We start from the raw sequence: 72,089 nt of genomic DNA on the forward strand, positions 1-72,089 counted from the left end.
ACACATCGTTAATGGATATGTGTTGGAGCATCACCCCGCCGACATGGAGGCAGACCTGTGGCAGTTTCTTACAAAGCAGGAACTCAAAAGTGATATTCTATTTCCTTACCATTTTGGGTGAGTGTTTCTGTCTTGAGCACATTCTCTTTTGTTTACTCCATGCATGGTATGTGGCCGGCTAATCGATGAGTTATGCATGACGTACTGTGCATGTATCGTGTCCGCAGGTTCCACTGGATTCTGCTAGTAATTAAAGTTGACACCTCAGAATGTCTCGTCCATGACTCTCTGAATATGGATCCAAAGCTTTGGGGCGGCATGAGAAGAATGTTGCAGAAGTAATTATTTTCATTCATTTGCGCTCTATATCGATCGGCCTATTTCGTTCATTTCCTAATATCAAGTAACTAATAACTCTCTTGTTCATTTAATTTTCTTTGCCTCGTAGGGTTTGGAGACGGTTCGTAGATAGAAAGGTCGGTGAATTCAAAAAAGAGCTAGAATTCAAAAGGTCAAAGGCTAAGAATGGTAGGGATATTCAGCCAGCGGGGACCAATCTATGTGGATACTATGTCTGTGAGATGATCCGGAGATACACCTCTGAGCGGCGGGTTCCGAGTGATACCAATGCTCAGAGGAATAACCTCCGGATGATGCTTAGTCCAGAAGCTCGCTTCCGACCACTTCAAGAGGAACTAGCTGGATGGTTTAGGAGGGAAGTCCTCCATCCTAAAGGAGAACACCATTACGAGGACGTAGAACTTTATATGCATTAAATTATGTATGGAAACTTGTTCAAAATTGTATATGGTCATCCGATGATATTGAATATATATTGTATATTCCTCTTGAATTCTTTTTGGTTCTAATTTCAAATTGTACATTCATATGCATGTATGTAGTACCGTAGAATATGTGAAACTCCTTCAAAATTAAAATAAAGCACAAAAGAAATAAAACAATACAAATTAAACAGAAAACAGGTTTAGGGGGGGCTAAAACCCTAAACCTGCGGCGTCCTTTAGTCGCGGTTGGCCAGAAGAACCGCGACTAAAGGTCCTCCGCCCCGACGGCCGCCTGGCGCCCACGTGGACGGGCCTTTAGTCGCGGTTCTTAAGCAACCGCGACTAAAGAGGGGGGGCCTTTAGTCGCGCCTATTTGGTCGCGGTTGCGCAACCGCGACTAATGGCAATTGCGAACCGCGACCAAAGGCCCTTTTCCCACCAGTGTGGATACAAGGCACCAGACACGGGATCCTGAATCGGGCACAACGTGAATGGGGTCACACCAGTGCCGCCATCCCCCGAGCCCCTCCGGCGCTGCTCCACCAACCGTGACTCTAGTGATGGTTGGTAGTAGTACCCGTCGGTGATTCCTCATTTGCTTTTGCGAACGCGCTGCATGCGCACGTCAAAAAGCTGCGGTTGCTATGTTTTTCTAATCATCTAGTGCTTGCTCACTACTTTTACTGCTGCTGGCTTTTGCGACTTGCGAGGAAGCAGGCACGCTTGCTAGTACCAAGTGGATTGTGCTCGATATATCAGATCCAATAATGAGGGTCCATATTAGCCCCATAGAATGTGCGTGCCGTGCCACCCGTTCCTAAATATTTGTTTTTCTAGAGATTTTCAACAAGTGACTATACAAGCAAAATGAGTGAATCTATAATTTAAAATATGTCTACATACATACGTATATTGTCATATTGTCGTTCATTTCAAATGTCTAGAAAGACAAATACTACTATTTAGGAACGGAGGGAGTACAATAATCCCCGTCGTGCTATAAAAGCAGCAATGCAGCTAGCATTGCTTTGCTACACCGAGTTCATTTCTTACTCCTAGCTGCTTCGTTCTTTCTACTCCTCAACACCTCACCAAACTGCTGTCTGTGAGAGGATCATATCGAACCGGTCGGAGATAATTAATGGCAGGGACGGTGCTCAGCATGGCGAGGTCCATGATGGTGGGCGCCATTAGCAAGGCTGCCTCCGCCGCCGCCGACGAGATGAGCCTCCTCATGGGCGTGCGCAAGGATATCTGGTATGTGTCCATGCACTTCTTTTTTCAGGTCGTGTACGTAATTCCCACAGCCTCTTATTTCCCTTTTATTCTTCTCTTAGTCCATCTTGTTGAAGGAACACCAGCTTGTTGCATATATTAATGCTTGAAAAATAAAATAAAATAAATTTATACTCAACTCTTACATATAGATTGACACATTAAAACCAAGCATTCATATAAATTTCTGTATGTGGCCGCGGAATAGCACAAAGCGTGTTATAACTTGAAGTTTCTTTTTGGGACTTCGTTTGGTAGGTTCATCAAAGATGAGCTGGAGACGATGCAGGCTTTCCTGGAGGCTGCTGAAGCAATGAAGGAGAAAGACATTCTACTCAAGGTGTGGGCCAAGCAAGTAAGGGACTTGTCCTACAATATTGAAGATTGCCTTGGTGAATTCATGGTGCATGTGGCAAGTCAAAGCAAGTTGCGGAAGATGATGAAGCTCAAAGACCGCCATCGAATCGCCATACAGATCCGTGATCTCAAATCAAGAGTTGAGGAAGTGAGCACCAAGAACACACGCTACAACCTGATTGAGAAGAACCAAGTCACTAGTACCGTTGATGAGAGGTATTCTTGCATGGAAGATATTCGCAATCAATCAGGTAGCAACATTGATGAAACTGAACTTGTGGGGTTTTCCAAGCCCAAACAAGAGTTGATAAATCTTATAGATGTTCATGCCAAAACTGGCCCCGCTCAGGTAGTATGTGTGGTCGGCATGGGTGGCTTGGGTAAGACTACTCTTACAAGGAAGGTTTATGAAAGCATTGAAAACTTTTCATGTTGTGCTTGGATCACTGTCTCGCAGTCATTTGCCAGGATGGAGCTTCTGAAAGTTATGATCAAAGAACTTTTTGGTGATGAAGCATTGAAGAGGCAACTTGAAGGGAAGGTAGTGCGAGCAGATGATCTGGCTGGCTACCTTAGGAAAAAGCTACATGACAAAAGGTACTTTGTTGTTCTTGATGATGTATGGAACATTGATGATTGGAAGTGGATCAGTAGTTCTGTTTTTCCTAGCAATAACAACAAAGGTAGCCGGATAATGGTGACAACACGAGATGTTGGCTTAGCTGAGGAGTGTGGTTTGGAATCTTCTAGATCTCTTATCTACCACCATGCACCCCTAGAAACAAAAGATGCCATAAACTTGCTACTAAGGAAGGCTAGGAAATGTAAGGAAGACATGACAAATGATGTGAACATGAGAGAAATAGTTATGAAGATAGTCAGAAAGTCTGGACGGTTGCCCCTAGCTATACTCACACTAGGAGGCTTGCTTGCCACCAAAGTGGTAACTGAGTGCCCAAGTATTTATAACCAGATCCCCTTAGAACTAGAGAGCAACCGAAGCCTTGAAGCAATGAGGAGGATGGTTACCCTGAGTTACAACCACTTGCCCTCTCATCTTAAGTCATGTTTTTTGTATCTAAGCATATTTCCTGAGGATTTTGAAATTAAAAGGAGGCGTCTGGTTGAAAGATGGATAGCAGAGGGCTTTGTTATAGCCATGCATGGGGTTAGTGTTATAGATGTTGGGAATAGTTACTTTGATTGCCTGATAAATCGAAGCATGATCCAGTCATCAAGTGTGAACACAGAGGGAACTGTGAAGAGTTGTCGAGTCCATGATATCGTTCGTGATGTCATGATCTCAATTTCTAGAGATGAAAGATTTGCATGCTCGACATGGGATAATGTGAGTGCAATAACAGGGGATAACTTCCGTCATGTAGCATATCATGGTGGTGAGCAACCAAATAAAAGCATGGATCGGGGGCATGTCCGGTCATTAACAATTTTTGGTGAGAGATACATGAAGCCGGCTCATTCGCTTTTTTTGCCCGACTTCAAGATGATTAGAACTTTGGACCTACATGATGCCCATTTTGAACTCACACAAACAGAATCCAATGCTTTAGGGTTGTTACATCATTTGAAATATGTCAATATCATTGGCCATCCCGGTGAAGGTTTATATGTTCATAAGCTCCCAAGATCCATATGTAAACTACAGGGCTTGCAAACTTTGGACATTCAGAACAGTTATATCACATCACTACCAACTGGGATCACAAAACTACAATGCCTTCGTAGCCTCCGATTTAGGAAAAGAAATATGCGTCATATTTTATGCCTACATTACCCTAAGATCTGCTTCATGTCCGCATTTTGTATGCCTTTTGTGTTCAGTCCTTTAGTTAGTCATGTCGATCGTATGGAATTTATGATGGATTTCCACATGGTCTGGACTGGCAGTTTGTCCAACTCCAATGGTGTGAGGGTGCCCAGAGGGATCAATAACTTGAAGGAGTTAGAGATACTAGAGTATGTTGACATTCAGCGAACTAGTAGAAAAGCAGTTAAAGAGCTTGGGGAGCTAATAAAGCTAAGAAAGCTGAGTGTCATATTAGGGGCAAGCAAGCAAAAGAGCAAGATACTTTGTGCATCTATTGAGAAGCTCACTTCCCTCCGCTCTCTTTATGTGAAATGCTATTGGACAATTGGTCTCAAGTGGTTGCATTCTATTTCCTCCGTCCCCCCTCTCTTGAGGTCGTTGTCTCTGTTTGGTGTTCTTGGGGAGATGCCTGGCTGGTTTGGGGATCTGGTGCATCTGGTGAAGCTTTTACTATGGTCAAGCTATCTAGCAGAAGGAGGTAAAAGTATGGAAATACTGGGCGCACTGCCGAAGCTCATGTTCCTTTATCTTGGTTATGGCTCTTATGCAGCAGAAAAACTAGTGTTCAAAGCAGAAACATTCTTAAACCTCAGGAAACTGGAAGTTTATTGTGAGAATCAACCGAGAGAGTTGATATTTGAGGTGGGCACCTCGCCCCAGTTGGAAAAGATAGAAATCATACAGGGCAGGTTGGAATCAGGGGTTACTGGTATCAAACACCTTCCAAGGCTCAAGGAGATTTTTATTAGTGACGCTGCTCAAGTTGCGAGGCTTAGTGTTCTAGAAGGTGAAGTCAACGCACACCCCAACCGTCCTGTGCTGCGACTTTCCTTGGAACGACGCCACCATGACCTGGATCAGCACATCGTCGAAGGATCCGGTGTACAAGTGGAAGCAACGGTGGAGTCATCCGTTGCGGCGGGAGAGGGCTCACAATTGGCGGCCGTGCTGGCGGAGAGCGACAGGTCAGCAATACTTACTAGCTACCAGTACCTGCTGAGATGTATGTTGCACATGTTTTGATTCACTAATCTCTCTCTGTCTCGTCCCTTACAGCGAAGATGACCTGCGCTGATAATCTCAGCTTCATTCCCTTCTCTGCTCAAATCAGCGGCGTACTGCTGGCATCGGACTGGAGTCTCTCGCTCAGGTCACCGCCTTGTAACACCTTGCTTTCATGTAAGTACCTGTAGATCGAATCTCTCTCTCTCCCTGTTTCTACCCCTGCTGATTTATCGATCTTTTTGTGCACATCAACTGTTCGTCTCAATGTCTGCAAAGGGTTATGTTTGTGCTACTGCCTTAAATTTGACTTGCTTAGTGCTTACCTACTGCTGTCTGAAGATATCAGCTCAATGTTGAGCCACATTCCTATTTACCTGCTTGACATGTACAGAGTGTATTATAGTATCAAGTTTCCAAGGCTGCAGCCTTCAAGTGGTCGTGTTGTTTTTTGTCCATAGTCTTCTGCTTCGATTCTCCTTTCAGATTTTATTTGCTCTGATATTGTACAAAACAAAAGAAATCACACTTTTCTTTAGACTCGATATGCACTATAATTTGTTACTTGCCGTCACCAAACAGAAGTCCTAGTTTCTTTTTCATGTTAGTTTGGTCTCTTAGACTTTCACCGTTACCAGTTGGGCTGCACTTGTTTCTTTTAAATAATTTGATTTGAAGCATCCTTGTTGCCACAATTTACAGGAAGTTAAAATTTGGCAAACCTGGAACAAGCTGGAGCATGGCATGATCAAACACATGATGCAATTGATGCGACTTATGGCGGCATATTACCTGATTTTCTGCTGAAGGCTGTATAATAGCAAGGAGCCAACTGGACGAAGGCAACAACAATGGAAGTACTTGAGTTGGGCACCGGCCAACGTTCAGACAGGTCAGTTGTTCAGACAGTATGCAGCTACCAGCTGAGATGTATGTATGCTATACTATGCACATGTTTTGATTTATCTTTTTTTTGTCTTACAGCAAAGATCGTCTACAATGATAATTTCGTCTCCGTTTCGTTCGCTTCTCCACTCAGATCGGCTGCACATATGTTCAACATTTCTTATCCTGCTGCCACCCTACTTCGCTTCTTCAACTCGATTGCCACTGCCTTCTGAAACCATGCAATTTTTGTCTGTAAGAGCTCATGTTTGCTGCTTCGTGCTGCTGCCTTTGGATTTTAACTGGTTCCATGTTGTGTCACATACCTGATTACCTGCTTAACATGAAAAGAGTATCTTATAGTATTAAATTATCATGGCTGCAGTCTGCACGTGACTTGTCTTTTTATCCATGGTCTTCTGCTTAGATTTTCCTTTCAGCTTTTATTTTCTCTCATATTGTACAAAAGAAGAAAAAACACTCGTTTTTAAAACATAAACCTGAATTCGTTCACAGTCCACATATGGGTAGTTCTTTTTGTTACCAGTTTGATCTCTTAGAGTTTCACCTTTACCAATTGAGCTCCTCTTGTTTTTTTACAATTTTATGAAGCACCACTGGTTGCGACACTTCACAGGAAGTTAGAATTTGACAAACCCGGGACAAGCACATTACCTGATTTTGTGCTGAAGGTTAATAGCAAGGAGCCAACTGGAGGAAGGCAAAATCCATGATGCAATTAACGCGGCTGATTTAAGGTGGGCCCAGGTTAAGCCCATATTCCTTCTCTATCTCAGTGTATATGCTCGGGAGGAATTAGTGCTTACGATGTGGTAGCATTTCCAAATGTTAGGACTCGTCATATTCAGCAGGACCTGGAGCAACTCTGGCAGATGAGAATTGGGCGGGGTGCATGACTCTGCAGCTGAAGTAAACAAAACATTCCAGACATCCAGTGCTTGAAAAGGACACTGAATGTTCTGAAGTGTGGACTGTGATCACATCGATAAGTGGTCAGTTCAACTACAACTCATTTTTGTTGTTGTTGTCATGTTAGATTTTCATTCCTAGCACCGTTTTCAGCTTGCGAACATGCATCTGCTGAAGAGATGTACTAAGTAATGCTCTTTTTTTTACCTCAGCTGGCGAGAAGACGTGGAAAATGCATTCAGCCCTACAAGTTCTCTCCTGGCTGCTGGCCTCTGATATGGTGCAAGGTGAAGCTGAGAGCGATCTCAACATTTCTCCGATGCGAATGGAAGAGGAATGCATTGATCTTAGGGCTTCGGTGTAATGGAAGGGTGTAGCAAGCTGCCCTGCTACTCAGAAGGAGTTTACAAGTTGCAACTGTTGGCCTAGATGAGAAAACGATTCTTGAGGAACACCATGTAATGGAATGGCCGATCAATAGGACGAGAACACCTGCAATTTTGAATACAGAGTTACTTTGTTTTCTAGTACTCTGTTTTTTCAAAGATGTTTAGCTCCTCTCTGTTTGTTGCTGCCACTATGCTTGTGCTTGTTCCTAATCAAAGAATAAGTATTGCATATGTTGTTATCCAATTTCCGCAAATTTAAGAACCTGTTCGAATTCTCTCAACTCTGGAACCGCAGTGAACGCTCCGACTCCACGGAGTCAGCAGTGTGGAGCAGAGCAGTCCCGTAATACGAAATCGACCTGATTTTGAATGCAGAATTACTCTGTTTCTAATACAGAATTCTCTCAAAATCTTGCTGCCACTACGTATGTGCTTGTTTGTAAATGAAGAATGATGATTGCATCTGCTGTCATCCATTTTCCGCAAAATTTGAGTTGGTGAAACAATGCGCCTGCCATATATGCCATTAAAGTTGCGATTCTCATCGGTTTCGCTTTGCCAATTACAGTTTGTCAGGAAAAGGCCACGCGGCCGCATACGAAACCCATAGGTTTATTTTGGAGCAGTATTTTCCATCTGTAATTTGTGACCATGTTTTCCCATTTTAACTGCAGATAGTTCCACGAACCTGCAGGCTAAATTGAGCAATCAGCAGACTGACTAAGACAAAGACTAGGAGACTGACCGTCGCTTGCCTCACCAACCTCATCACGGGCTTTGCTACATCCATGTAAATATTCTAGCTAAACCTACGTAAGAGTTGGCTTGTCAATAATTGATTGGAAGAAAGAATTGACTGGCCCCACCCACCTGAAAATCAGGGCGCGCTTGACTTGGTCCGTTGGATGCTACGCCGAGTGCAGCAGCCGCGCCGCCATGGATGGGCTTCCATGGGCCATTTTATGTTCTAGAATTTTTTTATTCATTGCCTTTTTAACAAATTTTGTTTATTCTATATAATATTTGCACTGCTATAAATTCAAAAACATCTAAATTCTCTTTCTGCATGGAAGATGTTTGAGTGCATGATGTCCGTGCCAATTTTGAGCGCACTCGGACCTTTGAGTAGCTCTCAGAAAAAAAAATTGGTGCCTATGAAAAAGTTTACTACTTTTATGCACTGTTCGGACCTATTTTTCTTAGAGCTACTAAGATGTCCGAACGCGCAAAAATTGGCGTCGACCTCACACACCAGAACATCTTTCATGCAAAAGAAATTAAGATTTTTTTGAATTTTTCTAGTATTTTTTTATTTTAGTGTTCACCGAAATTAGATCGGTTCGAGTGCAGAAATGGATATTCTTGTTTCCCATGCCCTCCATGTTACCACGAATGCAAACTACAAACGTTCCCCGACTAGCATGGAACAAGACTCGAGCTTCTTCGTAGGACATGGCATGCTATTTTTTGTAGTTAATTTGCCAAACAAGCCGAAGCTCTGCCATTCATTGTAAAAGGGAGAAGTTTTACAACCTAACAAGGATCAAAAGTGGAAAAGTCTTTCCAGAAGAAAGATAGCACTATGCTACTCTCCTGCAAGAATCAGGGGAGCCACCTCAGTTGCAATCTTGAAGGCCGATGCGATGGGGCTGGAGGCAGTATCTTGGAGATATCTAAGAATTTCACTCCTTCCCACAAATGCAGATGGGGGCATGGCTCTGGTATTTTGCATAAGATCCAAATGCACCATCTCCCACAAGAATTGATATTCAGTATTGACTGTACATGACAAGGTTAGATGGAGACAATGGAGCAGAGCACACATGTGTTCCGATACCTCTCTAGAGAAAGGGAAATAAAGGTTTGGTATGACGTAGAATCCAAGATTTGGTCATAAAATTAATTAATGGATAGCTAATATGCTCAACAACATTTCTCGCTCTAAGCATGAGCTAGACATATAAAACGCAGAGTCGCTACTTCTTGTAGCCTCTACCTATGTTGTAAGAATAGTACTAGCAGCCAACAAACATAAACAGAGTCATGGCGCTAGAGAGGGGACGTAGCAGTGACAATTGTGATGGGTTGGATCAGTCTAATTTGTTGAGAAATATGGATGGGAGGCATTCGGAAACACATCTTCTCAAAAAATCATATACCCACTCCATCCAGCTTAATTGATTGTAGCAATTTAATTTGCTGCATGCATACTCTTAGCTATAATAGCTAGCATGCCTAGTCCGGCGTACTGACCAGATCGATTTTACTGGCTGCATGCACCCAGCTGCAATTAACGCGGCAAACTGGAGCAGAATCGAGGCGAAATACTTTCGATGTAATAGCTGCTGCCATGTAAATTCAAACGGTTTAACATGGCTCATGGGCCCTTTAATCCCGGATGGAGCAAGTAGGATGTAGAGAGAGGTTTATGCAAAGTATTTCTGAGGAGGCCATGTAGCGGTAACACTAAGGTAATAGCAGAAGACATGCATATTCTGGTACAAATCAGGGAAAATCTACTGCAAGGTGGCTAAATTAAAAAAGAAAGAAGAGAATTACCACTTCATAAAAAATGGCTCAATATTTTCCTCTCCAATTGAAAGTGCAATAATAGTTGATGGCTAAATTTTAACTCATGTTCATAAAAACACTTTGAATTGTAAGCCATTGATACGTCTCAAAGGTAACTATATTTTTTTTTGTCATGTTCATGCCGTATTTGCTGCATTTATAAACACTTCTATGCAACATTTTTCACTTTTTTTGACCAACATATTATTGCCAGAGCGTCAAATGTTGTTTTTTTGCTTTACAGAAAAATGTATTTTACAAAGAGATAAAAATCATAAAACATCCTGACTGAGATTTTCATAATAAGAAGAACACTATGGAGCCAAGAACCTGCAAAGACGCTAATGCCCCGTGCCTGGGTCTGGGGAATGCTACTAGGGCGTGTGGGGCCTACTGGTACCCTTCGAGCGCATCTTTGGCCCTCCGTCTATATACCCCCCAAAACATCAAATCTATTGTTAAAGAATTTTTAGGCCGCTACCTCGACTAGAACGAGGCAATCCAATCTATAATCCTTTTTTTGATACTCCTGGATGAGGCAGAGCTTGTGGGCTTTGCTAAGGCTAAAAAAGAGTTGATTGAGATGGTGGATGCCAACTCCAGAGATGGTCTTTGCAAGGTGATATGTGTCGTTGGCATGGGCGGTTTAGGCAAGACTACTCTTGCAAGGAAGGCTTATGAAAGTAAGGAAGACATTGCGAATAAATTTCCTTGTTGTGCTTGGGTCACCGTCTCACAGTCCTTTTCCAAGATAGAGATGCTAAAGGACATGATTAGGCAACTTTTGGGTACCGACTGGCTGAGGAAATGCTTGAAAGATCTTGAAGGGAAGGTAGTGGAAGTACAAGACCTCTCCAAGTATCTCACAAAGGAGTTAGCAAATAAGAGGTATTTCGTTGTTCTTGATGACTTGTGGACCATAGATTCGTGCAAGTGGATCAAAGATATTGCTTTTCCTAGTAGAAACAACGAAGGCAGCCGAATAATAGTAACAACACGAGATGCTGGCTTGGCTGAGCAATGCACTTCTGAATCGCTTATCTACCACCTTAAGCACTTGCAAGCAGAGGATGCCACAAATTTGCTACTAAGAAAGAGTAGGAAAACACATGAAGACATGAAAAATGATAAGGAAATGATGACCATGCTCAAGAGAATAGTAAAGAAGTGTGGGGGTCTACCGTTGGCTGTACTCACTGTAGGAGGCATCACTGGTAGAAAAAGAGGCTTCCGTCCAGCCCCATTAGTCGCGAAACTGTAGGAACCGCGACTAATGAAGTCTTTAGTCGCGGTTCGGCAGACGAACCGCGACCAAAGGCTTGGGCCAGGACGCTCGGTGGCCAGCTGGTGCACGTGAGGGGCTTTAGCCGCGGTTGGCCAGGCCAACCGCGACTAAAGGTGCCCAAAGGCCTTTAGTCGCGGTTGGCCTGGCCAACCGCGACTAAAGCTCCTCCCCTATATATACCAGTTCAGCGCACTCACTTAGCCATTTGGTGCCACTTCTCTTCACAAGGGGGTGTAGGTTTGCTTTTGGTTCCTCTTATGCACACAAGGTGTTTGATGAAATGCCCAACAGCGTGAAACAAACATGATATGAAGTGTTGGAGCCACACTTGAGGTTCCTCCTCGATCGCGGTTAGCAACTTGAACCTTTCATGCATGTGTGTCATTGATAAAATATGCATGTGTGTTGTTCATTGTTTAATTTCTATTGTTTATAGCTAGTTACTTTAACAAATGCATGATGGTTAATTATATATTTTATATTATAATAATGCAGATGAATCGGCAATGGATGTACGGTAACCGACTCTCCCGCGAGTTCACTACGGGTTTGAAAGATTTCCTCGTAGTGGCTAATGCGAACAAGCAGAAGGGTTTTGTTATCTGTCCATGTGTTGACTGTAAGAATCAGAAGGGTTACTCTTCCTCAAGAGAAGTTCACCTGCACCTGCTTCGGCACGGTTTCATGCCAAGCTATAATTGTTGGACCAAGCATGGAGAAAGAGGGGTTATAATGGAAGAAGATGAAGAAGGGGATGATTTCATCGATGAAAGCTATCTTGCTCATTTCGGTGATACTTTCATGGAGGATGCTGAAGGTGAAGGGGAAGGTGAAGGGGCAGGTGAAGGGGAAGGTGAAGGGGAAGGTGAAGGTGAAGGTGAAGAAGAGGCACGTGATGAGACCGTTGATGATCTTGGTCGGACCATTGCTGATGCACGGAGACGCTGCGAAACTGAAAAGGAGAGGGAGAATTTGGATCGCATGTTAGAGGATCACAGAAAGTCGTTGTACCCTGGATGCGATGATGGTCTGAAAAAGCTGGGTTGCACACTGGATTTGCTGAAATGGAAGGCACAGGCAGGTGTAGCTGACTCGGCATTTGAAAACTTGCTGAAAATGTTGAAGAATATGTTTCCAAAGAATAACGAGTTGCCCGCCAGTACGTACGAAGCAAAGAAGGTTGTCTGCCCTCTAGGTTTAGAGGTTCTGAAGATACATGCATGCATCAACGACTGCATCCTCTACCGCGGTGAATACGAGAATTTGAATGAATGCCCGGTATGCACTGCATTGCGTTATAAGATCAGAGGCGATGACCCTGGTGACGATGTTGAGGGCGGGAAACCCAGGAAGAGGGTTCCCGCCAAGGTGATGTGGTATGCTCCTATAATACCACGGTTGAAACGTCTGTTCAGGAACAAAGAGCATGCCAAGTTGTTGCGATGGCACAAAGAGGACCGTAAGTCGGACGGGGAGTTGAGACACACCGCAGATGGAACGCAATGGAGAAAGATCGACAGAGAGTTCAAAGATTTTGCAGCTGACGCAAGGAACATAAGATTTGGTCTAAGTACAGATGGCATGAATCCTTTTGGCGAGCAGAGCTCCAGCCATAGCACCTGGCCCGTGACTCTATGCATCTACAACCTTCCTCCTTGGTTGTGCATGAAGCGGAAGTTCATTATGATGCCAGTGCTCATCCAAGGTCCGAAGCAACCCGGCAACGACATCGATGTGTACCTAAGGCCATTAGTTGATGAACTTTTACAGCTGTGGGGCAGACCTGGTGTCCGTGTGTGGGATGAGCACAAAAAAGAGGAATTTAACCTACGAGCGTTGCTTTTCGTAACCATCAACGATTGGCCTGCTCTTAGTAACCTTTCGGGACTGTCAAATAAGGGATACAATGCATGCACGCACTGCTTACATGAGACTGAAAGTGTACATTTGCCAAATTGTAAGAAGAACGTGTACCTTGGGCATCGTCGATTTCTTCCGAAAATTCATCCAGTAAGAAAGAAAGGCAAGCATTACAACGGCAAGGCAGATCACCGGCCGAAGCCTGCGGAACGCACTGGTGCTGAGGTATTTGATATGGTCAAGGATTTGAAAGTCATCTTTGGAAAGGGTCCTGGCGGACAATCAGTTCCGAAGGGAGCTGACGGGCACGCAGCCATGTGGAAGAAGAAATCTATATTCTGGGAGCTAGAATATTGGAAAGTCCTAGAAGTCCGCTCTGCAATCGACGTGATGCACGTTACGAAGAATATTTGCGTGAACCTCCTAAGCTTCTTGGGCGTGTATGGGAAGACAAATGATACAAAGGAAGCACGGCAGGACCAGCAACGTTTGAAAGACCCTGATGACCGGCATCCGGAATGGTTTCAAGGTCGTGCCAGCTACGCTCTGACCAAAGAAGAGAAGGTCATCTTTTTTGAATGCCTGAGCAGTATGAAGGTCCCGTCTGGATTCTCGTCCAATATAAAGGGAATAATAAACATGGCGGAGAAAAAGTTCCAAAACCTGAAGTCTCACGACTGCCACGTGATTATGACGCAATTGCTTCCGATTGCTTTGAGGGGGCTCCTGCCGGAAAATGTTCGAGTAGCCATTGTGAAGCTATGTGCATTCCTCAATGCAATCTCTCAGAAGGTAATCAATCCAGAAGATCTACCACGGTTACAGAACGATGTGATCCAATGTCTTGTCAGTTTCGAGTTGGTGTTCCCGCCATCCTTCTTCAATATTATGACGCACCTCTTGGTTCACCTAGTCGAAGAGATTTTCATTCTCGGTCCTGTATTTCTACACAATATGTTCCCCTTCGAGAGGTTCATGGGAGTATTAAAGAAATATGTTCGTAACCGTGCTAGGCCAGAAGGAAGCATCGCCAAGGGCTATGGAAATGAGGAGGTAATTGAGTTTTGTGTTGACTTTGTTCCTGACCTTAAGCCGATTGGTCTTCCTCGATCGCGGCACGAGGGGAGACTAAGTGGAAAAGGCACGATCGGAAGGAAATCAACGACATGTATGGACGGCCATTCTCTGACTGAAGCACACCACACTGTACTGACCAATTCCAGCTTGGTGGCTCCGTACTTTGAGAAACACAAGAATATTTTACGCTCGGACAACCCGGGGAAGCCTGAATCCTGGATTAGGAAGGCCCACATGGAGACTTTCGGCAGTTGGTTGAGAAAACATTTAATGAATGACAATGATGTTGTAGATCAGCTGTACATGTTGGCCAAGACACCATCTTCGACTATAACGACTTTCCAAGGGTACGAGATAAATGGGAATACATTTTACACGATCGCCCAAGATAAAAAGAGCACCAACCAAAACAGTGGTGTCCGCTTTGATGCAGCAACCGAGAATGGGCAAAAGGTCACATATTATGGTTACATAGAGGAGATATGGGAACTTGACTATGGACCCTCCTTTAAGGTCCCTTTGTTCCGGTGCAAATGGTTCAAGCTAACAGGAGGTGGGGTAAAGGTGGACCAGCAATACGGAATGACAATGGTGGATTTCAACAATCTTGGTTACCTTGACGAACCATTCGTCCTAGCGAAAGATGTCGCTCAGGTTTTCTATGTGAAGGACATGAGTAGCAAACCGAGGAAACGGAAAGATAAGAAAACGATCAGTACATCATGCGATGATCCAAAGCGCCACATTGTTCTTTCAGGGAAAAGAAACATCGTGGGAGTGGAGGACAAGACAGACATGTCAGAAGATTATAATATGTTTGCTGAAATTCCGCCCTTCAAAGTGAACACCGACCCAAGCATTAAGTTAAATGATGAGGATGCTCCATGGATACGGCACAATCGTAAGCAAGCAGGGACACAAGGGAAGAAATGATGTGTAATAATTTATTGTACCAAACTTTGTTGAATGGATCATGTGAATTATATTACCCGTGATGTGTTTGGTGTCCATTTTCGAATGATTCGAGATACCACTGATGATACATGAAATTTGGAGTGATTTAGTCATACTCCTGCCTAGGCGTATAAAATTTTGAATTGAATTAGTTTTATTTTTCTGAATTTTTTGATATATTATTTGTATTTTTAACATTTTGAATTGAACTAGTTTTATTTTTCTTAATTTTTTGATATATTATTTGTATTTTTAGAATTTTGAATTGAATTAGTTTTATTTTTCTGAATTTTTTGATATAATATTTGTGTTTTTAACATATTGAATTGAATTAGTTTTATTTTTCTGAATTTTTTGATATATTATTTGTGTTTTTAACATATTGAATTGAATTAGTTTTATTTTTCTGAATTTTTTGATATATTATTTGTATTTTTAACATTTTGAATTGAATTAGTTTTATTTTTCTGAATTTTTTGATATAATATTTGTGTTTTTAACATATTGAATTGAATTAGTTTTATTTTTCTGAATTTTTTGATATATTATTTGTGTTTTTAACATATTGAATTGAATTAGTTTTATTTTTCTGAATTTTTTGATATATTATTTGTATTTTTAACATTTTGAATTGAATTAGTTTTATTTTTCTGAATTTTTTGATATATTATTTGTGTTTTTAACATATTGAATTGAATTAGTTTTATTTTTCTGAATTTTTCGATATATTATTTGTATTCTTAACATTTTGAAAAAGAAAAAGTATTTTAAGAATACCTTTAGTCGCGGTTGGCCTGCCCAACCGCGACTAAAGGTCGTTGCGCGCGGGAACAAAAACCCGCCGAAAAAGCCCTTTAGTCGCGGGTCGCCTCACCAACCGCGACTAAAGGTTACCCTTTAGTCGCGGGTCGCCTCTCCAACCGCGACTAAAGGTACCCTTTAGTCGCGGGTCGCCTCCCCAACCGCGACTAAAGGGGGGGGCTATAAATACGAGGGCCCCGAACCCCTTCTCGTCTTCTCCGAATCAACACCGCCGCCGTCGCCCTCGCCCTCGACGCCGCCCGCCGTCGCCCTCGCCCTCGACGCCGCCCGCCGTCGCCCTCGCCCTCGACGCCGCCCGCCGTCGCCCGCCGCCCCCTCTCGCCCACGTACGGCGCCCGCCGCCCCCTCTCGCCCTCGTACGCCGCCCGCCGGCCTCCCTCGCCCACCGCGCCGCCTCTCGCCCGCCCTCAACGCCGCCGGCCGGCCTCGCTGCCCTCAACGCCGCCGGCCGGCCTCGCCGCCCTCAACGCCGCCCCCCAATCCACCTCGGGCCGCCGGCCTCGCCGCCCTCAACGCTGCTCTACAGAGAGCGATGATCGAGAGAGAGAGAGAGAGAGAGAGAGAGAAGAGAGAATTTTTTTTGTTCTTTTTAATTTTAACTAGTTAATTAGTTTAACAAAAACGGTAAAATAACTTAAAACTTGATAATTAACAAAAAAAACCGTAAAATTTGATAATTAACAAAAAAACGTATATACGGAGAGGGGGCGGCGAGGGGGGCGGCGATGCGCGCGGTTATAAATGTGTGTTGTCCTCGCCTCCCTCTCCGTGACGCCGTCGTCTGCCGCCCCGTCTCGCGCTCTACCGCGACACCCTCTCCCACCCCTTCCTCGCCCCCTCCTTTTGCCACCGCCCTTTCGCCACCGCCACCGCCACCGCCCCCCTTCTTCACTTAATTAATTTGTTTTTACTACATGTTTTCAGGACTGACATAATGGCGGACGATAGAGCTGACCCGATTATGGACAACTATGATCCGGACGGTGAAGCACATATGTTCGGCATCATAAACGGCGATATTCTATATGTGCCGACCGGACAAGAAGAAGATGATATCTCTTCTTATCTGAACCTTGACGGTGAAGATGAAGGGCGCCGTCAGCAAGATGATGCCGAACAAACGTCGATAAACGACGATCTTCAAATGGAAGTAGCAACCACCTCCGGCGCCGAGGTATATATATATACATTGAGCCTCTGGTGATACAAACTAACTGATTTGAATAAATATGTGTGGACTAACGCGCGCGACTCTCTTTCTTATTTTAGCCCTCGGCCGGATCGTCGAAACAATCGAGTACGTCGTCAAAGCGTGGCGCAACCAAGACGATGAAACAAGGAGAAACATGCACCATCGAGGTTGTCGACAGTGCAACCGGCAGGCCGCTGGAGCCCCGCAAGAACGCCACCAAGTTTGTCAACCAATGCGGAGCCATTGTTAGAGACAACGTCTCGATCACCGTCCAGGAGTGGAATAAGCCAAAGAAGGCACGAATTGCTGGTTTCACTTTTGTCGATAAGAGAACAAAAAAAGATTGCTTCAAAAAGCTTATGGAACATTTCGTTCTACCTCCGGAATACAACAAATTCGATGAGGAGGGTAACAAGATTGAGGAAAACAAGGAGAGGAGGAGGCTAGTCAAACAGTTCGCTCTTCATAAGATGGCCGACGCATTCCGGAAATTCAAGCAAAATCTAGCCCATGACTTTGTCAAGCAGAACAAGACTCCGGATTTCAAAGGACAATATGAGAAACTGAAACATGATTGGCCAGAATTTGTGAAGCAAAAGAAATCGGAGCAGTTCATTCAAATATCGAAAAAAATAAGGAAAATGCGGCTAAGAAGGAGTACAATCATATTATGGGGCCAGGAGGGTATCGCCTTTGGGAGCCTAGGTGGGAGAAGATGGAGAACGAGCTGAGGGCGCGAGGAATCCGTCCAGGTACGGAGGGATGGGACCCAAGGGCCAAAAGCTGGTGGTACGGGCATGGGGGAACGCTGAACCCGGAGACAGGGGACTGTGTTTACCGGGGCAAAATAATTAAACCCACCCAAGCCCTTATTGACGCAATGAGGGATGCTCAAGAGGGGAAGATCAAGTTCAACAGAGAGAACGACGCGCTGACAAAAGCCCTCGGGAATCCTGAACACGGAGGACGTGTACGAGGCATGGGGCACATTCCGTGGAAAATAGGGTTCCCCCAGAACGATGACCCGTACGGTTACAGAAGCCGGAAGAGAAAGATGGATCGGGAAGCAGATGTTGTGGCGCGGTTGGCATCGGAAATGGATGTGATGAAGAAAACCGTGAGTGTACTAGTAGCCGAACGAGATGCAGCTCGGGCGCAGCATGAAGATCATCCAGCGGATCTCAGAAGCCAGCAGCGGAGAAGCAGTGTGGCTTCCACGGAGGCCCCACCGGCTGGTGCAGATGCACCGACGATCGAAATTACTGCACCGGAGCCTCTGGTGGTCGAAATTACTGCACCGGAGCCTCTGGTGGTCGAAATTACTGCACCGGAGCCTCCTCGCTACCCCGTGGACGATATAAAGGAGATGAAAGAATGTCATCTGTATTATCCTATCGGGAACATGTCCGTGAAGGTAGCCATCGGCAGTGCTTTACCATGTTTACCTGGAGCACTCCACCACAACACCCCCATTCAAGATGGCTATGCTCGTGTCACGGTGGAGGACATAGTCCAAGGGTTTGAGGACCTGGAGATTGACATTGCTACACCTGAAGGGGAGAAAAGACTTGGAGATGTCAAGCGCCATTTCATTCTATGGCAAAAGAAGTTTATCAAGTTTCCAGGCGAGGCGCCAAGGACAACAAGTCCACCCCCCTACGGTGGTGGCGGTTCACCTACACCTCCGTCACGTCAGCCGACGCCCCCCAGTCCACAACGTCCGGCGGGTGATCAGACGCCGCCCCCCAGTCCTCGTCCGGCGGGTGATCAGACGCCGCCCCCCAATCCACCTCCGGCAAAGAAGCAGAAGCAGTCCTGGATTATTAACCCGGACCCTTATGTACCTAAGACCACAAAGGTACCAGAGCCATCATTGAAGCCTCTCCCCACAAGGCCTTGGGAACGTAGTGCCGAGGAAACTGCCGCGGCCGCGGCTGCTGATCATGAGAAATGGAAGGCGGACTGCAAGAAGAAAAGAGAGCCCGAGCCCAAGCCAGTATTTTCTGATGAGCAAAAGAAGTGGGCTAAGTCATTTTTGAGCACACCGTCCCAAGCCGCGAAGAATCTGCCTGACGACTATGCACGTGAACTTCGTAGGCAGGCACTCATGTTGAAGGAGAAGAAAGAGCGGGCGGAGAACCAGGAGAACAAAGCCTTGGAGGAGGCCGAGAAAACGGAATTAGAAAGTAAAAAAAGCGGGAAACGAGTTGCCCAGCTCGGGGAACAAAGTAAACAATCGATTGCCCCGCTTATAGTGAAAGCCGCCGGTCCGGATGACCCCGATATCATAGCAGCTGCGGCAGCACATGGATTGACTGTAACGAGTGCCAGAGAACAAGCGGCCAACTTAGGTATTACTCTTCGTGAACTGTTAGGCCTTGATGAGGCGCCAGTGAAGGAGGTAGTAATTACATATGTGAAGAATGGGCCTCTCGTCGAGCCTGCGCAGGAACAGGATCTACCTCCACAAATGAAAGGTCTGCTGAAATGGTACAAGGGTTACATAAAAAATAAAAACGCCAAAGAATATATTTATGCGGAAGTTAGATATGAGCATCACTTCAAACATTACTATGTACAAATTCATCTGAGTGAATTGTTCCAGCTTTTCAATCTGCGCGAGCTCGACAAATCTATCATCAGTTGCTACGTTCTGTAAGTGATTTATTTCTACCCCATCTCGTTCATATTGCCTGCACTATATATATGTCCTAACTATATTGTTGTGTCCGCTATTATACATGCAGAATGAAGATTAAGGAATGCAGAGTAAGGAACATCCATGATGTTGGGTTCATTGACCCACACATCGTTAATGGATATGTGTTGGAGCATCACCCCGCCGACATGGAGGCAGACCTGTGGCAGTTTCTTACAAAGCAGGAACTCAAAAGTGATATTCTATTTCCTTACCATTTTGGGTGAGTGTTTCTGTCTTGAGCACATTCTCTTTTGTTTACTCCATGCATGGTATGTGGCCGGCTAATCGATGAGTTATGCATGACGTACTGTGCATGTATCGTGTCCGCAGGTTCCACTGGATTCTGCTAGTAATTAAAGTTGACACCTCAGAATGTCTCGTCCACGACTCTCTGAATAAGGATCCAAAGCTTTGGGTCGACATGAGAAGAATGCTGCAGAAGTAATTATTTTCATTCATTTGCGCTCTATATCGATCGGCCTATTTCGTTCATTTCCTAATATCAAGTAACTAATAACTCTCTTGTTCATTTAATTTTCTTTGCCTCGTAGGGTTTGGAGACGGTTCGTAGATACAAAGGTCGGTGAATTCAAAAAAGAGCTAGAATTCAAAAGGGCAAAGGCTAAGAATGGTGAGGATATTCAGCCAGCGGGGACCAATCTATGTGCATACTATGTCTGTGAGATGATCCGGAGATACACCTCTGAGCGGGTTCCGAGTGATACCAATGCTCAGAGGAATAACCTCCGGATGATGCTTAGTCCAGAAGCTCGCTTCCGACCACTTCAAGAGGAACTAGCTGGATGGTTCAGGAGGGAAGTCCTCCATCCTAAAGGAGAACACCATTACGAGGACGTAGAACTTTATATGCATTAAATTATGTATGGAAACTTGTTCAAAATTGTATATGGTCATCCGATGATATTGAATATATATTGTATATTCCTCTTGAATTCTTTTTGGTTCTAATTTCAAATTTGTTTGAAATTGTACATTCATATGCATGTATGTAGTACCGTAGAATATGTGAAACTCCTTCAAAATTAAAATAAAGCACAAAAGAAATAAAACAATACAAATTAAATAGAAAATAGGTTTAAGGGGGGGGGGCTAAAACCCTAAACCTGCGGCGGCCTTTAGTCGCGGTTGGCCAGAAGAACCGCGACTAAAGGTCCTCCGCCCCGACGGCCACCTGGCGCCCACGTGGACGGGCCTTTAGTCGCGGTTCTTAAGCAACCGCGACTAAAGGGTGGGGCCTTTAGTCGCGCCCGTTCGGTCGCGGTTGCGCAACCGCGACTAATGGCAGTTGCGAACCGCGACCAAAGGCCCTTTTTCCACCAAAAAGGTAACAGAGTGGGAAAGTATCTATAATCAAATCCCTCTGAGCTCGAGGTCAACCCTAGCCTTGAAGCAATGAGGAGGATAGTTACTCTAAGCTACAATCACTTGCCATCTCATCTGAAGTCGTGCTTTTTGTATCTAAGCATCTTTCCTGAGGATTTTGAAATCAAAAGGAGACGTCTGATAGAGAGATGGATAGCAGAGGAGTTTGTTAGAGCCACGGCTGGGGTAAGCATTCAGGATTGAAGCATGATTCAGCCATCAAGAGTGAACATAGAAGGAATTGTCAAGAGCTGTCGAGTCCATGATATTGTGCGTGATATCATGATCTCGATTTCTAGAGATGAAAATTTCGTGTACTTGGCACAAGATAATGTGACTAGTGTCACAGAGGAGGCCTTTCACCATGTAGCATACCATGGTAGCGAGTGCCAAAATGTAGGCATGGATTGGAGCCATGTCCGGTCATTAACCATATTTAGTGAGAGACCACTGGAATTTTCAATTTGTACACCTGAGTCAAGAATGCTCAGAACGGTGGATCTAGGGAATGCACAATTTCAAGTAACGCAAAAGGATATCAGTAACATAGGATTGCTACGCCACTCGAAGTATGTTAATTTCTTTGATCCTGAAGAATATTCATATATTTATAAACTTCCAAGATCCATAGGAAAATTACAAGGCTTGCGTACATTGGACATAAGAAACAGTTATATCACAGAACTACCAATTGAGATTAGTAAACTCAAGAGTCTACACAGTCTCCGTTGTACCAGAAATAATTCCTATGACTGCTTTGACTTGGATGACCCCAAGAATTGCTTACTGGCCCCATCTTGTCTACCCATATTTTTCACACCTTTGGTAGATCCTAGTGACCGCGCCAAGTTAGTTGCTGAGCTACACATGGCATGGTCTAGCCGTTGGTCATGGTCATATGGTGTGAAGGTGCCAGAAGGAATCGGCAAACTGAAAGAGCTGCAAATACTAGCTGCAAAGCAATTAAAGAGCTAGGTGAGCTTGTGCAGCTGAGAAAACTGAGTGTGGTAACAAAAGGGCCCACCAAGCAAAAAAGCAAAGTACTTTGCGATGCTCACTTGCCTCCGCTCTCTTCAAGTGGATGGTGCAGTCCTCCGGTTTCTTCAAGTCGATGGTGCACTCGAGTGGCTGCATGTTGTTTCCTCTCCTCCTCTCCTGTTGAGGAGTCTGAAGTTGGATGGATGCCTTGGAGAGGTTCCTGGCTGGGTTGGCAATCTGACGCATTTGGTCAAGCTTTACTTATGGCGCAGCCTAATAAAGGAAGAAGGTAAACTCATGGAAATACTAGGGCCACTTCCCAACCTCATGCACCTTCGTCTTGGAGGCAGATGTTATATTGGGGAGAAGTTAGCGTTCAAAACGGGAGCGTTCCCAAATCTCAAGAAACTTGATATCTGGAGACTGGAGCAACTGAGAGAGTTGGTATCTGAGGAGGGCACCTCGCCCCAGTTGGACAAGATAGAAATCGAAGACTGCGTGTTGAGATCAGGAATTAATGGTATCAAGCACCTTGCAAGTCTCAAGGAGATTTTGCTTAATTGGTTTGTCAAGCGGCCAGGCTTGGTATGCTGCAACGTGAAGTGGAGGCACACCCCAACCATCCCTTGCTGCGACTGCAGGAGGAACGGAGCCAGCACGACCTACGCGACATTGTCCAAGGATCCACTATTGTAGTACATGTGGATGAAGCAACGGAGGGGGAGGAGTTATCATCTCTCCATCCCGAGCATGCAGCAGCGGGGGGGACGAAGGGGAGCGACAGGTCAGTAGTCATCTTCTCGTTGGTTCACTAGTATTAGCAGATAAGTATGGACTGAACTAATGATGTCCCTTAATCTGTTGTTGGTGTAGCAGGCAAGACCCTGACATATGGGAGGTCGAGGGCTCTGCTTCGGTGGAAGACGATTTCTGGTCCTGCAATTCCGACGACGACGACGAGGCTTGATGATTGGTCCATGCTGCTCCCTTCCTTTTTGCTGAATCTCCACACAGGTCGACTCCTTGGCTGGTACATGCAGGTAGAATTTCCTTCGTTCTGATCGATTCCTAGTTCTGTTTGTGTTTCTGACGATGTTTATCTCTCTCTAACAAGGAGGTGTTGCTCGTTTACCCTTTGTATGGCCCTCGTTTCCTTTCCCTTTGCTGCTTCTGATTGCTGCCGCCGTCTTCTGACGCCATGTTGGTACAGCTCAAATTTTAAGATTCTGTCTGATTGAATCCATGTTGGCCCTCGTTTCCTTTCTTATTTCTGTTTGATTCCGCCACGTTTGCTCTTTCATGCACACCAACTGTTTGTCTCAACGTCTCTAAGAGGTTCTGTTTGTGCTGCTGAATTTAAGATTGAACATATTTACCTTTTAGATGCTCATTTGAAGACCGTCAGTCGTCAGTTAGTTATTTGGTTGTTCCAAACTCTAGTTTAATGTAATTACCTGCTCTCAGTTCCGTTGCTATTCACCTGCTTTAATTTTCCTACAACTCATATCAGAGCAGAAACAAATCACATACTGTTTGGTTGTTAAAGAAGAACCTCCTAATTAATTCCCGGTGTTAGCATGGTCACTTGGCGGGTCAAACAGCATCTGAATCGGATTTGGTTACCGGTCGAAATTTCAAGATTTCCCATGGTTACCGCATATTTCCGTGCCCCTTGGTAAATCGCCATACCGAGCAAAAAATACCAGTTTTTTTTTTGAATTTAAACACTCGATTTACAGTAAAGTACGTAGGATCTAATTAATACCATGAGAGTTGGTTCTGGCATGTTGGTAGCAACCTAGTTCCTGTTTTAAGAGGTCTTTGTTCGAATATTCGTTCATTCACTTATTTGAATTCAAAATTCAACTATAAAATTCGCTCGAAATATTCTTGGTATTTCTCGGTAACCGTGGTAACCACATTTGCCCGCCCCCCGGGTAAAATTTGCCCCACATCCTGTTTTAAGATGATCTGATGCACTTTTCAGCTTGCGAACACATAATACATTTGCTGACGAAATAAACTGATGCATGCTCTGCATATGCATTTCAGCTGGGGAGAAGGCGGTGGAAAACGCAATGCACTACACCACATGACTTGCTGCTACTAATCAAGATGCAGATGTTGTGATGCCGCCTTCATTGGCCGTCATGCTCAGGATTCCATGTTTGCTGCTGCTGGTGGCCTCTGATCCCAACATTTAGACACAGAGGAAACTTCTTCGTTTACAAAAAAGGCACCAATAGAGAGGCGCTACTCATACTGCTGATCTCGAAGTCTCCCGCTGCATAGCACAGGTCGACACCTTCGCTGGTACGTACAGATGGAACCTCCCTCTGTTTGTTTCTTTCCATCTGAGTTCTCACAGTACTAGTCCATTGGCTGATCTGTTTTTTCTTACAAAGTCTTGCTAAATGCACTCTGAAATTTGTTACCTGTAGGCTGGAGTCTCCAAAACAGAAACTTGTTGTGTCCCGCTGTTCTCTGCTCTCATGGATTCTTGCTATTACTTCTTAGGCTCTGTCATACTCTTATATGCCCCTGTTTCTCAACCTGGGTCAAGCTGGAAGATTGCGACGCGACTTGTGCCGCACAGCCTGCACTCTCCGATCAGCCTAGCGCCTACTGATGCTCTTTTCTGTAGATGAACCTTCCTGCTGGTATGCTGGTTCTCTTTCTGTAAGCATCACAATCTCAGGATGTTGCAGACTGCAAAGTGCAGTGGTGACAAACTGACAATGCGACATGTGCAATCTTCCAGGCACAGATGACGCGAGCGGCGCTCGCTTCTTGCACAGTGGCACTGCAACCTTTGGAAGTTCTAGTGCTTTGACGTGCTACATGGATCACACATATCCTCGTCAGTTTATACCAACTTACTGAGGCGATGGAGCAAGCTCAGAACGACTTTGCAGGTGCGGCCGTGCGAACGGCTGGCCCCTATTCCCTCGCAAGACACAATCCTATCAGTTTTTGTCCATTGAGTTGATCAAATTGTGTTTCCTTCAATTCCAACAGCTACCAGTCCATTAATTCTCTACTGTGGTTCCTAGAACCACCGTGGCATGATATTTTTTTTCTAGCTACTCAATATATTATCTGTTTTTTCTCTGCCGCTGTATTTGTACTCTGCTTTGCAAGGGAAGCTTCAAGCTTCTATGGGCCTGCAAAGAGTTTGGCAAACTGAATTTCATGAACTACGCCTGTTGCGACTGCTCTATCATCAATGTAACTTCAAATGTATGCATGACACTAACTTTTCAATATCAGTTCCGCTTTTCAAACTGTGTATTTCTTAGCACAATGTCATGCTTCAGTATATTGAAATCCTTGTTTGCGAATTCACAATTTCTCTCTTTGACATATCAAAAACAGTGAATCAGTTGATATCCATCCGTCTACAAGAACATCTTTTGCATAAGTGTTGTGGTCGGTTCATCTTGTACTGGTAATGCCATGGTTGCATTTGTCATGTACCCTGCTTAAAAATTAATAAGAATGGATGTGTGCATCACAATTATGCAGAGGCCGGCGGTTTAACCTCCTTTTCAGAAAAAAAAAACTCAACCGTTAGACAAATGTAAGTCCCCGCACACTGAAAGTTATACCTTAGTTGTTAGCTAGTTGTTCAGTAGTTTGATCCATCTTACTCTTGCGTGGCTGTCCAAGCAAATTATTGTACCGACGTACCTCTACAGAAGGGAAATGGCATAATCTCCTCCCGTGCGTGCTTCCTTCCACTGTTAAGGATATTGCTTATCGTTAGCGTCTCGGTCAGCTGGGGATTAGAAATTAATCGGTAATCGGCTGATTAATTGATTTTATCAGTCAACCATTAATCGGTAATTTTTTTGTAAATCCCAGGTTCCCAACACTAAAATATGCTATATTCAACACCAAATATGCTATATTCAACAGAAGTGTTACCTTGATTCCAGCCTTTGAATCCTCTTATAATGACAAACAAAATAGGACAATAGTATATATTACAAAACAAAGTCCACAAAACACAAATAAACAAAGTGTTTGCAAACATAATGTTAGGAATAGGCCTGATTTATTGGTAGATTCCTAATAAATCACTTGTCAGAGTGATAAATCGGCCCAAATGATAAACAGTGATGATAATGCATAATCTTATCGGTCACCCCAAGACTAGCGATAAATCGGACGATAAATCGCTGAATCGGAAGATTTCTTGAATAGTGTGTCCTTCAGTATGTGGAATGTTTTTTTTAGGCATTCAGCATGTGGAATGGACTGACCAAGGTAGCGCCTTATACGGGCCAGGCTCCCGAGATTATTGAGCAGGCCAGGTTGGGTTGTGCTGAGTATTATATTTCTGTAATGGTGGTGATTGATTGTATGAAAACAATGGTCAATGCCCAACTACATGCAACTTCGCCTTTGGTGACAAGTAATAGACACTTATAATAGTTAATTCATTAAATCACGAAAGAAAATAAAAAATTGTTTTCGTTGAAATGTGCAGAGAGTAATGAAATTATGTGTCGGGAAATACCATATCACAGATGGAGGAGTCGAATGGATGTATTGTGTTCATCTCATACTCTACTCCATGTGAGCCTAGACTTGAAAAGATGTCTTCCATAAACGATGCACAACCGACAAATTGATATAGGAGCATGGAGATACTGGGGCACTTCCAATTCTCATACTCTGTCATCTTTGTTGGCAATCTTATATTTGGGAAGAAGATATGCTTCAATCGGTGCAGCAACAAATCTTAGAGGGGGCTGATTCCAGAAGAACACCTCGGAAAATATGGAAATGATATAGTTAGCATTTTGCAAACCAGTATTATGGATTGTTGGCATTAAGCACCTTTCGAGGCTCAAGGTGATCTCAGAAGGGTCCTTTTGCCAAGTGGAGAAACTTGATGTTCTTCAAATGAGAAACAAAGCAAAACAAAAAACAATTACACCTTCCTGCAAACCCTCTACTGATTCCTCTATCGACATATGAACCTATTATAATATAAACATTGACAAAATACATGACAAATATCATTCATATCACATCAAAATCCACCACACACGTAAAATTTGGTACAAAGCACTATAGTACTTTGCACTCACAATTTTTGCATTGGAGCTTGAATTTAACAACACTACACTCACGCCGAACCGTGTGTTTGGCGTCCAATTATGATTTGTTTACTTGTATTTGTTTCTCGTTCTTCTTTGTACTAATTATAATGACTATGTTGTGCTTGGTGATAGCGGTAATGTCCACATGAGCAACGTAGCAAATATCTCTGGGTTTCCACCAGAGGCAGGGATAGGAGAGTGGCAGATGACGACAAGAGAGTTAAAGGATGAAAATACTGGTGCATACATGGTGCAAACATCGCAAAAAAATGACTTCTCAATGATTCTCGCTGTCATAATATAAGATATACGGTAGTAATTTTTATAACATACTTTTACTCTTTTTTGAGTGGAAACTTGTCGTCTTTTATTTTCAAAGCCACCTCAAACACAATAATAGCACGAATACAAAATGGAGAAAATAAAAAACCAAATATTACACCACTTATTACCGCAGCCCTCCATAGGTAGATTTTGCACCCTATACGTTTAACTTTAATAAACTCATCATGTTAATGCATGAAATTAAATATTTATCTTATTAAATTTAGCAGAATGTACATCATATATTTTCTTCATAACCCATTATTTTAATATACGATCTTAATAAATATATATTTTTCCTTCACATAACAAAATTAATCACATTTTATATTTATTTATAACTTATTCTATCAATATACGATATTATTAAGTATATTTAGCTTTTAAGGTTATAAATAATGATTACATTATTTATTTATTCATAATTGATCTGTTCATGTACTATTTTAACAATTATTTTATTTCACTTTAATACATATAATGTTGTTGCTAAATACGAAGGCAACATTTTTCTTACCATATAATTTTACATGTAGATGGATAATATATAGTTGGATTACCTTTTATTTATAATTTCCAAAAAATGTACATTAGTTGTTTTATATAGATACCCCCCCCCCCCCCCCCCCCCCCCCCGCGGAAATCCACTTCTAAATCGAACAACATCATAGATGGATTTGAGGGGAAAAAATTTAAAAAATAAAATCACAATCGTCCACAATATAACTTATGTCACTTGGATGAATTATTGTTTGCATTCTACGTACTATACTAAATACATCTAGTCAAATATCCTTAATTCATATGGTCTAACAATTATCTTCATAGAGGCTTCCCGAGTAGATGATTGCCCATATTGTGTGCACATATTTAGAAAATTCTAGAGTCTGTGAGATCTTTACAATGGTTTATGGTTAAATCCTTGGCGTTACTTGTTTATATTTTTTTACATTGTAAATAGGTGTTCTGTTCTCATATCGTAGGCATGCTCTAAGCTAACGTGTATTGCAATAGTGCATCACTTGTAACAAACGTAAGAGAATTTACACACTAAACACTACTAAGGAAAACCCTAGTAGTGTTGGTTAAAGCCCTAGCAGTAGCGCGGGGCCCGGCGCTACAGCTAACTTTTAGCAGTACCGTTGTTTAGGCCCCTGCTACAGCTAACTTAGGAGTAACGTGTTTTTCAACAAGCGCTACCACTAATTACTAGCTGCGCGCCCTAACCCCGTGCTACTACTGTTCTTCCGTATTCCATTTCTCTTTTGTTTTATACTGTATTTATACACCGTTATACAAGTTCTCATACAGTAGCAATTTAGAGATTGTTATATCATTATGATCATGATGAGTTATTATATCAGTGGGTGAAATAAACACGGATTAGATTCAAATGGATGGATCCAAAGTGACCAAGTTGGATTAGTAGGATGATCCAACTTGGTCGTCCTACTAATCCAACTTGGTCACTTTGGACCCATGCACATGAATCTAATTCGCGTTTCTTTCACCAAATGATATAATAACTCAACATCATAATAATAACTCATCATCATCATCATAATACAACTCATCATCAACATAGAAATATAACAACCCCTCATCATGGTAACAACTCCTCATCATCATCATCTATGAGTCATATAACAACTCATCATTCTAACACATTTCAACACTTAACTCATCATCATCATAATAACAACTCCTCCTCATCATCATAGTCATAATCCACACTAGCTAATTTATCTTACTACCTAGGACCTACTCCTCTCTCTTAGGTAAAATAGCATAAAATAGGAAAACCGGTCCATCTCCAAGATGGAGAATGAAGATACACATGTCGCCAACTTGTGGCTTGCACACATTCATGTTCTATCCAATAGGTTGCATGCCCGCATTCATTAGTTTGCTCCATTATTTGATATTGAGCCTTTCATCTTTGAGAAAAATATAGTATGCACTTTGGTAAGCCATCAGCGGAAACGGTCGTAAGCCAACCATATGCATATGACCTTAGGTAAGTATCATGTGAGGCACAAACTTCTCCGGGAGCTACTGTTGAACAACATAATAGTAACCTATAATGTCAGCAATGTAGTTTACTTAATAAGAATGTATGCAATGAAGTTACCATCATTAAAAAAATCATACCGTATTTTTTGCAATGAAGTTTCCATCATGTAACTCATGGACAAGTGGCCCGTATCCACTAAGATTTGGGTTGATCAAGTGATTGGTCTTAAAAGTCTCAACATCATCTATAAATGAGACACGATATCCTTTGTCCTCACAATTAAGCTTGGAGCCATAGATTTAGTACGTCTTGTCCACAACCTTCCGAGTATTTATTAAAGATAAAGAAATAAGCTAACAATTATAAATAAAAAAGTTTAGTAGGGATGAACACCAAATATTTTTAAATAAACAATATAAATTACTTAACAAATTTGTTTGACAAACTCACATATAGGCAGGACTTGAGGCATATCGACATCCACCCAAATCTCGATATTATTTTCAATATCGTCTTCAGAACAAATATTGAAGGTTATTTGCATATACTCCTCAAATCCATAGGCCTTGTAGAAAACTCCCCAGTTTGAGCAACCAAAGTGCGAGTGATTAAGCACATTGTAGACCTTAACCCGAAAAGTATAACCATTTTTAGTTCTCACGTGAGCTCTTGTTGTCTCCATATTCTCAAAGTCTTGGAAACCAAGCTTCTCAAAGATATGCGGTCTTGCATGGCATGGGATGTACTAGTCCAATTAAAAAAACCTAGAAATTACACGTTGAAGTAAAGAAGCACAAGTCATGATTAATTACGAAGAAATACTTGTCGCGGTAGTGTACCATACAAACATCGAATGTCTCTTCCAGCTTGACAGTGAAGAACCTACCATTTTGCAGGTGAGGCGCCCTGTCGCACATACCCCGGTCGTTGCAGCAGTATTCGCACTCGGGGATCGTATCATCGTCAGACATTTCCTGTGTTCAATATTCAATGATTATAAATTGACGGCAATTACCAAGAACTCAACACATAGATCACTATTCACCATGGGTTGACTTTCGGTCTATCGAGTCTTTTCTTAGAAACTCTCATCTCACGTGGTGTATATGGTGGGCACTCCCTCTCTGATATATTCGACCGTCAGTGATGGTCGCTCCTTCCTTTGTACCCGAGTGCATTACACCAAAATGTCTACCACAAGGGAACGAAGGAGAAGCGACCCCCATGATAACAGTCGGAATTCTTACTCTCTGACATTTGCGACCGTCGGTGATGGTCACTCCTCTGTTCATTCGAAAGTGCACGACAACATTCGAGATTCTTCCTCTCTCATATTTCGATAGTATATGGTGGACACTACCTCACAGATATTTCGACCGTCGGTGATGTTCACTTCCCCTCCTCCTGTCATGCATTACCAAGGTATATCACGAGAAGAACGAAAGGAAGTGATCCCCACGACAGCAGTCAGAATCCTTTCTTCAACAGCAGACCAAAACTCACACAAGAGCCCCGACTCAAGATGGCAATATTCCCCGTGGGGACGGGTACCCGCGGGAATTTACCCATCATGGAGCCTGGATGGGGGATAAATTCACCCCACGTGTATTGTATGATGGATACCCGTTAGTCTCGCGGGGCAGGGATGGGGATAAAATTCCCCCTGTGGTGGATACCCGAAAAACTAGGGGTGGAAAGTGGTAGTGGATTTTCTGAAATATCCGATATCTGTATTCGAGAAAATGCCTATTCGTATCCGAAACATCCGCATCCGAACCAAAATGGAAATGTAAATTATCCGTATCTGAATTTCTTTAACAAATGAGAAAATGAATATGGTATGAGATTTTGACACAAATATGGATATGGAAGTGGATATATCCATATCCGAATAAGTTTATGGGAGGTAATTTTCAAAATTTTGGCCCCCGCATTATAATTATCCAACATAAAAGCCAAATAAGTGATCAAATTTTACTCTTTGTATGATTAAACTTACACATTATTATGAATTACAATAGTATTTATTCATAAACCTATTTATCATTGACTTACTGTATGTCACATCGCTATTAAATAATTTACTTAAGCAATATGTCACTATTATTCGTACCTGTTCTGGATCGAGTAAACATCCGATACGTATCCGTATCCGAATAACACCCGAGCCGCATCCTTATTCGATAACATCCGTATTTGCATTCGTATACATTCTGAAAATATGAAAATGAAAGTGGTAAGAGCAATATCTGATCCGTATCCGATCCGTTTCCACCCCTACGAAAAAATATGCCTTGCGTACTACAAATGCACAATATATAGATTAATACCTAGATATTTCACACAATTATTTTTCTCCACCTCTCCCAACAACCATGACCTGTCTAATCTCACCTATCTAGTCAGTTTTGAGATCCCATGGATAACGGACAAGCACCAAGTACCCGATATTGACGGGGTGTTTGACACAAGAAAAATATGCAGGACTCCGGGAAAAAGGAAAGGGGAGTGTATTTCTCTCAAACGCCTGGAGAAGGTAAAAAGAAGTATGCGGGCGTGCCAGTGTATCATAGTACACAAAGGAAAAAGGTATGTGGAATGAGTATTTCATTAATCTCAGTGGAGAAATAAAATTACAAGATCGCGTAGAGAAAACAAATGTGCTTCGTGGCCTACTAGCGCGGCCAGCCTGACTATGGTGATTGCGGTCTCCTGCTTCCCGGGGCCGGCCTCGGAAGGCTCCCGGTTAATTGCTCCCGCGGGTTGCTCCGCAGGATTCCTCCGATTGAGCTGTGTGATCTTCTTCTCGTCTTCGCTTCGCGTTCTCCATGTGTGGTGATGGTGATGTGTGTGGGCGGCAGCAGGGCCTGTGTCCTCGTTGGTACACGCGCCGCAAGTAGCGTGTCATTTGCGGTGGCCGCACCCGCCCTCGTCGTCGTGCCTCGTCGGTCTCGACGGCGTTGGAGTAGTTGTTGTAGGGGTAGTGTGGGTCGCGCTTGGCTCGGACTTCTCGACGATCGGTTGCTTCGTCAGGGTATGCGGGGGGCTACGCCTTGCGGGAGTAATCATTTAGGGAGAAACTGACGCGCACTCACATTGGCTTGGCCAGAGTGGTTGGCACCTTGTCTCGGCTAGACAACTTCTAGCAGTATGGAGCCCGTACAATGGGCATATGTGTCTGGCATTACTCCTTTAAAGGAGGTGTTGCTACGGCGAATTTTGGTTGGGTTTATCCCCATCCTGCGGATTGTGTCCTGATATATCAGGTTTATGTCACTGCCGCCATCCATGAGGACTCGTGTAAATTGGAATCCGTTGATTATAGGATCCAATATCAGGGCAGTCCACCCTGTGTTCCGGATATTTCCGAAATAGTCCTGATGGTCGAAGGTGATTGGTTTTGACAACCAGTGTGCGGCGCGCCTTTTAGTGGGCGCCGCTCTGTTTTTCCCTTTGATCACGTGAAGTGAGTTTACGATTTTGACCTCTTGTGGGAAAGTCTTTTGTTTTTCGTGGCTCTTCTTGTGGTGCTCGTCGTCATCTTCACTTGGTGTGTCGAGCCCCTTGTGTTCGGCGTTCAGTCTGCCGGACTGTTTGAAGACCCAACAATTTCGGTGGGTATGGTTAGCAGGCCTCCCAGGAGTACCGTGTATTTGGCATACCTTGTCCAGGATTTTGTTAGCTCATCGCTATTGTCCTTAAGGGGCAGCTTTTTGTTATTCTGCCATGAGCTTTTGAATCCGGCGTTGACTGCCGTGCTCTTTGGACTGTTCCTTTTAATCCGGCGCTGGTCCTTGTTGCGCCGTGGTTTCCCATTTCCATCCCTGATTTCGGATGTACTTGGGTCGCTGGTGCTGCATCTTGCTAGCCAGCTATCCTCTCCCGCGCAAAAGCGGGTCATGAGGCTTGTTAGAGCGGTCATTGTTCTTGGCTTTTCTTGGCCGAGGTGTCTGGCGAGCCATTCGTCTCGGACGTTGTGTTTGAAAGCTGCTAAGGCTTCGGCGTTCGAACAGTCGACTATTTGGTTCTTTTTAGTGAGGAACCTGTTCCAGAATTTCCGGGCTGACTCTCCGGGCTGTTGAGTTATGTGACTTAGATCGTCTGCATCCGGAGGGCGGACATAAGTCCCCTGAAAGTTTGCCCGAAATGCATCCTCGAGCTCTTCCCAGCTTCCGATGGTATTTTCGGGGAGGCTCTTAAGCCAATGCCGAGCTGGCCCTTTGAGTTTGAGGGGTAAGTATTTTATGGCGTGGAGATCATCTCCTCTAGCCATTTGTATGTGGAGGATGTAATCCTCAATCCACACTCCAGGGTCTGTTGTCCCGTCATATGCCTCTATGTTTACGGTGAAACATAGGGGGTGTGCGGCGCCCCTGTATTTGGGTGTGCCGTGATCTTCGGAATTTTGGCGTGTTGCATTGCTTTGACGAGCGTGCTTTCTTGGCCCATAGATGGACCTAACTGGGCCATCCTTTTGATGTGAATCCTTATGCGGATCGCATATTGGCTTCTGTGCGGCACCATTCGCCGCTCTCTTCTTGCTGCGAGGTCGTCCATCCGACCGGGTGGCTTTCTTGCTTTTTGATTGTGGGGGCTCTAAGGCCTCTTCGTCGAATTCGGGCAGTAGCTTTCTTTTTGGGTAGCTCTTTGTTCGGCGACTATCGCCGTACTGGTCTGCGGTGTTGAATACCTTGCTCCATCTGATTCGGAGTGCGTCTTCTGCTGTTTTGAGCTTCCGCTTCTGCTTTTTCAGGCTGCGCGCAGTGGCGACGAGCCTTTTCTGGAGGTCGTTTTGTTCCAATAGCTTGTCCGGCGTCAGATCGTCCGGACTGTTGTCTTCGTCGGGGACAGATTGTTTATCCAAGTTGTCTTGTTCGGACGATTGCTTAATAGCTTGTTCGTTGTCCACCGGTTCGCCCTGCTTTATGGCTGGGTCTTTGTTGAGGCGGGACTTTGTTCGGCGTGTACGTTGCCGTTTTGACTGCTTTTCGAGGGATTTATCCTTCGTGGCGTCCCGTTGTTCCTCGTCTTCATTTCCTTTAGGTGTACCCACCATGTATACATCATGAGATGAGGTGGTTGTCCAGCATCCTAGAGGTGCTAGCTCATTGTTTTCTCCTGCATCGTCGTCCATACCGTCGATGTCTTCGGAGTCGAAGTCGAGCACGTCGTGTAAACTTTCGACGGTGGCTACGAAGTGGGTGGTGGGTGGGCGTTGAATTTCTTCGCCGTCCGCATCCCAACCTTCCTGACCGTAGTCCGGCCAGGGCTCTTCGGATAAAGAGAGAGACTTTATTGAATTCAGGATGTCGCCAAAGGGCGAGTGCTGAAAGATGTCCGCGGCCGTGAACTCCATGATCGGCGCCCAATCGGATTTGATTGGCCGGGGCGCGGAGGGTTCGGAGTCCGGAGAGGAGTCCGGCACCCTAGAGTCGAGGTCTTTGCAAAGGACAGGGATGGAGTTCGGCTCGATCGCCGTAGGGGTTGTAGCCCCCGAGGCGGTGTCCAACCACTCGTCCTCGATCGGGGAATCCGGCTCCGGATTAAGGGTCGGAGCGGATACTGGTGCGGCCTCCAGGGCACTGTTCGGCTGCAGAGCTAGATCCTGCCCATCGAGACAGTGCGGCATGCTTGGCTGCGGCTCGAATCCGTCGAAAATCAAGTCTCCGCGGATATCGGCCGTATAGTTTAAACTTCCAAATCTGACCTGATGGCCAGGGGCGTAGCTTTCGATCTGCTCCAGATGGCCAAGCGAATTGGCCCGCAGTGCAAAGCCGCCGAACACGAAGATCTGTCCGGGGAGAAAAGTCTCACCCTGGACCGCGTCGTTGTTGATGATCGAAGGAGCCATCGGGCCTATTGGTGACGACACAGAGGAACTCTCAATGAAAGCACCAATGTCGGTGTCAAAACCGGCGGATCTCGGGTAGGGGGTCCCGAACTGTGCGTCTAGGCGGATGGTAATAGGAGACAAGGGACACAATGTTTTTACCCAGGTTCGGGCCCTCTCGATGGAGGTAAAACCCTACTCCTGCTTGATTAATATTGATGATATGGGTAGTACAAGAGTAGATCTACCATGAGATCAAGGAGGCTAAACCCTAGAAGCTAGCCTATGGTATTATTGCTGATGTTGTAGTTGTTGTCCTACGGACTAAAACCCTCCGGTTTATATAGAAACCGGATAGGTTAGGGTTACACAGAGTCGGTTACAATGGTAGGAGATCTACATATCCGTATCGCCAAGCTTGCCTTCCACGCCAAGGAAAGTCCCATCCGGACACGGGACGAAGTCTTCAATCTTGTATCTTCATAGTCTTGGAGTCTGGCCGTGACGATAGTCTGGCTATCCGGACACCCCGTAGTCCAGGACTCCCTCACACGTTACAGATTAAGATGGATGCAATGCGCTTGAAGATTAGAAAGATTAGAAAATATGCCGTTCATACTGAGACTTGGTATCATTATGCCGTTGGATCAATTGTTACCTTGGTTGCGGTTATGATCGCATTTCTTGTTGCATTGAAATGTTTTACATAGTTTCAATGTATGGTTTAATTACATGCTTTGGAGAGCTATATGTTGTTCAATGAGAACTATGTATGTACTTTGGTTTTAATGTGATGATGAGCTTCTATTAATTTGGTCACTTATCTATTCATGATGTACGCAAATGAATTGACAATGGATGTACAGTAACAGATGCACCTCCGAGTACATTAAGGGCGTGAATAATTTTCTCGCAGTGGCTGAGGCAAACAAGAAGAATGGTTTTATGTGTTGTCCATGCCCTATATGTGGGAATACGAGGTCTTACTCTAACTTGAAAACCCTTCACACCAACCTTCTTTATAAGGGTTTCATGCCACACTATAATGTTTGGACCAAGCACGGAGAAAGAGGGGTTATGATGGAAGACAGCAAAGAAGAAGAAGATGATGACAACTATGTGCCCCCTAAATACGGTGATGCTGCAACGGGGGAAGCTGAAGATAAAGAGGAACCAAACGATGTGCCCGATGATGATCTTCGCCGGGTCATTGTTGATGCAAAGAGACAGTGCGAAAGTGAAAAGGAGAAGCTGAAGTTTGATCGCATGTTAGAAGATCACAAAAAAGGGTTGTACCCTGCTACCTCTTGAGCTTGCGTTGGTTTTCCCTTGAAGAGGAAAGGGTGATGCAGCAAAGTAGCGTAAGTATTTCCCTCAGTTTTGAGAACCAAGGTATCAATCCAGTAGGAGACGACGCACAAGTCACCCGATACCTGCACAAACAATCAAGAACCTCGCAACCAACGCGATAAAGGGGTTGTCAATTCCTTCACGGTCACTAGGAAAAGTGAGATCTGATAGAGATAATAAAGGAAATATTTTTGGTATTTTTGTTGTATAGATTGGAAAGTAAAGATTGCAAAATAGTGAACAAGATTCAAAGAGATGCAATATAATGGAAAAGAGACCCGGGGGCCATAGGTTTCACTAGTGGCTTCACTCGAGATAGCATGTATTACGGCGGGTGAACAAATTACTGCCGAGCAATTGATAGAAAAGCACATAATTATGAAGACATCTAAGGAAATGATCATGAACATAGGCATCACGTTCGTGTCAAGTAGACCGAAACGATTCTGCATCTACTACTATTACTCCATATATCGACCGCTATCCAGCATGCATCTAGAGTATTAAGTTCATAAGAACGGAGTAACGCATTAAGCAAGATGACATGATGTAGAGGGATAAAGTCAAGCAATATGATATAAACCCCATCTTTTTATCCTCGATGGAAACAATACAATACATGCCTTGCTGCCTGTACTGTCACTGGGAAAGGACACCGCAAGACTGAACCCAAAGCTAAGCACTTCTCCTATCGCAAGAAAGATCAATCTAGTAGGCCAAACTAAACCGATAATTCGAAGAGACTTACAAAGATATCAAATCATGCATATAAGATCTCCAAGATAATCTTGTTCATAGATAATCTTGCGCGCCGCTTGTAACAGACCGGCTGGTCCGCGAAGCGCACCTTGTCCGGGCCACTGTCGAACTACCGCGTGGCAGCAGGAGACTGGCGCGGGCTGGAAGGTGCGTCTCGCCCTGTCGGGAGGGGCCGCGCGTCATGCATCTGGCTGCTGGGGCCCATGCGCCCGACCGCGCCTGGCGTGTCTGGCCCGTCGGGCGCAGGCGTGCGGCTGGCAGCTGGAATGGAGCCCGGAGGCGATCACCTGGGCGTTTGCAGCTCCGATCCCGAGGGAGATATGCTCCCCACGCCGTGACACATGCGATGACACGTCTGGATGGATTTCTTCACCATTTGGATTGATTTCTTCGCCGTTTTCTTTGTTGTTTCCATAGTTCGGTGCTCTTGTAACATCATCAGATGACTCATGCACACGAGGGTTAGCCAACATATGATCACAACAATTATCAACGCCCCCTTGATCATAACCAGAGAGATTTGGCGGAAGCGAAAGAATTTCTTTTTGAAGTAGAGCACCGGCATTTGGGTGAAGATCTGAATAGGGGAACTTGGCCTTGTAAAAAACTACATCACGTGATATATAGAATCGACCAGTGGAGATGTCAAGGCATTTCACACCTTTGTGTTGGGCACCATACCCAAGGAAAGCGCATTGGATTGACCGAAACATGAGCTTGCGCTTGTTGTATAGGTGTAGGTTAGGCCAACATGCATACCCAAACACACAAAGAGTGGAATAGTCAGGTTTGACATGAAGAAGTCGTTCTACTGGAGTTTCATTGTTTATAACACGACTAGGGAGCTAAAAGAGCAAGGTCAACCTCAACAATGTGATGGTGTTTGCGTTCAGCTGAGCCATTTTGTTGGTGAGCATGGGGGCTTGACACATGGTGTGAGATGCCAAGGGTTTGGAAGAAGGAGTTCAACTTCTCATATTCCCCTCCCCAGTCAGATTGAACAGCGATGATTTTGGAATCAAATTTACGCTCAACAACTGCATGAAAGTTTTTGAACACTTGGAAAACGTCGGATCTTTTCTTAAGAAGATAGATCCACGAAAACTTGATGTAGTCATCAATAAAGCTTACGTAGTAATTGTGCCTACCAACAGAGCTAGGGGCCGGTCCCCAAACATCGGAAAAAATCAATTGCAATGGTTGAGTAGACACACTAGTAGAAATTGGATAAGGGAGCTGATGACTTTTAGCTCGCTGACAAGAATCTCAAATAGTTTCAACATTGCGCTCACCAACATACGGGAGCTTATTTTTCCTAAGAAGTTTTTCAACTAAAGCAAAAGAAGCATGTCCTAAACGATCGTGCCATCGTGTTGACGAGAGTTTGACAACACCGAAAGCTTGTTTATTGAATCTTGTGCGCTCCGGAATCAACGGGTAAAGCCCTCGAACACATCCACTGTGATAGAGTATTCTCTTCATGGCCTGATCCTTGATCAAAAAGAAGTATGGATGAAATTCGAGAAAAACGTGATTATCAAGAGCAATTCTATGACCAGAAAGAAGGCTTTTGTTGGCACTAGGAACATGCAAGATTTTCTTAAGATGAATTTTTCTTAGGGGGGTATGAAAAATTGAGTGACCAATGTGGTTTATCCTCATACCTTCACCACTACCTGTGTGGATTTGATCCTGGCCGCGATATTTTTCCTTCATGGTCACCTTTTCAAGTTCGTTGGTGATGTGGTTGGTGGTGCCACTATCGACGTACCAGTTTGGCCGTATGCCCTAGCTTACCACAGATTTGGCAGTGAGGTGCATCCGGTCGTGACCTGGTAGAGCCACCGCGATGGCCCCTGTTGTTGCCAGAAGAGGGCCGTCCGCCGCCACGAGTGTTGTTGCCGTGTCCCCCGCCCGAGGTCTTGCCCCTGTTGCGAGGTGAGCCGCGCTGATGAGAGGAGCCGCCGCCGCCACGCCCACGGAAGGCTGCGTTGGCCGACGACTTGAAGCCACTCGAAGACTGGAAGAGCGCCACGCGCTGGTCGAAGTTGCTCATCATGGAGAAGAGCTCGTCGAGGGAGACCGGCGTGGTACGGGCGTCGAGGGCTGACACCAGGGGCTGGTAGTCCATGCCCAGCCCATGGAGGATGTAGGAGACAAGCTCGTCGTGACTTGAGCGAGAAGAAGTGTAGGAGATAAGTACAACCGAATACAAGATTTAAACTAACTATGCGGCTACCTATCTCATCTATCTCCTAGTACATATCTCGTTTGACACCCTCCCTTAATCACAACTTCATCAAGTTTAGATTATTCTTGAAGTCTTCGAAACTCCTTGTAGGCAAAGCTTTTGTAAACCCATCTACCACTTGATCCCGTGAATGAATGAAACGAATGTCCAAGAGTTTATCAGCAACTCTTTCTCTGACGAAATGAAAATCTATTTCAATGTGTTTTGTTCTGGCATGAAATACTGGGTTTGCAGACAAATAGGTGGCACCAAGGTTATCACACCATAAGCATGGAGTTTGAGAGCTCTTCACACCTAACTCCTTCAAGATAGATTGTACCCATATGATTTCTGTTGTTGCATTGGCCAAGGCCTTGTATTCTGCTTCAGTGCTCGACCTGGAAACTGTGGCTTGTTTTCTAGCACACCATGATATAAGATTGGGTCCAAAAAATACTTCAAAGCCACCAGTTGAGCGTCTGTCATCCAAGCATCCTGCCCAATCTGAATCAGAAAAGGAACTGGCAAGAGTAAAAGGTGACTTGCTGAAATTTAGACCAACATTCAAAGTATACTTGACATATCTGACAATGCGCTTGGCTGCAGTCAAGTGAACTGTAGTGGGTGCATGTAGGAACTAACATACTTTGTTGACAGCAAAAGAAATGTCTGGCCTAGTCAATGTTAAGTACTGAAGTGCACCTATAAGACTTCTGTATTTTGTACTATCCTCTGAACTCAAAAGTGTTCCCTCTATAAGAGATAACTTTTCTGTACTAGAGAGAGGAGTAGGTATGGGTTTACAACCTTGCAAGCCTGCCTTCCTTACCTAATCTGTTGCATATTTTTCTTGAGAGAGATGTAGCCCATCCTTGTGCTACTTCACCTCAATTCCTAAGAAGTAATGTAGTTCCCCTAGATTCTTGATAGCGAATTTAGCACCTAAATCCTTCAAGAGTCCGGATATTGCCTCATCGGATGAGCTTGTGACGATAATATCATCAACATATATAAGAACAAACATGGAGGTATTGAACTTGTTATAAATGAACAAGGAGGTGTCAGATTTGGAAGGAACAAAGCCAAGTGTCTGCATATTTTTACTGAGACGGGAATACCATGCCCTTGGAGCTTGTTTCAGTCCATATAATGCTTTACCCAACTTGCACACATAAGAAGGTGTATGTTTGCTTTCAAACCCAGGAGGTTGTTTCGTGTACATTTCCTCTTCCAGAACACCATGGAGAAACACGTTCTGTACATCTAGTTGTCGAAGGCTCCATCCCCTGGAAATAGCAATACACAATACGAGACGAATGGTTGCAGCTTTTACAACTGGACTAAAAGTATACTCGTAGTCTATGCCATACCGTTGTTTGAAGCCTTTTGCAACTAGTCTGGCCTTATAACGATCAATGGTTCCGTCAGACTTTCTCTTAATTCTGAATACCCACTTGCAGTCAATGAGGTTTTTACCTTGCTTTGGAGGAACCAACTGCCATGTCTTGTATTTCTAAAGAGCCTTACACTAGTAGAAAAAGGGCCATTTGTCCCGGTTCGTAAGGGCCTTCTGCCCCCGGTTTAAGAACCGGGACTAAAAGGTCGGTACTAATGCCCTTGGCCTTTAGTCCCGGTTCTTACACGAACCGGGACAGATGGGCCTCCACGTGGACACTGCGGCCAGCCCAGGCAGGGGGGCCTTTGGTCCCGGTTGGTGACATAAACCGGGACCAAAAGGCATCCACGCGTTAGCAGCTGGCTGGAGCTGAGGTTTTTTTTGAAAGGTGCTGGTTTAGGGGTTTTGGGGGTTAATTTAGGTTGTTATTAGCTAGCTAATAGAGAGAAGTGTCATCTCTTATATCTTCGTGCTTGGTTTACCGACACTACTGCTATGTTCATTTCACCCGCTGGTATATAATAACTCTTCATGCTCGCATCATACATCATCATATATAATAACAACTCCGACCTACTAATCATGCATCATCATACAAGTTCTACTCGTTATTAATAACAAGTCATACGATCATCATCGTTATAGTCATCGAACCAACCCTACTTAATTGTTCTTAGCACATGATCATCAGTATCAGGTAGGACCTAAATACCCTTAAGGTAAAATAGCATAAAACAATATAGACCCTGACTCTCCATTATGAAGAATGGAGATCATCATGTCTCCAATTCTTGCGCTTTGCTTCCTTTTGCTTCCAAGAACCTCCTTACGACTGTCCATACATTTTTTCCATTCTTTGATTGTCATGTCTCCACTTCTTTTAGAAATTTGGTATGGACAGTTGAGATTCGTAGGATGACATGGTTGTATGTTCAAAACATCAAGGAGACCATGCGTATACATCAGATGAGGCACACAATCATTTGGGATTATCTATTGAAAAACATAGTAATAGCTTCGTAGTTAGCAATGATGTACTAGTTTTAGAAGTATGCAAAAGATGCACGGATGTCGTAATAGTAAAAAATCTTATCAGGGTATCTCCATGGTAGTTACCGTAGTTCAACACGTGCACTAGTGGCACGTATTGACCATAATGTTGAGGAGTTTGATTGTAGATATTGTAATTCTCAAGATCAGTACAAAATGCGATCAGATGATTTTCTCCTTATAAGTTAATTCGGAGCCATTGGTGTTATGGGTTTTGTCTACCATCTTCCGCACATTCTTTGTAAAATGAAAATAAGTTGTCAATGGAAATAAGCTGTCAACTATTTTGAAATAAACAATATAAATTACTTAATAACTATGTTTGAGAAGCTCACATAGAGGAAGAATTGGAAGTGTATCAACAAGGACCCAAATGTCCATATTGTCTTGCTCGATTTTAGGATCACTAAGATCCATGGTGACAAGCATACCCTCATCAAAACCATACATCTTGCAAAGTGCTTCCCAATTTTTGCAACCAAAATGGGTTACACTCTCAGAATTCTACAGCTTTACTTCAAATTCCACACCATGATGGGTCCTTAGGTGATTTTTTTTGTTTCCATACTTTCATGGTCTTCAAAACCCATCCTCTCCAAGACATAGCGTCTTGCATAGCATGGGATAAGCTAGTTGAATTGGAAAAGATGAAAAATACACGTTAAAATAGTTGAAATCGTGCTTAATTACGAAAAAAACTATTTTCATTGTTGCGTACCGTTTCAACATCGAAGGTCTCCTCGAGTTTAATGCTAAAACACCGATCTTCGTCCAGCTCAAGGAACCTGTCGCACATACCTCGGTCGTCGTGGCACCAGTCGCACTCCTCCGGGCGGTTTTCGTCGTCCGAGTACGACATTTCCTATGTTCATAATTCAAATATTAAACTTGTACAATTAAATATATGTACTAAAAACCCTAAATTAGATCATTATTATTCATTACGGGTTGACTATCGGTCTGTTGAGCCTTTTCTTGAAAACTCTCAGCTCATGTGGTGTTCATATTCGACCATCGGTGATGGTAGCTCCTCCTTTCATTCCCAAGTGCATTATTACACCAAATTGTCTAGCACACGGGAATGAAGGAGAAGTTACGCCCACGACAACAGTCGGGATTCTTCGTCCTCTCATATATATATATATATATATATATATATATATATATATATATATATATATATATATATATATATATATATATATATATATATATATATATATATATATATATATATATATATATATATATATATATATATATATATATATATGGTTGGAGACTCTCCCTCACTGATTCCTCTCTGACATTTGCGACCGTCGATGATGGTAGGTCCTCCTTTCGTTCCCGATTGCATTTACACCGAATTGTGTCTAGCACACGGGAACGAAGGAGAAGCTACCCCCATGACAACAGTCGGGATTCTTCGCCCTCTCATATAGGTGGAGACTCGACAGACTTAAAGTCAAACCGAGGACTCATATTGACATGGAGATTTGGCTGGTCTCACCTCGAGGTCGGTGGGGGGGGGGGGGTCGGTGACGGGGACGACGGCGTGGATGATGAAGGGGGCTCCTACATTTCTGCATAGTGCTCTCCAATTTTAGCATTTAAAGTAGGAGTATTTTCCAATATGAGCATTCAATAAGCAAAACCAAATCGTAAAATAAAGTAGAATTCAAATTAGCATGCATTCAATTATAAGCAAAAGTACATCATCTCTTGTGTCCGTACATCGTCGAATATTATCACTAATACTCCTCGAATACTTTCATACATATAGCATCGCTAATATAACTAGAACCGTAACGCCCGACGGGTATTGTCGCGGGTGGTGGACACCCAAAGAGAAGGAACCATCATAGGATCATAGCTCCGAAGTACTCCGTATTTGTGTGTGCGTACATTGCCTTGCCAAAAAGCATCGGCCACTAAGTTCTTCGTCTAGACCATCAGCAATATCACTAGAAATTTGTTGAAGCGAACTAGCATCCACACGTGAGCGCGCCGTGACAACGGCCAAAGACAACCATGGGACTGTACCGAGGAGGCATAGGTGGCGACGCCATGGTCGCACGACTTTGAGCGCGAGGAGCTGCCGAGGAAGCCAGCAAAAATGTTGAGGAAGAGTTCGTTGGAAAAATACGCTGGTGGGGTCAGCCAACGCACAACGGGGCTGCTCCTATTGTACTACGAGACCCTGTTTCAACTCTGATCGGGTCTCCGCGTTCCACTGTTAAGAGAGAGGCCAACATCTTGGATGATTGTGGTTGTCGCTGCCATGCTGTCTCCAACGTCTCCATATCCGTCTCGCTCGCCCTGGCAATTGCATGGCTTCACAGTACGTCGAGATCATAACCGCCCCTCTCAAAGCTTGAGATTCCTAAGAGCATCCGGACTTGACAAATCCAATCCCTCAAACACCCGCGGACACGTCTGGACGCGTCCGCGGACAGTGACCGGTCACGTCTCAAAAAATGCATTCCACATTCAGATACCTCAAATTAGAAATCTCGAATTCATATTATTACATGCAACGTTGCGGTCTTTGAGCAGAGCTTTGCCCGGTTCCGCTCCCCGCTCTCCTGGCTCTGCCCTGGACATGTCCGGCTGCCGGCTACGCCCCTCATAGTGTTGGTTCAGTCGCCGGCAAGGTAGAGTACAGGGCCGCGTGAGATGAGCACGAGGTCGACGGATCCGGAGGTGAAGGGCTCGGATCCGCTGCCCGCCATGACGGAGACGGCCAGAAGGCATCGGAGACAAGCTTGGGTGGCGGAGGGGAGTGTAGTGAAGTGGTTAGGATTTGGTCCGGCGAGCGGATGGGGAGAAATATATGTATGGGGCAGGGTCTGACGTGGCGGGTGTGCCTGGGCGCGCCCATATCCGCCCCCATTTTCTGGCTGGATATGAAGGATGTCAGTCAGCCCCAGGCGTTTGAGGGCGTTTGAGACGCACGTCTAGGTCAAAATTTTGCGATCAGGCTGTGACTGGACGGCCCGTCCGGGCGTATGAGACAGGTTTAGGGCGCCTAGCTATAGATGCTCTAACCTTATATTCGTAATACATTACTTGACCATCTATTCAATTTCTGAAAAGGAGGATAAGTGATGACAAGGGTTGGACACCGCCGGTTGACATAGAGGACGTGGACCTATTGAGTGAGGCGGAGTCCTCAACAATCTTATTAGGACTAGAGGTGTGTAAGATATTTTTTTCTCCCGTTGCAATGCACGGGTATGTTTGCTGGTAAGAGATCTATATCTATATCTTTACCTCTTTACCTAATAATAAAGAGAATTGGGTTTCTGCCCGTACGTCGTCGCTAGCGATTTGCAGAAAAGTCCCTCTATTCCTGAGAATTTAAACTGCAGTCCTATTCTAAGTGTGTCCCTGAGATAACCTTTCGTTTTTGCAACAAAGACCCTGGCGTCCTGGCAGGCGTTCGATAGCACGGCGGACAGGAATTCGCCGAAGGTGGCCTTGGCCGGCACGGGGGCGAGCTCGCGCCCCCGCGCTTGCGGCTTGCGAGCCTAGCCCGCAAGTTCTCCCGCTGCTTGGCGAGGCCCTTTGCCTTCCTGCGCACCTTGTCAGCCTTGGCGCTGGCCTTGACGGGCCGAGGCGTTGCCGAAAGGGCGGCGGATCTCGGCTGCTCCGCCGTGGATCCGACGGCGGAAGGATCGAGATGGGAGGGGCGGCAACCTCCATATGCGGATCCCTGGAGGACACCAGCATGGATCCAGCGGTGGACGGATCGAGACGGAGAGGCGACGACCTCCATGGAGGGCTCCGGAGCAGAGGAGGCAGGGTCTTGTGGCGGTGCTCGACTGAGCTCTTGGCGCCCGGGAGACGTCGAGAACGGGCGAAGGATGGCGAGGTAGGTCGGATACGGGCCGGATCTGGTGATTCCCGACGACGGACGGGCGGCGGGGGTCTACATGGTGCGGGGTCGGGTCGAAGCTCCTGCAGCGGGCATGGTGGTCTTCCTGTTGAAGAAAAGAGAGAGGGTTGAGAGAGAGACAGGGGAGAGATAGAGAGGGAGAGAGGAGGCGGGGCAACGTCACGGTGCAGCAGCTGCTCACCTAGGCGACGACGTCGGCAGGGCCGCCGGGGTGTGGGTCGGAGGCTCGGAGCGGAGGACCTAGGGCGTCCATGGCGGCCTCCCTGTAACAGAGAGCAAGAGAGATAGAGGTAGATTTGAGTAAACTGGTGAAATAGAGAAGAAGGGAACACGGAGATGACGGGGAAAGAAGGCAGGGGAGAAGGAGCTCGGGGTTGGGGATAAGGTTGCTGCGCTCGGGAGCAGCAGATCGAGCCGCGGCACAGGTATGGTGGTGAAGACGGCGCCGCGACGGAGATGAAAGGATGGGCTTGAAGGAGCAGCAGATCGAGCCGCGGCACAGGTATGGTGGTGAAGACGGCGTCGCGACGGAGATGAAAGGATGGGCTTGAAGGAGCAGCAGATCGAGCCGCGGCACAGGTATGGTGGTGAAGACGGCGTCGCGACGGAGATGAAAGGATGGGCTTGAAGGAGCAGCAGATCGAGCCGCGGCACAGGTATGGTGGTGAAGACGGCGTCGCGACGGAGATGAAAGGATGGGCTTGAAGGAGCAGCAGATCGAGCCGCGGCACAGGTATGGTGGTGAAGACGGCGTCGCGACGGAGATGAAAGGATGGGCTTGAAGGAGCAGCAGATCGAGCGGCGGCACACGTATGGTGGTGAAGACGGCGTCGCGACGGAGATGAAAGGATGGGCTTGAAGGAGCAGCAGATCGAGCCGCGGCACAGGTATGGTGGTGAAGACGGCGTCGCGACGGAGATGAAAGGATGGGCTTGAAGGAGCAGCAGATCGAGCCGCGGCACAGGTATGGTGGTGAAGACGGCGTCGCGACGGAGATGAAAGGATGGGCTTGAAGGAGCAGCAGCAGGGAGGAAGGATAAGACCAGAAACGAAGTCAGAGCGGCGGCAACATCTGCCAAGGAAGACACGAGAAAACTAGGTGCTCGCCTATCGTAGTGGGCACCTGTGATGATAAGATTTTTTATACAAAGTACTATTTATGTGTCTGGTCATCAGTTGTGCACGTCACATGCAAATCCAATAGAAGACACGAACACACACACGCCGGCTCTTTGCAGAAGAGAACCCCTTGTCTGTTTTGTACATTTGATACATGAATTATCTGACACTAATCAGATACTTCCTCTGTTATGTAAAATCTGGTACATAAATTATTTGGCACTAATCATAGTATCTGAAAGTATGTCCTAATGTTTTGGAAAATAAATGCTTCTAAGTTTATATTCATGTACATCCATCAGTTTCAGTAAACAAATAAGTTAGTGTTATGCACGTGAAGAAAAACTCTTCCCTCTTGCGTTTGTTCAAAACAGAGAGAAAATGCAACAACAAAAAAACGATTTGCATGTTTATAAATTGATCTTTTAAAATGAAAAATGCAGTTTTTAATAATATGGATGTCTTGCTATACAGTTTGCTTTGTTGTTTAAACTCATGTTTAAATATTTGAATGTGTTCTTTTGAATATATGTTATATCTCTGATTATCTGCATAACCATTCTGCCTTTTGTTTATTATTTAGAGGAGATAAGATGTATAGAGGTTAAATATTCTTCCATACATTTTGACATGTAACCCTGTATTGTGTATCATGTTATGTAGGTAGACCAGACAGTCAGTTTTGAAAACTGTTTGACCATGGCCATCCTGTTAGATGCTTGGAGTATATTAGCCGCACATGTTCCTTAGTTACACACAAAATTCCTGTGATGTATGGCAAAAGGCCTTCGATTGACTAATGATGTTTAAATATATAAGAGAAGATTCATATGATGTTTTGCTACAGATCTAACTATGAACCCAGAAGTGAGTTTTTAATCACTTTCTTATTAAATAATTGAAGGGATTGCTTTTCTCTTTGATTTTATTTGTGTGAAATATATAGGGTCGTCTTATAGTTATATTTGACTTGGAACAAAATAAGGTCCATTATTCACTCCAAACATGCATATTTGTTAATGGAATTTTATGTTTGTCCCAATTGACACAAAGTCTTACTTGCATCAATCATATCATTTTTATATGAGCGTGTATGTAGCAAATAGTGTGTTGTGATTATTATTTTACGTATAGTTAATTAGACTAAGACACATCATATGTACTTGTGGTAAAACTAGAAATTGATGTAAGTTCTTTTGATGCACTATAAATAACGAACACCATTAGCCCAAAATCAGAGGGTAGTAATCATTTCTTATTAAATAATTGCAGTGATTGCTTTTCTCTTTGAATTTCTTTGTGTGAAATATATAGGCTCGTCTTATAGTTATATTTAACCTGGAACAAAATAAGGTCCACTATTTCACTCCAAACCTGCATATTTGTGTGGAAGTTTATGTTTGTTCCTGCCGACAAAAAGACATACTTGCATCAATTATATCATCCCTATATGAGGACGTATGTAGCAAATAGTGTGTTGTAATCATTTTTGTACATACAATTAGCACTGAGACACGCCATATGTATTTATGGTAAAAACTAGATATTGATGTAAGTTTTTTTGATGCACTATAAATACATGAACACTATTACCAAAAATAAGAGGGTGCACTAAATTATTGGCCATTTAGATTCATGGTTTTGATGTTAATTGTTCTACCATGAACATTCTCTTCCGCTAGCATTCGACCAATAATGTCTAAGCCACGATTGAACCAGGGACCAACAGATTGTAGAATGTGCTAGCCACAACGCCAAAGTAATTAAGTGTTCCGTTCTGCACGTATAAGGATCTTGTAGAGTTGGAATGTTAAGCTTCACTTTAATTACTTTGCAGAATATGTGCACTAAAAGAATTTTAATTTCACATGTCAGGCAATTGAAATGATCTCAAATTTTATTTACATTATTTTCTTTCACAAGTGGGGTGCATGGATGATTTTTCCCGTTGCAAGGCACGGGCATTTTTGCTAGTCTATATCTATATCTATACCTTCTATACCTACTAATAAAGCAAGGTGCGTTTCTCTAATTTTTTCATCCGTTCACCACCGAAAATATTTTTTCTATATCTGAGGTGGTACTAAATTTTTATGGTCCATCTGATAGAAAAGAAGAAAACAAGAGTTTGTCCAGAATTTCGTACGCGGGCCACACACACTAAGGCCCAGAAATGCCACCCATTTATATCCTGCGCACGCAGCTGGGAAACCTTATTCCCCCTCAAAAAAAAAAATGGGAAACCTTATTTCTCACACCGAGCGACATATAGTTCAAGCCTACCATCGGGCGCCCAAAGTTGGGCCGGCCCAATTCAGTTTTTTGTGTTTCTTTTTTAATTTTGTCCTTTTCCTTCCAAGTTATTTTATCCTTTGAATTTCCAAATTTTGGTTTTTTGCACTAATTTTCGTTAAATTAAAAAATTCAATTTTTTCCCATTTAGAAAAAATATTTGGACATTTTAGTTTTTTATGTTCATTCAAATTTCTTTTGATATTCATTTTTTTAAACAAGAATTTCAAAATTGTTCGAGATTTTTAAAATAAATTTCATTTAAAAAACAATAGATATTCAGAAAATGTTCTTTTATTGAAATGTTCACAAACTCAAAATAATGTCCATGATTAAAAAGACATTTTTGAAAATTGTTTTGAATGTTCAAAATAAGTTTCCATTTTCAAAAATTGTTCACAAATTAAAAAAATGTTCATTTCTGCCACCTTAGAAATGGTCCAGTTTTCAAAAAATGTTTGTGAATTAAAAAAAAATCTTCCTATTTCAAGTTTGTTTGCCTTTTTCCAGAAATTAACGATTTTTTCAAAAAAAAATGCTCGCTTGTCTTTTTTAAATCAGGAGGTCACCACAACCTCGACAAGAAGGTGGACCTGAAGGAAAAAACACGAGTTGGGTAGTGGCTGCCACTCCGACCAACCCCACTACTACAAAGATCTCGCGAGCAAAACATGACCCGCGAGAACACCACAACTCTCCTCTTTATCGCCCCACTGTTGTGGAGTTTGTTTTGATGGACACATCAATTATCTCTCCCGATGCTTCTCGCAAAAAACTCTCTTCCGTTGCAACGCACGGGCATTTGTGCTAGTAAAGGCCTAAGCATATTGTAAACCAACACCAGATCTGGCTCATATCTCTGTACGCCTCACGCACTGACATGGAAACCTTAAGAGCGATAAGATGTATGGGCTGAGTATCATTCTGGAAGACCTTGGCATTTCTTCTTTTCCAAATATTCCATAGAATGGCAATCATGACCATTGATCTTACTCGATTGTGAACGTCACTTCCCCAAACATGAAGGACGTCTGATGGGTGGGCATGAGCAATAGCGTTTGGCTCATCCCATAGTGACTGCAGGTGCAGACAATGGAAGAAATGGTGCTTGGTGGATTCGGTCCAAGTGCAGAAAGGGCAGCTATCCAAGATTGCAATACCCCTACGGAATCATCGTTCATTGGTGAATAGACGACCTTTATGAGTAAGCCAGAGGAAAATTCTGAATTGGTTGGGGGCGTAGTTCTTCCAAATAGCAGGAGTGAAGGCATCTATGGGCTGCCCGTGCCAGACTGCTGCGTATGCTGATTTGCAAGTCAGAGGCTTGCCGTCAAGACGTCCCACTCGCTTGTCCAAAACCTGCAAATTCAAGGAAACAGAAGCCAACAAGGAATGCAAAGTGCCCAGTTCATTTTGAGCGGCGTGAGTGAGGCGAGGAGCAAGGAGGCAGTCGGTCGAAGAGAATGCGAGAAAATTGCATGAAACATGGTGGCAAGATTTTCATTTGTGGAAGGGACCCATAGGTCTAACTAAACTAGAAAGCAGTGGTAGCGCCGTCCCCAACGTCGACATTAGAGATACTCTTTGGCAAAATAGCTGTATCCCTTTGGCAATGTCTCGCCACAGGTGGGAATTTGAAGGTTTTGCATGGTCCAAATCCCGATGGGACGACCAGCCATATGTAGCAGCTAGGTGGGAGCCACCATTTGCCAGTTCGGAAGAATGCATCTTTGTCAGGTAAGAAAGCAACAGACATGAGTTTAAATGTTGCAGGGTGTCGAGGGGAAATCGCTCGGAGACGTTACATCGGGGTTCTCCGGGGACGCCAAGGATCGTGGACCGACGTCCTCGAAGGAGATCGATTCCGGAGTCAACCCTCCGGTGCCGGCCGGGCAGATCCTCCACCCGGCTGGACGTCCAGGCTGACAGGATGACTTCGCCACGGAGATCCGTGGTGTATTCTAGGCCTCCAAAGGTCACAATCTGACCCAGGGCGTGCTTCTCGACGGAGGCCAGATGGCCAGCCGAGTCGGCGCAGAAGATCATGCTACCAAATATGAAAAGTTGGTCAGCGACGTAAACGTTCCCGTTGCCGTTGCTGCAGTTGACCTGCAGATGAGCCATAGATCCTTCTGTCTATCTCACAGCAGAACTCTCAACGAAAGCATCAGTGTCGGTGTGAAAACCGGCGGACCTCAGGGTAGGGGGTCCCAAGCTGTGGATCTCGGATAGATGGTAACAAGAACAAGGAGATGATGTTTACCCAGGTTTGGGTCCTCTTGATGGAGGTAAAACCCTACGTTCCGCTCTTGTTTATATTGATGAAGATGTATCGAATACAGAGTTGATCTACCTTGAGATCGTCAGGTGTGTTCTAACTATAGGGCTAGGTGAATGAGATTGCGTTCTGTCCCCTCTACGGGCTAAACCCTTTGGCTTATATACACGCCAAGTAGGGTATCTAGGGTTACAAGGTCGGTATCCTGGCGTGGAGCCGGTAGGAGAAGTCTTGGAGCATACGACAAGTCTTCGGTTGATGTAGTCTTGATCATGCCTCCATCATGCAACTTCCGGAGTTCATATTGAGAAGAATGAGGGCTCATCAGCCCAACCCGAGGAGCATGGGCTGACTAGGTTAGTGGCCCATAGTCCAGGACACCGTCACTGGGACCATGTTTTTTAGATATTTTTTAGAATAAGGTATTTTTAACTATATATTACAATGATTTATGTAATATTTTAGAATAGGTTCTTTTTTAACTAAGTATTACGATTATTTATATTTCTTTTTGTAGTACGTATTACAATGATTCATATTTCTTTCTAGAGTATGTTCTACATCAACCAATAATATGGAGTATGTATGGACAAAAAATTTGGGCATGAATTATGCTAAAAAAATGAAAACATTGAGTGTCCAAAATGTTGCGAAACGGTAATTAATAAATGTTTCACAATATTGTAGACACTCTTTTGAAGCCTTGTTAATCAATTCATCTACACTTTATATTATTTGGGCGTGTCATCTACAATCTATATTGACGTGCATATAATCACGAACCTGAATCTACAATCTAACATGAATCAAATTTAATTACCTGCACACTGCTTGAGCGTGAGGCGGGCGAGGGATCGGTGGCCTCGACTGAGGAGGAGTTGGAAGCCGGCGGTGGTGTCAGCCCCCTGCTGCTGGCGGAGGCCATCATGTTCGGGGAGCACGAAGGAGGGAGGCCGCTGTGGATGAGGGGGTCGGCGGACGTGGACCCGATGGATGAGGGCGACCTTGGCTGACGAAGACAGCCGTAGCAAGGGGGCCGCGACGGTGCATGGGGACCCCGCGGATGAAGTGAAGCCTCGGCGGGGAGAGCGGGCTGCAAGGGAGGATAGGGATCCTGGCGGACAAGGGATGCCGCGGCGAGGGGAGCGGGCCACGATGGAGGACGGGGATCCTGGCTGACGAGGGCTGCCGTGGCGAGGGGTGCAGGTGCGGGGGGATGGGGGAGGGGGGCGCGATGGAGGACATCGGCGTCGTAGGGAGGGCGCGGGCCACGACGGAGAAGGACACATGTCTGCCATGCCAAATAGCAACGGCGGGTACTGACCCAGTAGGGTTAAAGTTACTATGGCGGGCGACACTTAGCACCCGCCAGTTCTAACTTGTGAATAAATAAATATATGATCTTGTGGCTGGCGTAGATAATTGCCCGCGACTGCTAGAACTAGTTGCAGCGGCGGGCGTAGGTAGTGACCTGCCACTAATCACTTTTAGGACGTGGGCACACCCATGGGAGCATACTTGTGGCGGGTGGTAGTTTCCGCTCGCCACTGCTTTGGCATATCTAGTGGCGAGTGTTGTCTCGTACCCGGCACTGCTACTTTTTGAAATTAGCTATGGCGGGTGTCACACCTCACCCTTCACTCATTTGGGTTCACCTATAAGCCCTTTCCCAGAAGTGCACTAAAGGAAAAATTGTTCCCTACTACAAACCTTTACACTTGAGTCTTCAAAACCTTGCTCTCCAATAGAAGAGTAGCAACACGGGCCAACTTGATCTACTCTCGTAATGATGAAAAAATAGCAAATTTGTTAAAAGCATGTCTAGGGCACATCAATGAAAATTAGGGGTAGTAGTATGAGGAGATCCAAAATTATATCTATGAGCGTTGAGTAGATACTCCTTTGGATATCAATAATCAAGGTGTGTTGTGTTAATGAATCTGTAGAAGTTATACGAGTGTCAATACTACAAGATCCAAACTGGGCATCAATGTGTTTATGAATATAAAGAGCATTAATACCAAGAGATCCAAAACGAGCATCAATGTATTTGCGGATAGAGAGGGCACTAATACCAAGATATTTGAAATGAGCATTAACATATGTGGCCACAGATTTGACATAAACCATACTTGTATCAAGGACCAAGGTGCATACTACATTTATGGAACCCCAGTGCACACATTATAAATAAATCTCAACCTCACCTCCATCCATTCATCCATCCATCTCTGCCCGACACATTTTCCTATTTCCAATTATCTCCACCACTCTTGACTTTAGTATATTTGAAGGCATTGTAGCTACCCTTGGGACAATGGGAACGCTGGAAGCCTCCATCATCTTCATGCTTCTTTCCATGATCGTCTCTGCTCAAGCAGGCAGCTCTGGTAGTGGCAAGCCTAAGGCAACCGACCTCATGGTGGAAGCATGCAAGAACGCCTCGATTGACTACTACATCGCGACGGTCCCGCAAGAATTTTGTTTGTTGACTCTCCAGTCAGACAAACGGAGCACCAACGCTAAGGATCTCCATGATCTGGTATTCATTGCCATCGACATCACCAAGGCTCGTGTCATTGCTGCGAGCGGCATGGTGAAGAAAATGTTGCAAAATGCCAAAAAGGGTACGGTGACGATGCGCGTCCTTACTTTATGCGAGGTGGACTATGAACAAATGGCGAGCATCCTCAACATATGTGATGCCATGATCAAGGACTACCAAGGATACAAGGGCGAGATGCGGTCCCATGAGCTGGCTGGTTGTGTGGCTGAGGCGTACAGCCCGGCCGCCTACTGCCAAACCGAGCTTAACGATGCGCCAAAGGAAGTGGCGCTGGTCAAGGAAAATGCTGAGCTGCAAATGCTAGTACACATGAGCGCTAACTTCCTAGAGCCACTCACATTGCCAGAAGAGATGTTATTTTGACATTAAATTTGCTCTTATTTGAAATAATGAGAATAATAATAATGTGATTTTATTATGTTTGAGATGCTGTGTACATCCGGTGAATATTATAAAATCTGATCCTTTTCACAAAATAAACAAATAACAATAATAATGTTTATGGCACTCATTTTACTACTCCCGTCATACCTAAATATAAGTGGTCTTGGTAGGATAGCAGTATATATGCACACACACCGCCACGTACATTCGGGCTGACGCCGGGGCCCCTGCAGGCTGTAGACAAGCAGCACACGTACGGATCAGCCCATCAACAACTAACACGGACGCATCCAATCCCTCGTTTCTCATAGTCTCATCTGTCTAAAAAAAAGATCCCTCGGAGCAGAGTAAGCTCTTGCCTATCAATAAATGATACGCAAATTTTACATACTCGCGAAAAAAAGAGGAAGCTCTTCACATCTTATGGTGCCTCACATCTTCCCTAGCTTGGTAGTATGCAGATGTACGTTGGATGGACGTGATGCGCATGCCAACTAGAAATGCATAATCAGAATCAACCATATCAGCGTCTCTCGTCTCCTACAACTGTTCCATAATTCTGCGACGACGGCGACCTACAGCATCTCTCGTCTAAAGAAAGAAAAACCTCGGCCGAAGGTGACCTGGATGGTTGATAATTCTGCAGTCCCATGTGACAGAAAAAATAAAACGTTTCAGCCTATTATATCCAAGCCATAGAATGCGAATCCCATGACTGTCATCCTCCTACTATTTGTTTTAACTTTTGGGGCCTCCTCTTCTCCACACAACCCCAACCCTTACATACAGCCGACCAGGCCGCCCGCTCCGGCTATCTACGGACCGCAGCAGGCGGCGTTCCCGTGCGTGGCTTCATAACCCCCCCTTCTAAACCTTATCGGCCACAAGATTATCTTGGTGAGCCTGGCTCGTACCACCTTAACCAGCAGAGGCGGGCCCAGGAATTTAAGACTGTGTATTCAAATTCTGAAAACTTTTTTTTTGAAGCCTATGGCCTTCTTTTTGGCGCATATAACCAATTGTAGCAACATCTTGTACTAGTTCTAAAATATATAAAAGATGTTGCATAATATATTTATTCATAAAAATTGATCATAACTTGGATTTGTATCAAATCCAGAATTTATAAACAATCTCACATTACAAATTGCAAATTCTCATGTCTAAATCATAATGGACTGCAAACAAGTCTTAGTTTCACTATAATAATTAAACAGAAAGACAAGTGGTCAAACTAACCTACTCAATCTTGTACCTCTGTAGCCTGTACTGCAGCCTGCTCGATAGCAAGAAGAAAACGGTGCCCGTGCGGCCGTGCCTGCACCCTGCAGTGATACACGAATTCAGTTCAACTAATAATCTGCATGAGAGGAGAGATCCCAAGTTCAGATATCAAAGGACTAATACATCTAATTAATAATTGTACCCTCAGTAGTTGAATGTGTTGGTTGTGTCTTTGAAATTGAATCGATGTCGGAGGAAACAGCATTTCAGATCCAAAGGGAGGCAGGGAGCAAAGGATGGATTCGTCTCACCGTGCGCGCCGCCGTACGCACGCATGATCGTAGAATAGGCGACGACAACAACCATGGCCGCCAGGCGGCTCGCCGCTCGCATACGAACTAGGGATCAGCCGAACATGGGATGAGGGGCAGGGAGGTGTCGCCGTGCCAGTTCGTCTCTGCAACTGATGGATCGATATAATTTTTTTAGGCGAACCAACGTGTGGTTCGATGGTTAGAGGGACTATGGTATCCCCAGCCCACCAGGGTTCATGTCCTTTGGATTGAGGTGGGCCTGCCCCTGCGAACCAGTCAACCATCAGACTAGTCTATCAACGATGTCGCTGCCATGTCATCTCTAGATGTAGGCCGAGAACTGGTCGGTGTCCCCGTACCACCGTGTTCCGCCTCGGGGCTACACGCATAATAGACAAACACAATTGAAAATTTCAGTTGCATGTGATATGGCAAATGTGACTTTGTTTTCATTTGTTATTGTTGGAAATATGAGCAATTTACCGAATGATTTTATTAACAAAAATACTAGATAAAGCATGACTAAAGTAGCAAATATAAAGTAAGTCATGCATCTGACAGAGAGAAGGTAAACATCGTATGCATATATGAACTTGAGGTAAACACATCTAGAACAGACACTAGATGTTGTTGCTTATACGAAACAGAACCTAACATATGTAGGACAGAAAATAGAGCCAAGAACTGTAGGAGGACTTCTAACAGAAAGGAGAAGAACACGTACGGCACAGAAGCAGCAGAAGCGCTGGACTTGGGGTCGGTGTCCTCGCCTGCGATGTGGTCGAGGAGGTCGTGGACGTCGGGGAAGAAGTCATCGTCGGGGAAGTAGTCGTCGGCGACCGGATCGTCCGTGATGAAGCAGCCAGTAGTCGCGCTGAGCGCTCCCCAAAAACCTTATCACCCTTCTCTCGTACAGGACTCAAAAGGTGCGGTTTCGAAGGCCTACTGTCCCGACTTACAGTGCACGCCGCAAGCCGGGATGAGGAAGATCATAGCAGCAACGCAGTGCTCAGGAACTTGTGGCGAGAGGAGAAAGAGATTCTAGGTATGCCAGGACAGGGCCTATATGGGTGAGTGTCTCGTGCAGGAAAACAAGGCTCCCAATTTCCCAGGACCGCCAATTTGACGAGGGGAGCTCTTATTTAACGAGAGGGGCTCCTATTCAGCGCTTCAGGCGCCATGGAAGGTCCCTGGCGCCCACATGCCAACGCTGGTGGGCTGGCCAATGTATATTTCGCATTTTATTTCCAACCAGGTTCGCTCGATCACATTTGAAAAAAAAAATATCGCGAAAACAAAAAAACAATGGAAAAAGTTCATCGACTCGAAACAAAGTTAATGAATGAAAATATTTGTTGAAACTTTAAAAAAAAATTGTTTATTTTCAAAAAATAAAATCTATCAATTAGAAAAAAATTCCACGAATTGAAAAAAAGTTCATCCAATTTGAAAAGGTTCACCGATTTAGAAAACAATGTTGATTTTGAATTGAAAATTCATCCATTTGAAAAAAAATCATCAAATTTGAAAAAAGTTCATCAAATTTTAATTTTTTTGTGCATTTTGGAAAATAGTAAATAAAGGGAAAAGGATAAAATATGAAAGGAAAGGACAAGAAAGAAAAGAAAAAACCGGTCTAGAAAAAACCCACAACGGAAAAGAAAACAAATGGCTGGAGAAAGTATAAAAGAAGGAAAGGACATATATTATCATTTTAGGGGACGAAATATATTATCACAACGTGCGCTTTGCCTGGGTGGTTCAACTTAATGTGGACGTCGTGGGTTCGAATCTCAGTATTTTTTTATAGAAACATGTTCGAATCTCAGCCGCGCACATGTTTTCCGTATTTTAAAATAGTGAATGGGCTGGCCAAGCGCGGCTACAGGGGTGTGCGCCGGTTTGCAAAATGGCCTATAACCGACGCCTGAAGCGCTAAATAGGAAATGATATATCAACCAAACGCACAAGGGCCATTTATTGGTTGGCCCACCTAGCGATCGTTTCTTCTCCTCCCAGCATTTTCCTTGGTCCATTCCCTACGAGCGATATTCAATTCGGTTTCCATTTAAGAAACCATATCTGACCGAGACTGGTGATCAATCCATACCTTCTCTTCATCCTTGTTGTTAGTTGTTTATGTGCATGCACTTGTTCATGTCAGATATGTTGCTCCTTATAGACCTTCTTACTTCCATTTGGTTGGTCGTCCTTTGGGGCTATATCAATCTTCCAAACATCAATTATTTTTGGAGTGGTACAGCCATGTTTTTCTGGATGTGGAACTTCGTCTACACATTTCTTCTTGTGTCACCTTCTAGGATTAAGATTTCTCACTATGTCATGCACCAACCTGTTTCCTGCAACATGGGGAGATTTACAATTTTTTGGTACGTCGCAAGAAGTATTTATGGATGCCATCGGTATTTCTGTTTGCTTGGTGTAATGCTCCCATCCATCTTTTGGTACCTACAAATACTCAGTATATTTTTTGACAATCTGCAAGATAGTGTCAGGATCAAGATGAAATTTTTTGATTAGGTTTTTGACTTTTAGAACATGGAGTAGGTTTTAATACAATCATAGTACATTTCTAGCCCTCTATCACCTCCTTCATCTAATCCCCAAGCGCTATGATTCTCAATGATTTTATCTAACAATTTCCAACCTTGATCAATGGTGTTCTCCATAAAATCTCCTCTGGAAGCAAGATTTAAATTTCTTCTACATTCGTTATCTAGTCCTCCAGAAAATAAATTTAACACCAGCCATGAAGACAAATTATGAAAAGGACCATTATCCAGTAGAGAGCAGCACCTTCAATAAGCTTTCGCAAGACTTTTGCCTAGTTTTGGTTGAAGTTCACAATCATGCACCATGTTGCATAAGTCTTCTTTTGTGAGTAATAGAAAGCCAATAATGCGCTAGACAATTTATCCCGAGTGACAAAAGTACCTGGGTGAGTTACTAGCCAATCTTTCGCTTCAGCGGATAACGAATGACAGAAAAGCATAAGTTTCATTTCATCATAAGTAAATGCTTTTAATTTAAAATTCTAGCATGAATCATCAAATAGTTGCAATTGTTTATATGGATCTTCCTACCATTGCCTCTAAATTTCTTACTCTACAGCATACTGAGTAAACTCGGATGAATTGCATAACCCTCTTCGGGTCTCAGCCCCAAGTGTGTAAACATTTCCTTCATCACCTCCTCTCTTGCAAGTCTCTCACGGTCCTGTATAGAAATCTCGGGAGACATGATAAGTAATTTTCCCCCTTTTGTAAAATCGGTAAGATAAATAACAACTAACAAAATGATTATGTGTGAGTAGGAAGGTAATGTCAAGCATTATGCTCCTTGACAATGGCATCATAAAATGATTGATGTCCTACAAGGGCGCAGGGTGTTGTGGAACTTTCATGATAAGTAAGTGTCGAATCCCATAGGGAGCGAATAAGAAGACACTACCAGCCCCGCAATTACGTTGTCACCTACGCAGCTACATTCGCACCCAAACTGTAGTTTGGAGATAGTCTATTATATCGGTTGTGAATGAAATGATAATAAACTAGGGTTTTAAGTAACTAGACTACAAACTAGGACAGAAAATAAACTTAAGTAGAACACAGAGTAAAAGGGGTTTTAACTTGTAGGATTGAATAGAGAAAAAGTCGGTGTCTAGGATTTCGGTCTCACTAGTATTTGAGGGCCGACTAAGTTGTAGTGACATACTAGTATTGCAATACTCAGATGATTAAACAATCCCCTATGGATCGCATCCGCAAACTATCACTCCGGTGTACTAGACATAACATTGCATCATGGTCACAGGCGGCTGTCAATAATACACTCAGAACCAAAGGATCACATAACCTCATCTATTTAATTCATGTACGTGCAAGTGCTCACAACATCATATTAAAGGAAGTATCCCAACACCAACTACCTCGGGCGTTTACTACTGCCGGTTTCAAATTTACAGCCCCCTCCGCCGCAATTAGAACCGCTTCCACTGGATCATTAGAGGCGGCTTTGTCACATGGTGACATAATTAATAACTTCCGTTGGCTGCTGCTAATGCTCGTTTTTCTACCAGTGCAATGTCAGTTTACAACACGTTTATGCCTTTTTCGCTTAGTCATAAGTGTTTCCTAGTTATGGTTGCGTCGTAGTATGGTGATACGTTCATTTTGCATCATGCTTTTATATTGATATTTATTGCATTATGGGCTGTTATTATATATGTTGGTACAATACTTATACCTTTTCTCTCTTATTTTTAAAAGGTTTACATGAAGAGGGAGATTGCCGGCAGCTGGAATTCTGGATTGGAAAAGAAGCAAATATTAGAAACCTATTCTGCACAACTCCAAAAGTCCTGAAACTTCACGAAGAACCATTTTGGAATAAATAAAAAATATTGGGCGAAGAAAGCACGAGAGGGGGGGGGGGGGGGGCACCTACCATCCACAAGGGTGGAGGGTGCACCGTACACCCCTGTGCGCGCCCCCTGCCTTGTGGGCCACCTAGCAGGCCCCCGATGCCCATCTTTTACTATATGGTGTGCTTTGACCTGGAAAAAATCAGAAGGAAGTTTTCGGGACGAAGCGCTGCCGTCTCGAGGCGGAACCTAGGCAGAACCAATCTAGGGCTCTGGCGGAGCTGTTCTTCCGGGGAAACATCCCTCCGGGAGGGGGAAATCGAAGCCATCGTCATCACCAATGATCCTCTCATTGAGAGGGGTTAAATCTCCATCAACATCTTCACCAGCACTATCTCATCTCAAACCCTAGTTCATCTCTTGTATCCGATCTTTGTCTCAAAACCTCAGATTGGTACCTGTGGGTTGCTAGTAGTGTTGATTACTCCTTGTAGTTGATACTAGTTGGTTTATTCAGTGGAAGATCATATGTTTAGATCCTTAATGATAACTAATACTCCTCTGACTATGAACATGAATATGCTTTGCGAGTAGTTACGCTTGTTTCTGAGGACATGGGAGAAGTCTTGTTATAAGTAATCATGTGAATTTGGTATTCGTTCGATATTTTGATGAGATGTATGTTGTCTTTCCTTTAGTGGCGTTATGTGAACGTCGACTACATGACACTTCACCATGATTTGGGCATAGGGGAAGGCATTGGGAAGTAATAAGTAGATGATGGGTTGCTAGAGTGACAAAAGCTTAAACCGTAGTTTATGCGTTGCTTCGTAAGGGGCTGATTTGGATCCATATGTTCCATGCTATGGTTAGAATTATCTTAACTCTTCTTCGTAGTTGTGTATTCTTGCGAGAGAGGTTAATCATAAGTGGGAAGCTTGTCCAAGGAAGGGCAGCACCCAAGCACCGGTCCACCCACATATCAAATTATCAAAGTAAGAAATGCAAATCATATGAGCATGAAGAAAACTAGCTTGACAGTAATTCCCATGTGACCTCGGGAGCGTGTTACTTTATATAAGAGTTCGTCCAGACTTGTCCTTTGCTAAAAAATGGATTGGGCCACTGATACGTCTCCAACGTATCTATAATTTTTTATTGTTCCATGCTATTATATTATCTGTTTTGGATGTTTAGTGGGCTTTAATATGGTCTTTTTATATTATTTTTTGGACTAACCTATTAACCGGAGGCCCAGTGCCAGTTTATATTTTTTTTTGCCTATTTTAGAGTTTTGCAGAAAAGGAGTACCAAACGGAGTCCAAATGGAATAAAACCTTCGCGATGATCTTTCTTGGACTGAAAGCATACCAGGAGACTTGGAGTTGAAGTCAGAGATGCCACGAGGCAGGAGGGCGCGCCCAGGGGGGTAGGCGCCCCCCCCCACCCTCATGGTCCCCTCGTAGCTCCACCTATGTACTTCTTTCGCCTATATAACTCTTACACCTAGAAACACCAGGGGAGCCACGAAACCACTTCTCCACCACCGCAACCTTCTGTACCCGTGAGATCCCATCTTGGGGCCTTTTCCGGCGATCTGGCGGAGGGGGAATCGATCGCGGAGGGCTTCTACATCAACACCATTGCCTCTCCGGTGAAGCGTGAGTAGTTTACCATAGACCTTCGGGTAAATAGTTATTAGCTAGATGGCTTCTTCTCTCTCTTTGATTCTCAATACAAAGTTTTCCTCGATGTTCTTGGAGATCTATTCGATGTAATATTCTTTTGTGGTGTGTTTGCCGAGATCCGATGAATTGTGGATTTATGAACAAGATTATCTTTGAATATTATTTGGTTCTTCACTGAATTCTTATATGCATGATTTGATATCTTTGCAAGTCTCTTCGAATTATCGGTTTAGTTTGGCCTACTAGATTGATATTTCTTGCCATGGGAGAAGTGCTTAGCTTTGGGTTCAATCTTGTTGTGTCCTTCCCAGTGACAGTAGGGGCAGCAAGGCACATATTGTATTGTTGTCATCGAGGATAAAAAGATGGGGCTTATATCATATTGCTTGAGTTTATCCCTCTAGATGCATGCTGGATAGCGGTCGATGTGTGGAGTAATAGTAGGAGATGCAGGCAGGAGTCGATCTACTTGACACGGACGTGATGCCTATGTTCATGATCATTGCCTTAGATGTCTTCATAATTATGCGCTTTTCTATCAATTGCTCGGCAGTAATTTTTTCACCCACCATAATACATGCTATCTCGAGAGAATCCACTAGTGAAACCTATGACCCAGTGTCTCTTCTCCATTATACTGCATATCTTTTCCATATTATTGAATCTCGTTTACTATTTTGCAATCTTTACTTTCCAATCTATACAACAAAAATACCAAAAATATTTACTTTATTATCTCTATCAGATCTCACTTTTGCGAGTGACCGTGAAGGGATTGACAACCCCTTGATCGCGTTGGTTGTAAGGTTCTTGATTGTTTGTGCAGGTATTCGGTGACTTGTGCATCGTCTCCTACTGGATTGATACCTTGGTTCTCAAAACTGAGGGAAATACTTACGCTAGTTTGCTACATCACCCTTTCCTCTTCAAGGGAAAAGCCAACGCAAGCTCAAGAGGTAGGAAGATGGATTTTTGGCGCCGTTGCCGGGGAGATCTTCGTAAAGTCAAGCCATACCAAGTACCCATCATAAACTCTTCTCACTTGCATTACATTATTCGCCACTCGCCTCTCGTTTTCCTTTCCCCCACTTCTAAAACGATTTTCAAAAACCTTTGCCTTTTCTTCGCCCTTCTTCCGTTCGATCTTTTGTTCGCTTGTGTTACCATGTGCCTTCTTTTTTCTTGCATCTTCGCCTGCTAAAAGTTTATGGATCCTCATCCACTTGCTAACCTTTTTAAGAGATACAATTATGACGAACCAATTTGTAGTGAGTTGAGTGCACTAGATTATCTTTATGAGGTTTTGCTTGAAATTCGTGAATCTGAAAATTGTGATGAAGTGTTTTATGAAATGATTCACGATAGCTCCTTGAATAAAAAGCATGATTGCAGTGATTTTACTATAAATTCTATTGATGTCAACTGTGTTAATGATATGCAAAACCTAAGCTTGGGGATGCTAGTTTTGCTATGTCTACAATTTGCTGAAATAATCATGATTCGGGTGATTCTTCTTATGATCTTGAAAATTTATTTAAGCTCCATGATGAATATGAGATTGATAATAATGTTTGCAATAATATTTAAAGTGGGTTTGGAAGAGTGTCAACTTTAGATCCCACATATTTGGATAATGTTCAATCTTATGAAAATCTTGATAAAAGTGGGTTTGGAGAGGTCATGACTTTAGTTAATGTTAATCCCACTATTTTGGAAGAGTGTCAACTTGGCATGCATGTGGATCGTGTTGAGAATATGTTTTGTGATAGCTATTTTGTTGAATTTTCTTATGATCCTACATGTAATTATTATGAGAGAGGAAAATATGGTTGTGGAAATTTTCATGTTACTAAATTACCTCTCTTCATATTGAGATTGCTATCGTCTCTTTCTTCTTCCTTGTAGATGCTAGTTTTTTCTTGCCTTGATAATTTGTTTGCCTATAAGATGCCTATGCATAGGAAGTATGATAGACTTAGATGTGTTTGTCACGTATTTGATGATGCTCTCTTTACGCTTCAATTCTTGTCTTTCATGTGAGCATCATCGAAATCTCAATGCCTAGCTAGGGGGTTAAATGATAGCGCTTGTCGGGAGGCAACCCAATTTTATTTTTGTTCTTTGCTTTTTGCTATTGATTAGTAATAAATAATTCATCTATCCTCTATTTAGATGTGGTTTTATTTTTTAATTAGTGTTTGTTCCAAGTAGAACCTTTGGGAAGACTTGGGTTAAGTCTTTGCGATCTTGCTGTAAAAAACAGAAACTTTTGCGCTCACGAGAATAGCTGTAATTTTTTACAGAAGAGTGCTTTTAGGTTGATTATTTTTGAAGAAGATTAATAGACAAATTCCTCACGTTCACCAATTTATTTTTGGAGTTACAGAAGTATTCAAAAGTTACAGATTGCTACAGACTGTTCTGTTTTTGACAGATTCTGTTTTTGTGTGCTGTTTGCTTATTTTGATGAATCTATGAGTAGTATCGGGGGGTATGAACCATAGAGAAGTTGGAATACCATAGGTTTAACACCAATATAAATAAAGAATGAGTTCATTACAGTACCTTAAAGTGGTGGTTTATTTTCTTATACTAACGGAGCTCATGAGATTTTCTGTTGAAGTTTTGTGTTGTGAAGTTCTCAAGTTTTGGGTAAAGATTTGATGGATTTTGGAATAAGGAGTGGCAAGAGCCTAAGCTTGGGGATGCCCAAGTCACCCCAAGGTAAAATCCAAGGACAACCAAGAATCTTTCGTCTTCGTCTATCGGTAACTTTACTTGAGGCTATATTTTATTCACCACATGATATGTGTTTTGCTTGGAGCGTCTTGTATGATTTGGGTGTTTGATTTGAGTTTACCACAATCATCCTTGCTGTACACACCTTTTGAGAGAGACGCGCATGAATCGGAATTTATTAGAATACTCTATGTGCTTCACTTATATCTTTTGAGCTAGACAATATTGCTCTAGTGCTTCACTTATATCTTTTTAGAGCACGGTGGTGGTTTTATTTTATAGAAAATTTTGATCTCTCATGCTTCACTTATATTATTTTGAGAGTCTTTTAGAACAGCATGATAATTTACTTTGGCTATAAAATTAGTCCTAATATGGTGGGCATCCAAGATGGGTATAATAAAAACTTTCATATAAAGTGCGTTGAATACTATGAGAAGTTTGATTCTTTATGATTATTTTGAGACATGAAGATGGTGATATTAGAGTCATGCTAGTAGAGTAGTTGTGAATTTGAGAGATACTTGTGTTAAAGTTTGTGATTCCCGTAGCATGCACGTATGGTGAACCGTTATGTGATGAAGTTGGAGCATGTTTTATTTATTGATTGTCTTCCTTATGAGTGGCTGTCGGGGACGAGCGATGGTCTTTGCCTACCAATCTATCCCCCTAGGAGCATGCACGTAGTACTTCGTTTCGATAACTAATAGATTTTTGCAATAAGTATGTGAGTTCTTCATGACTAATTTTGAGTCCATGGATTATACGCACTCTCACCTTCCACCATTGCTAGCTTCTCTAGTACCGCGCAACTTTCGCCAGTACCATTCACCCACCATATACCTTCCTCAAAACAGCCACCATACCTACATATTATGGCATTTCCATAGCCATTCTGAGATATATTGTCATGCAACTTTTCACCGTTCCATTTATTATGACACGTTCCATCATTGTCATATTGCCTTGCATGATCATGTAGTTGACATTGTATTTGTGGCAAAGCCACCGTTCATAATTTTTCATACATGTCACTCTTGAATCATTGCACATCCCAGTACACTGCCGGAGGCATTCACATAGTCATATTTTGTTCTAAGTATTGAGTTGTAATTCTTGAGTTGTAAGTAAATAAAAGTGTGATGATCTTCATTATTAGAGCATTGTCCCAGTGAGAAAAGGATGATGGAGACTATGATTCCCCCACAAGTCGGGATGAGACTCCGGACAAAAAATAAAATAAAAAATAATAAAAAAGAGGCCATAGAAAAAAGAGAAAAAGGCCCAAATTAAAAAATGAGAGAAAAAGAGAGAAGGGGCAATGCTACTATCCTTTTACCACACTTGTGCTTCAAAGTAGCACCATGATCTTCATGATAGAGAGTCTCCTATATTGTCACTTCCATATACTAGTGGGAATTTTCATTATAGAACTTGGCTTGTATATTCCAATGATGGGATTCCTCAAATTGCCCTAGGTCTTCGTGAGCAAGCAAGTTGGATGCACGTCCACTTAGTTTCTTTTTGAGCTTTCATAAACTTATAGCTCTAGTGCATCTGTTGCATAGCAATCCCTACTCACTCACATTGATATCTATTAATGGGCATCTCCATAGCCCGTTGATACGCCTAGTTGATGTGGGACTATCTCCTTCTTTTTGTCTTGTCCACAACCACCATCTATTTCACCTATAGTGCTCTGTCCATGGCTCACGCTCATGTATTGCATGAAATTTGAAAAAGTTTGAGAACATCAAAAGTATGAAACAATTGCTTGGCTTGTCATTGGGGTTGTGCATGATTTAAATATTTTGTGTGATGAAGATGGAGTATAGCCAGACTATATGATTTTGTAGGGACAAGCTTTCTTTGGCCATGTTATTTTGAGAAGACATGATTGCATTGTTAGTATGCTTGAAGTATTATTATTTTTATGTCAATATTAAACTTTTGTCTTGAATCTTTCGGATCTGAACATTCATGCCACAATAAAGAAAATTACATTGATAAATATGTTAGGTAGCATTCCACATCAAAAATTCTGTTTCTATCATTTACCTACTCGAGGACGAGCAGGAATTAAGCTTGGGGATGCTTGATAAGTCTCCAATGTATCTATAATTTTTTATTGTTCCATGCTATTATATTATCTGTTTTAGATGTTTAATGGGCTTTAGTGTGCTCTTTTATATTATTTTTGGGACTAACCTATTAACCGGAGGCCTGGTGCTAGTTTATGTTTTTTTGCCTATTTTAGAGTTTTGCAGAAAAGGAATACCAAACGGAGTCCAAACGGAATGAAACCTTCACGATGATCTTTCTTGGACCGAAAGCAAACCAGAAGACTTGGAGTTGAAGTCAGAGACGCCACGAGGCGTCCACGAGGCAGGAGGGGGCGCCCAGGGGGTAGGCGCACACTAGTATAAAAAGGACCTATAGTCCCGGTTCATGAACCGGGACTAATGGGTCGTTACTAATACCTCCCCCCTTTAGTCCCGCTTCAAACACGAACCGGGACAGATGGGCCTCCACGTGGCCGGTGCGGCGAGCCCAGGCAGGGGGGCCTTTGGTCCCGGTTGGCGGCACCAACCGGGACCAAAAGGCATCCACGCGCCAGGATTCCAGTGGCTGGGGTTTTTGCTTTTTTTTGAAAGGGGGGGGGGGTTGGGTGTTTTCGGGTGTTAATTTAGGTGTTTCATATATTGTGTTAGCTAGCTAATTAATAGAGAGAAGTGTCCTCTCTTATGTCCGTGCTTGGTCGACTCTACGTACTATACATAGAGAGGCCCTCGACAGGCTAGCTAGTAAGAAAATGAAGGGAACCATTAAGCACAGAAGTTCGTCATGCATACCGAGAGAAGTGATTGATCGACCTCTCCTTCTCCGAGAGATTGGTCGAACAACAAGTTTTCGTATTATCTATCCGACGCTACTGGCTACATACATATACAATATGTAAGATCTCTTAATTACAATCCCCTAGCATTTGAAATCAACTTCCACATGGTATTCTCCGGCTTTATTGATGACGTGGTCAAGAAAGAATCCCGCCAATTCCTCTTGAATTGCTTTCATGCGATCTTGTGGTAGGAGTTCATTCCGCATCTGCCACGTCTAATTTGGAGAAGGGGGTTAATTAATACATATATATGAATGAAACTCAACAGAAATGATGGTGTAATAAAATGAAATTGTGAATATTATTGCTTACGCACTTCATATTGTCTTTTAGAGTATCCCCGCTTATTTTTCAAAGTCGCGTTGTAGATGAACTCGCACACGTAGTATCCACATAAATTATTCCCTTCTTCCTGCCACAAGCACTTTATGAGAAATAGAGGTCAATCAAACTGATAATGAAGCATTATAAATGGCATTTATGAAAGTATAGCTACCGAATCAATGGGAGATGCGCGCAACTAGCTAGCCAGTAGTACTTACTTTCGGGTATGTATATTGTAGCTCCTTCGGCAGTCCCGGAGCTTCTGCGGTGAACTGTTTCCAAACCCTGCAAGACAAAAAATAATTATTATTACTTGAGATATCAGGAAATGAACAAAAAGTTGCCGATATGGTGCGATAATGATCGATTGAACTTACTTGTTGAGCAATTTAGTCATGTCCGCATAGGTTTTGGGATCTTTTCGTCTCGAGTCTAAGACGGTGACTAGTCCCCGCTCAAGCTTAATCTCCAGAAGAACATAGTGGAAGCTGCGCACGCATGCATAACTCATCAATTACATTACTATAACCTCGCTCGAGTAATAAGGGAAACCGAATATGCACACGACAGTAATACTCACTTGAAGTTGTAAGGAAAGAGTACGGTATCTTTGTTTTGATTTTTGATCAACGATTGTAGCAAGCTGGCCTCGGCCTCTTCGGCGTGCTTTTTAACCAGAAATTCATCTATGATATTTGTGTTAATGAACCCAATATCATAAATTTCTTGTTTTCTGCACTTGACGATCTTCAATCTGCATAATATATTGAGATAATTAATTATAAATACATGCAATGAAAGAGCCGAGCTATATGTAGAGACTTAATGACAGAAATAGTACTTACAGGCAGTAGCAAAAGACCGTTAATTTATCGAGGGCCTTTTGATTGAAGAACTCGAAGAACTCCTCAAATGGAACAGGCAACAGATCAGTTCCAACGAGGTCGTGCTCCTCTTTAATGTTCAGATACAAAGTATTCGTCCCCCCAGACTCTCTGCAGGTTTTCATGTACCAACTATGGAATCTTCGTATCGTCGTTGTTAGAGATTTTTCATCTTTGACGAGAGGCTTCCCATACTCGTATCTGTGTTTGACCACCTCCATGAAATCAGGAAGTTGATCACCAGGCAGGTAATCTTGTAGATTGCCATAACCGGCCACCATCCCCGGAGCATTAGCGACGATGTTGCCGCTAGACACATTGAGCGGGGGGCACGATTGGTTTGCTTGTTCGCCGAGCTGGTCAATTTTTTTCGCAGCTGCTCGTTCTCTTGACCTTTGATGTCTGACAGTACTTCCCGACCGCTCCGCTTGGAGATATGTTTGTTCAGTAATGCGCTCATAGTTGGTTCTCGGTGGAGACTTTGCCGGTTTCCTCAGGGCATCGAGAGTGCGCTTTGCTTTCACCGAATCTACCTTCTCCTCCGGAGGTGGATGTCTCTTTGCTTTCAACCCTTCAAAGAAGTCGTCCACTTCGGCCTACACGATCTTCGCGTTTTCCTCCTTGGTCCTCTCGTACGGTAACTTCTCTATTGGCTTGTGAGAAGGACCGTATCTGTATTGCCTCGCGCCTCGGGCTGTACTGCTAGACGCCGGAGCAGACGGAGCGGCTGCGGCGTCTGTCTTCTTTCGTGCTTGCTTACAAGGCGGAGGAGAAGGACTACGACGCGCTGGAGCAGCTGGGGCGGCGCCGGGTCTCTTCCACCCTTGCTTGCGAGGCGGAGAAGGAGGAGGCTGCTGGCTGCTCGGGCGTGCCGGCGCAGGCGGAGAAGGAGGCGGAGTGCCGCCACGCGCCGGAGAAGGAGGCCCAGTGCCCTGATCGTCAGTCGCCGCAGGAGGAGGCGGTGGAGGAGGCGGAGTGCCCTGACTCGCCGGGGGAGGAGGAGGAGGCGGAGGCGTCCAGTTCGGAAGGTTGATGAGCTCCTTCTGCCATAGGCATGGAGTCTTCAGAGCAGAACCCAGCCTAGTTTCCCCTTCACCGGTAGGGTGGTCAAGCTGGAGGTCCTCAAATCCCTCCGTTATTTCATCCACCATCACCCTAGCATATCCTTCTGGAATCAGCCGTCAGTGAAAAGTTGCGACGCGTTCAGTAGGATAAACAGAGCCAACAGCCGCCTTGACCTTCAAATTCATCCATCGCGTCATAATGTGGCAATTTTGAGACTCCATGATAGCATCCACGGGATAGCTGGCAGGAGCCGTCAAGACATGCTCCGGCTGAAGCAGCTCGGTGGAAGCCACGCTGCTTCTCCGCTGAGATGGTGGGGTAGCTTCGGGGGAAGCTTCGGCAGGTCGTTTGCTGCGATCGGCTGCTTCTCCTTCCTCTTCTCGTTCCTCTAGCCCCATTACCCTTTCGTGCAGCGCCTGCAGTTGGCCCTGCTCCAGTTTCTTCCTCCTCTCGTGGGTTTTGTAACCCCCTGCGTCCGGAAAACCAACCTTCCACGGAATGGAGCCTGGCGTGCCTCGTGTCCATTCAGGGTGCCCAGGATTCTCGAGGGCCATTGTGAGCTCGTCCTTCTCCCTGTCTGGAACGAACGTCCCTCGCTGCGCTGCATTGATATAGTGCCGAAGCCTCTTGACTGCTATTTTCAGTTGCGCGTCCGTCCACTGGCACTTCCCTGATACAGGGTCCAAGGTTCCGCCAGCCCCGAAGAACCAAGTCCGGCAACGGTCTGGCCAGTTCATTGTCTCTGGTTCGATCCCTTTTTCAAGTAGATCATTCTCAGCCTTGGACCACTTAGGCCGGGCTTTGAGGTAGCCACCTGACCCTGTGCGATGGTGAAACTGCTTCTTCGCAGCATTTTGCTTGTTTGTCACCGACATCTTCTTACTCTTTTTCGATGTCTTGTGGTCCACAAATGTGGGCCAGTGATCTTTGATCTTCTCATATTTGCAGATGAATTCTGGTGTCTCTTCTTTGTCGACAAACTTGTTCAGCTCTTTCCTCCACCTCCTGAATAGGGTTGCCATCTTCTTAAGAGCACAAGACTTGATTAATTGCTCTTTAACTGGCTTCTCCGGATCCTCCTCTGGCGGTAGGGTGAAATTTTCCTTCAGTTGAGTCCAAAGATCTTCTTTCTGCATATCATTGACATAAGACACCTCAGGGTCTTCCTCCTTAGGCTTATACCATTGCTGGATGCTGATCGGGATGTTGTCCCTAACAAGAACCCCACACTGAGCAGAAAATGCGTTCTTTGTCCGGATGGGTTCGATCGGTTCGCCGTCGGGCGTGATTTCTCTGATCTCAAACCTTTCATCCGAGCTCAACTTTTTCTTCGGGCCTCGTCTCCTTACCGAAGTTGTGCTTGATCCGGAGGGATAGAAAAAGGAAGAAAGACGAGAGTTAATTAATATGTGTACATATACCAAAACAATGAATGCATCAATTAACTAGTCAGCACGGGCTTAACTAATATATATATACCTGGCCGGACTCGGTTCGGTCACCGGAGCAGTTAGCACGGTCTCCTTCTTGTACCTCCATTGGGTCACCGGAGCCATCATGAACATAACCCTCTTCTTGTAACGGCATTAATGGGCCGGAGACATCATGAACATAGCCCTCTTCTTCACCCAGTTCTTCTTGACCATCGGTGTCGTTGAGAAATGACGCAACGAAATCACTTCCTTGTGCGATT

General features: G+C 43.9%; 1 protein-coding gene and 1 pseudogene across 7 annotated transcripts; both read left to right on the forward strand.

The window, feature by feature from the left end:
- Positions 1-1,813: 1,813 nt before the first annotated feature.
- LOC123088369 (disease resistance protein RPM1) lies at positions 1,814-7,695 on the forward strand. Of its 7 annotated transcripts, none has more exons than XM_044510564.1 (8): positions 1,814-2,042; positions 2,319-5,210; positions 5,302-5,424; positions 5,950-6,139; positions 6,232-6,387; positions 6,745-6,900; positions 6,986-7,145; positions 7,275-7,695. In XM_044510564.1, exons 1-3 carry the CDS (start codon positions 1,927-1,929, stop codon positions 5,318-5,320), a joined length of 3,027 nt encoding a protein of 1,008 aa, XP_044366499.1. In that variant the 5' UTR covers positions 1,814-1,926; the 3' UTR covers positions 5,321-5,424; positions 5,950-6,139; positions 6,232-6,387; positions 6,745-6,900; positions 6,986-7,145; positions 7,275-7,695. The 7 variants fall into 7 exon arrangements, with proteins under 7 accessions (XP_044366499.1, XP_044366496.1, XP_044366500.1 ...); XM_044510561.1 differs by having other exon boundaries at positions 6,745-6,890; XM_044510565.1 differs by having other exon boundaries at positions 6,770-6,900.
- A 1,399-nt stretch (positions 7,696-9,094) lies between these two features.
- Positions 9,095-23,241, forward strand: LOC123084409 (disease resistance protein RPM1-like; annotated as a pseudogene).
- Positions 23,242-72,089: the final 48,848 nt, after the last annotated feature.

This window comes from Triticum aestivum, chromosome 4A (assembly GCF_018294505.1).
Source record: "Triticum aestivum cultivar Chinese Spring chromosome 4A, IWGSC CS RefSeq v2.1, whole genome shotgun sequence".
In the NCBI taxonomy this organism is placed as follows: Eukaryota; Viridiplantae; Streptophyta; class Magnoliopsida; order Poales; family Poaceae; genus Triticum; species Triticum aestivum.

Coding starts and splice junctions, on each gene's coding strand:
- LOC123088369 (XM_044510563.1), top strand. CDS start 1,927: ATGGCAGGGACGGTGCTCAGCATGGCGAGGTCCATGATGGTGGGCGCC. Junction 2,043..2,318: donor GGCGTGCGCAAGGATATCTG/GTATGTGTCCAT, acceptor TTCGTTTGGTAG/GTTCATCAAAGATGAGCTGG.